The 72,089-nt window shown below is 39.8% G+C and overlaps 1 protein-coding gene and 1 long non-coding RNA gene across 2 annotated transcripts; one reads left to right on the forward strand and one right to left on the reverse strand.

Moving 5' to 3' along the window:
• Nucleotides 1-12,254: 12,254 nt before the first annotated feature.
• LOC119787164 lies at nucleotides 12,255-13,479 on the forward strand. Its single transcript, XR_005281298.1, has 3 exons — nucleotides 12,255-12,419; nucleotides 12,502-13,074; nucleotides 13,393-13,479. It is a non-coding gene; the product is annotated as an uncharacterized LOC119787164 (long non-coding RNA).
• Nucleotides 13,480-22,872: 9,393 nt separating this feature from the next.
• Nucleotides 22,873-33,100, reverse strand: LOC119787206 (alpha-amylase). The gene is made up of 9 exons (XM_038290895.1): nucleotides 32,894-33,100; nucleotides 31,408-31,554; nucleotides 31,092-31,289; nucleotides 24,658-24,888; nucleotides 24,408-24,541; nucleotides 23,998-24,220; nucleotides 23,793-23,914; nucleotides 23,585-23,710; nucleotides 22,873-23,103 (listed from the first exon to the last, which is right to left on the reverse strand). The coding sequence occupies exons 1-9, from the start codon at nucleotides 33,059-33,061 to the stop codon at nucleotides 22,914-22,916; spliced, it is 1,539 nt and encodes a 512-aa protein (XP_038146823.1). The 5' UTR covers nucleotides 33,062-33,100; the 3' UTR covers nucleotides 22,873-22,913.
• Between the last annotated feature and the right edge of the window lie 38,989 nt (nucleotides 33,101-72,089).

Consider the following 72,089-nt stretch of genomic DNA (forward strand, 5'->3'; position numbering starts at 1 on the left):
GCATAGCTTGAAATTTAAAATGGGAAAGTATTACGGTAAACTGAAAAGAGCTGGATGTATTGAAGTTGAAATAAATGCTGGAAAAGGAGGTGGACAACAAATGGCTTCAAAAGGCCTCAAATGACATAAAAGGTGTGAGGTTAATTACCTTCCAGACATTCCTGAGGGATAGACTGAGGAAAGCCTTGAATCTGAGAGAAAACTCCTGGTTGAAGAAATTAAAAAGAGGAACCCTAGTAGAGTTGTGATCGCATTAAAGATGGACCAGACATTCCCATTGCAGAGGCGAGAGATTGTGGAGGTCAAGCCTGTAGTAAAAGACTTGAAGGAGCGGCGGCCAGCACTTTTTACAGAGAGACAAGTAAGTAATGAAATATTAGATTTAGAAATAAAAATAGCTTTTCTTTTTTTGTGGTGCTTCACCCATCTGTTCAGTCTTGAAGAGTACGAGTAGAAGGGGGGGGGGCTTAAATAATTAATTTTCGTTAGTTCCAGAAAAACTCTGAATTCTGATTTTGATGGCAGACATTTGATAAGGTTAGAAATATAAGAAATCCTGACTTTTTCATCATAATTCAGTTTATCCTTTTTAGTGGCCCTAATACCTGCCCCATTTTCTTTTGTCTTTCTGCCTGGAAATTACAAAAATATAGTCTGTAGTTATTAGTAATTAGTCTACACTGGCCCAACACAGTTTAGAGAATCTGTTTTTGCTGTGTGTTGTAGGTGTTTGCGGAGTTCAATAGAATAGTCACCAGAAACCTACAGGTGGACTTCTTTGAAGCCCTGGATTGATAAACCCCACAGTTTGTCAAGATATTCAAGACAAAGAAAGGTAATGTGGGACAAACCCTGTCCGAGTTGATGCAACAAATGGATGCAGTGGTAAGTATATGTACGTCTTCTTTTGTCTTTATCTTGGTAAGAGGTCTTGAAATATTAATTAGTGTTTTGGTGCCTTTTTTATATTAAAACAATGGTGGGTAATAATTGCTCACTTTCTATAGATTCCCATAGATCTTATTGCTCTCATAATTCGTGCAGAAAATTAAATCAGTTGTTAAGAAACTATCCACAGCTGTAACAGTCAGTAACTTTTTTGTTGCACTGTCAATGTAGTGATACTTGTTTCTTAGTTGCTCACTTTCAAATAGTTTTGTTCATCTAAACCCTGATTTGTTCATCCAATTGTAGAAACCAGGTGTGACGACATTGTGGACCACTGTATTCCGAGGTCTCCTGGTTTTACTTGGTGATGACCCCACTGACTTCTATCTAACCTGCTTTGTAAGTTCCCTTAGGCACATCTAAAATGAGCACACAGTCATGAGAAATGTGTATCACCGTCTCATGGACATTAAGATTTAAAAGAAAATACATTTGGTATTGTGTGTAAACTTTGGCATGGGGTGCAAGTTAGTTTACAGTTTGACGTATGCAAGCAGAGATAAGTTATGAACCTTGCTCCTGTTGGGTGAAAGGGATACATTGTTAGTCTTATAAACTAAATTATATTGGTCCAGGACCTGGTACAGAGTAATTTTTGTGACTTTTGAGTTTTTGGGATTTGGAAGAAGTGTTTTTCTTCCTTCTGATTTAGTCCAAAGGCTGACTTCTGGCTGTTAGCATGGCAACTTAAATCTGCACAAATCATTGCAGTGACCTTGCACAAGCCTGCCACTGAATTTTATTTACTGCCATTGTTAGTGCTGAGCTAAGCCATGATGTTAAGAGCTGAAAGCTAGTCACTGGATGTACAGACACAAAACAGTTTTTCAATCATGTATTACTTTAATGCATAACACTTGAAGGGAGTGTCGAGAGGACAAAGGATATCAGGGCAGTTTCAAATTTACAGTTAACAAGGTTTCCTTTCATTTCAGGATTGTGACACTGATGAGTCCTGGGCACAAGTATGTTGAGGGCGGCATTGTGCTGGAAGATCTCCAGAACCTACCTGAGGCACTTTGCCTCTTGTTTGGACTGTCATATGGTTTACATTTGGACTATCCAAAAGCCATGAAAAATACATTAGCTACATTCAAAAAGTGATGCTTGATCTGGGAGACAACAAGCTCCTACCAAAACTGCAAACTCTTAAAAACGTCTTGTTGAGTTAGAGGGCAAATGTATAAGTGTTGACATTTGGCAAATCTCCCTTGTTAAAAACAATGATGCCATCTACTGGCCACTCAGAATTACTACATAAACTCGAAGACAAAAACCTCAGAATTTTTATGTGACTGACTGAGCATCCCAGGTACTTCACTGCTCCTGGATTCAAAGGAATAACCAAGAGAGCATTTTAAAACTACTGTAAGGCTAACACAGCATTTGTTTTACAACAGACAAAAAAGAATGATTAAAATTAATTCCCATCATTTACTAGAAAAATCAAAGAAGTTTCAAAACCTAATTGCAAACTTTAAAATAAACCAACAAGGGAAATTTGGTTTGATGGTTTTCAATTTTCACAAACAATTTAGATCAGAAAACAGGGCAGCAGTTTATTGGCCAGCAAGATCTTTCATCTGTGATGAAAAAAAAACATTAGGGCTCTGATGTTGCTGCTGGTAAAGCAGAGCGTTTTATTAGGCAGCGTTTCCACACTTTTCCAAATCCAATGCAAGGACTCTTTAAGGACCACAAACAGTATTTAACCTCTGGGATGGGTTCATATGTGGAAGGATTTTAATGCAATTTAAAGTAATGGAAAAAAAATTTAATAAAATAACATAGAAGTTGTTAGAACAGGTCGAGTGATTATTTAGAAAACATTTTTATTTAACTTCCACCAATATATAAATAAGAGCGGAGCTTCATTCCCAAGGATCTCATGAAAATCTGGTATGTTTTTAGTGATTTATTTGGAAAATATAAATGTTTGAATTCATGTTCTTATTTATTGTGATCAGCAGAGATTGACTGTAAAATGTTTTTGACATCTATTAATTTTCAGCCTCCCCTCTGTGCAAACCTATAGATTTTTTCTGGAACCGCCACTAATGAACATCGACCACAAACCTGTTTTGTATGGTTTGTTACAGAGTGCAATTTGATTTTAGCTCCCCTAACTTGAGTTGTTTTATGCTTTCCCTGTCCTTTTTATAGAGCTAACTGGCCGCTTCTACCAACGTTTTCTGGAACCGCCACTGATGAACAACAACCAAAAACTTTATAGACCTAATTTGTTCAGAAGCTGCAAGATGACCAGAACAATTGTTCTGTTTACATGAGAAACAATAATAACCACAAATATGCTGAAGCGCTGTACTATAGTAATATTAGAACTCTTGCTCCAGTTGACTTCAGTTTTTTTATTTACCTATAAAGAACCAATTTACAACCAATTATTTCAAGAGCCTTAACAAAAATCAAAGCTTTATTATAGTGATAATAAATAACAGGTGAAGATTGAATGACAGGAAGAACCAGAGAGAACCAGACCCAGTAGGCAAGATTTGATATAATTCAGTCTTTTAAAATAAAAACAAGTCACAGCTAATGTCATATGAAGGTAATTTACATGAGAGCTTTAAAACAGAAACATGTAACAGAATTCAACACAAACAGAATAAAATTCAATAATAAACATCCAGTTAGATCCTATTTACAATATGATGAAGATAAATTTAGTGTATTATGGCGTTTAAAGAAACATATTAAATCCAGGGAAACTCAGCCAATCACATCCAGTCATGAATGCAGCAGTCCCTCCTCCTGAGCAATGAAGCGGTGACAGTAGAGAGGAAAACTAGCTTTAAGCAGGAAGGATCCTCCAGAAGAACCCAACTCCATGTCAGCGCCCATCTACTGCGGCCGAGCGAGTCTTTAACAGGACAGCAGACGTCCAACAGACACAGAGGCGAAGGTCCAAGGAGCAGCTGACCATCTGGAAAAGAAGAACAGGAGTTAGTGAGAGAACACGCTAGTCTGTGACATTTAAACACAGAAACACTGGGAGAGGTGGAACCTTTACCAAGAGAAGAGGAAAACACACAGGGAGAAGCTAAAGTTAACAGCAGTGATAACTGTAAACAATGGATGCTTGGAGAAAATGCTGCATTTGTTGGAGTCTTCAGTCAGTTTCATCAGATTATTTCTCTGCTTTGATTCGTTCTATAAACCCTTCAGAGATCAATCAGGGGGAAATTCTGCCATATTAGATCAGAAGCTGCTTCTTAACCGTTAACTTTTGGTTCTGGTGACGGTTTGGTTACAGAGATGAAATTTGAGGTTAACATCCATTTCATGATGGAAAAATAAGGTTTAAGGTTAGACCACCTTGATGGGATGGTTGTGGTTTTTGAATCTGTTTGTTCTAGATATGTTTTTAGTACCTTCACCAATACTGATGAACATCTGGAAGCAATAAGGTTCTTTACCTTCTTTCTGGGGGGAGCAGATTGATGGTTCAGTTGTGGGGTCTTCAACGTTTTTCAGTCCAGGACTCCAGAATGTTGGAGAGACAAATAGAGGAGCCATGTTTCTCCTCCTTAGTGGTCTGTGTTCTCTATCCTCTGCTTCAGCTCCTTCATCAATGAAAGCAAAGTGTCCTCAGAGTCTGAAACTGTCTGCATGTGATTCCTCTCTAGTCAAACAACCAACATACCTTCAAACACGTGTGGATGGACTCTGCTCCACTGAGATCCAACTGCTAGAACACTGTTTCCATATTCAACTTGCTTCCCCTGTAAAAAAGAAGCTAAATTAATCCACAGAATTTCCTCGACACCAATTTTAAAGTTGAGTTGTCTGTTTGTCATGTTAATAAAGGCTTACTCCACGTGTGTTCCTCTGTGCCGTCCTCAGGTGGGGACTGGGAGGCTCCTCAACATCCTGGATGTCCCGGTTCCTCACAGGAGTTCTGCTTTAGGACGTCCACAGTGTCTGAAATCAACATGAAAAACTAAGTAAGGCCATCTGAAATGTTGACTTTATATTTAAATGATGGATCATTGTTGCTCGTTACTGTACATGCTCTCACTTTTTGTAAAGGTCAGCAGCTCAGATGATGCTCCTCTGGTTTGGTCGCCGTAGATCTCATCAGCATCTTCTGACGGCCCAAAGCTTGTAGAGGCTCGGTCCGACATGGGATTTAAAAAACACAGAGGAGATCCACTGTGGTGAGAACTGGCCTAGATCATATGGAGAGTGTTTCTGCAGAGGGATATTTCACTAAATGACCAGAGGAATATCTAGAACTAGATGAGGACTGGAGTTAGAGAGCTCTACTCTAAAGACCTTCTAATCAGTCTCCACTACAGCCTTGTCCCTCTTCCTCAAGACTTTGAGTTGTCCTCATCTACACTTTTAGACCTTTAGGATCTTAGTTTGACTTCCTGTGTTTTTGTCCTCAGCAGCGATGTCTCACTCCTTCGAGGTTTTGATGCGTCCCCAGCAGTGATGTCCAGCTGTTGCCTCGGTTGGGTTTGCCTCCTTGTGCTTCGCCTGTTTTCAACCAGGATTTATGTTTTTTGTCTTTTTGTTTATTTTTTCATTTGCCTTCGTTCTGTTTCTTCTTGTCAAACCTCGTTCTTAAATCAACCCTTGGATTGTTTGGTTTGCCTTCTGTTACCTAGGAGATTGTCCAGCTCTGTCATTAGACGTAGAGCATGTTAGATTATTTCTGCCTTAACCAGCTCTCATGTTTCACACCTTTTATAAATTGTTAGCACATCTCCAGTCTCTGCTCAGATGTCTGGGCTAAAGGAAAATTCTTAACAAATAAAATTTAAAACAAAATCTAGCAGCGGGTTAAAGAAAAGCCACAGTGCAAGACGCTACCTAAGGCATCCCTAGACCTGCCAGATATAAAACCAATCAATAAATAATATCCAGCCAATCAACCTCCAATCGTCATCAAATCACCAAGAAAATACATCTAACTCCTCCTGCAAGATGATCCAAAGCAAGATGGTAAAATGTTTGGTTCTTCTGCTTAAGCCTCAGCTTCTCATCAATGTGAGAAGCTTTTAAAGGAGTTAAATGAAGATTCTTGATGAAATTCCTCTCCTCACTATTCCCTCCTACAACAAAACATCTTCACAGGGGGCTCCTCTTCATCTTTGTCTTCCTCTCTTGTCCTCCTCCTGGAGACAGAGCCGGTCCCTGGAGGTTGGTGGTCTTCTTCGCCCTGTGGTGGAAGGTGGTCACCGTCTTCATAGTCTTCTTCCTCAGAGCTATCACAGCTATCATACATGGAGCCATCACTAGACCCATCAAGAGACTCACCAGTAAGAAGCCACCAAACCTCATCATAATCCTCTGTCACTTCATAAACAAACACCACCGCTTCAATATCCGCACCATCCTCAGTAAAAACTTCCTCATGGTCACTGGAGAACAGTTCTATACTGATAATTAAAGGAAACTCAACCTGATCAGTGATCAAGATGCAGAGCTCCAGGAAAGGATCAGATGGAAGCGGGGCGCCTGAAGCAATGAGAAAAAAATCGTTAGACCAGGAATATTAATTAAGGAACATTAAATCACAAAACTTAATGCTTTATTTTAAGTTGCTGGATGTGCCTGTGTGAGTTACTCAGGTTTACGTAGATTTAATCAATAAGAACATCTGTTAGCTAAAACCAATAAAAAAAACATCTAAACAATGCTAGTGGTTTGATTAGTGTCAAAAGAAAAATTTAAATCATTCTAAAATAACACATACATACAAAACTACACACAAGTATTTACATATATGTATATATCTGAGTATATGGTCTTCAGCATCAGTGGGAGGAGCATTTTTCTGATTTCACCGTCACACTAAGGAACGATTGTTATAAAGGGAGGACATTTTGCTGGTTTGTTTTACATTCAAATCTTTTTTTTTACTGGTTAAGATTTTTATTTCAGGATGTTAACAATAAAAAAATACGCTCTAAATGGTGCACTTATTTATTTTATGATTTCGCTCCCTGCGATTACACTAAACTTCCCCTAGGGGGCCCGCGTCCCCCTTTGGGAGCTGCTGACCCAGACTATTCATTCAGATTAGTTCAGATTAAAGGACATTTTAAGCTGCCAATAAACCGTTCTTTTTTTTTTTTATCTTTATCAGAAAAAAAAAGTTTCCCTGGGTAATTTGGTAATATAATCATGAATCTTTGAGGTTTAATAACTATAAGCAGAAAATTGTAATAATTAACAGAAATAAAGGCTTAAAAACATCAGGCTTTAAATTTCATATCTATAATTTCTCAGAATCAGAAGCTCAGTTTATCAGACCCCTTCCTCAGTGCATCCTAGAGTAGAAATAAACACTTTTATTAACACATAAAAAGCCCAGAGCAGAAATAGACATTAGCAAACTATTTAGAAGAATTTTGTTCTTTTTCTAAAAACTCTAAGAAAGGGTCCTATACATAACTTTTAATGTTTTAGGCGAAACCCTCCAGTGTTGAATGTTTTGAAGATCTAGAAAATGAGACCTCAATGAACAAATTGTATTGCTGGTGACAGATGGGATGAAACTATTTATATTCACCTGAAAATTTAAACAAGGGCTGAAGAAAAATGAAGAATAAGCTCAGAAATACGTTAAAATAATATATATTGTTCTAAAATGATGTTTTAATTCTACCTTCTCCCTGTAAACATAAAAATATCATCCTCCTTTCTAAACTCTTGATTAAACATTTATTCTCTATTCTTTCCTCACACAATTAGGAATGGCAGCACTTATAATAAACTTAGTCAACTTCTAAACATGTTACAGCCAAAACATGTAAAGGATCTCATTTTTTCCCCACAATAATTTTAAACTTTATCATTGTTATTGTTGTATCCATGGAGACCATACTTGTTCCCTGTCAGAAGGGGCCAGGCGCCATCTTGTTTTTAAAGGATTGGAAACCGAATTCACCAAAAATGATCCTTTGAAACCAGAAACTTTAAAATCATACATTTTTAACACCTTTGGCCATTAAATTCAAAAATTAATGCTACCTTAAAAAAGCCTTAAATTTGTTCAATGCATTCTACTAAGGTATCCATGGAGACCAATATGTTTACCAGAGTTTTTTTTTTTTTTAACCCTTTCCTTTCAACTTCTAATGTATTTAACAACATTTATTTTATCTTTAAACGATTTATTTTGTATTTTTTTTCAACCATTTCCACATGAACTTAATCAAAAATGATCCTCTCAAACCAAAATGTGTTTTTGTTTAATATCATTACACCTCTGTTATAATTCCTCCAATTTCCAACCAATAAAAATCACTTTAATACATATTACTCTATAAAAACTTTTAAAAACCACTTTTAAAACTTATTTCCTAAACACATTTATTAACCTAAACAACTTGAGAATCTTCATTTCTTATTTTTTCCAGTTGTTTATCAGGTTTAAATTCAGTCGACTTCAAAAAAATACTAAAAATTATAACTTTTTTATTAAATAGAAAAAATAAACACTTTGGCTTGATAATATATTACGTTAAAAGTCCTTCAAATATATGTATATATTTATTGAATGTAATTTCACCAACATATCCCTATAGAGCAAATGGCATTTTTTAAAATTCATAGAGCTAGCTCATCTAGTTTTCAAACATTTCACATCTAATTCAACAAAGGTGTTTCTCTCAAACAGAAATAAGAGTTATTTTCAAATCATTAAATCGCTGTTAACATTCCTGACGAATTCAGTCGACTAAAAACATTTAATCTCTGAGATGTCAAAGATGCTACATGCTAAGCTAGTTTAGCATGTAACTTCATGAAAAAACATCAAATTAATCATTTTTCACCTAACGTTTTTTTAATTAACATAGTAAAGTGAGTGACATAAACCTTCCAGACGATGTCCAGACAAGTTGTTGTCCTCAGGTGCGACGGTCATCTTTGGCAAGTTAGCAAACCACACAATGCAGCAAGTTCGAGCTTCAAGGTCCTGGTTAGAAAGGAGGTTAGGAAATGCTCTCCGTGTCCATGGCAACCGATGGGTCTGCGCATGCGTGCCTGTTTGAGAGGATTTAGATAAGCTTGCTGATTGCAGCAGCTAATTAGCCAAAAAACGTTTTTCTGCAACAATATAGTTTCATCCTCAGCTAAATGAGAGTTTAGTCAAAGTTTGCATTTAATAAGGCAAAGGAGGGAGTTCTAAAGCTCACTGCTCACTTTTTAAAGGGTTTCTACCACAGTTTGAAATATTGTACAATAAACATGAATCGGAATTTGGAAATGATTTTCTTTCTGAATGAGAGGTGATTTTTTTTCCCGATCGCCATTATGATTAGAGCCCATATACAAATAACAGAGTATAAGGGCCAGGCTAGAGATTTTTATTCCAGGAATAAAATCATAGCATTACAGGAATAAAGTCATAAAATTAAACGAATAAAGTCGCGACATTACGAGAATAAAGTCTTAATATTATGAGAATAATGTTGAAAAGTACCGAGAATGAAGCCATCATACCGACCAGTGTCATGCAAAAAAGTGAATGCGAGAATCTGATTGCGCTCGCGGGAGCGCAGCCCGCTGAGCGATAGCGTAAACCTGCTTTTCTCTGGATTAAACGGTCATGACATGCAGATACACACAGTTGCATTATAATATATGCCTAATTAAATTATAATATAGGCCTAATTAAAGATCAAAAGCTTAACGTTTGTCACAAAACGGCAGTTACGTGATAGACATGTTTCTATACTCGGTCTGATGACTTTGTGTAGCCCTGACATTGGAGACTACATTACAATAAATATGATTTACTGGAGGGTTTTCAATAAAGATATGATAACTTTTGCGACGATCCTCGTGACTCTGCATTGTTTTTTATCTGATCTGGCCGTATATAGCACGAGTTTCCCATGTTTCTATGTGTTTTGCAGTTTTAAATCGGTTTTCACCTGTCAAAAATTGATTGAAGGCACAGTATAGTCACTCAAAGGTTATTTCTACCTAAATATGACTAGATTTCCTTCAGGAGATGCATGATTTAAAGATCTGAGCTCACAAAACTTTAGAACAAAGTCATTTAGAAAGTTTTTAGAGCATAAACAGTAGTGTATAGGATTACCTGAAAGCGCGTTCATGCGCGTTCACGAGCCTACGGAAGCCGGCAGACCAAACCAGCGCATTCAGCTCGGCAAAGAACTCATGCTCTTCCTCAACACTGAAGTCCTCAGACATTTTTCTTTCGTTGTTTCTTTCTTTGCACAGGTAAACAGCACATTTCTTCTTCTACGCTTGCATTATTGGCAGAGCAGACGCTGAATGCGCACTTTCATCTGGTTTGGTCTGCCAGCTTCCGTAGGCTCGTGAACGCGCATGTGCGCGCTTTCAGGAAATTCTATACACTACTGTTTATGCTCTAAAAACATTCTAAATGACTTTGTTTCGAGTAAATTCTGGATGCTACCCACTCAGGACACTTGGAATACATTGGACGAGCAGTATGGAGGAATATTGACACGTTTTTTGTGGACTTTTATGGACCTTTCTTTCTCTGACACCATAGACCTCTATTATTTGAATGTCAGCAGACAGCAAGAAGCCTCCCAGATCTCCAGAAGCATTTGAGATATCAAAAAAGTACTCCAGAGTGTTGTTCAGTATGGGGGTGAGTAGAAAATGAAGGCTAATCATGTTTTGGGTGTACTATTCCTTTAACAATCATAGACAGGTTTCAGGTATTACAGGAGACAATCCCCCCCTTAATGGCAATCCCCCCTTTAACGACCGACCCCTAGAATCATAGACAGGTTCAGATATTACAGGCTAACGATGGAACTAACGACCCATTCATCGGTTACCATTGCATGTTTCCAAGCGATACAAGGCGTTGTCTATATAAGACTCAAACTCACTGCGGATCCAGACATTTGAATTGAGAAAGCTTCCTGGAGAGGTGGCGAAACGTCTTCAAATCTTGAAAACCAAGTCCAGTGGATATTTTTTGAATTTTTACGGAAGTTTTGACCAGCCGACTTGCTAGAAACTGATTAAAGCCCAAATACTCTCATTCAAAGGGGATATCTGCCCAAATATGACTTGATTTCATTCAGAAGCATCTTATTTTAAATAGAACAAGTCCTTTTTAGGCAAAAATCACCTTTCTTCAACCACATTTGGCCTTTAATCAATTTCTAGCAGGGCGTTTTGACCAGCCGACTTGCTAGAAACTGATTAAAGCCCAAATACTCTCATTCAAAGGGGATATCTGCCCAAATATGACTTGATTTCATTCAGAACCTCCATAATTTAAAGATCTGAGCTCACAAAATAGCTTGGAACTCTTTACCACTCTAAAAAGCCATTTTGACCTGCCAAAAATTGATTGCAGCACCTTCCTTGTAACTATAATATATTTACTGCCTCAAAATGTCTGGTCTTGATGCTGAAGCATCATATGTGACAGATTACAACCTCATATATCTCACACTAACTCTTTACGCAGTTTACAAGTCGTGAAAGCCAAAGATATAAAATCTATTCTATATTACTGATGAGGGACATGGAGTGATTTGGAGGCCGAACTCCCCTTTCAGTTGAACATCAGTAGCTTGAAACCATATTTGACAAGTGTAAAAATGCTATTTATGCATTGCATTGATTCCTTTGAGGCATGCGGACTGCACATGCATACTGCGTGCACGCCTCAACTGAGCTTCTTAATTGACATACGCATACGTGCGCTGGACACTAGACGCACTTGCAACGTTGTTCACCATGGATCCCAGTCTCTTTGACCAAATAAAGTCATTCTTAACCGATGGAACTATGCCCCTAGGCTTATCTGCATTCCAACAGAGCAATTTTCGACGAAAGTCAAAGGCTTTTGAAGTGCAAGGTGAGATGGGTCCTCGGGAAATGGCGTCCGAGGGACTTATACATTTTCTTATTTTTCTTGTTGTAAGAAGTACCAGAATTCTTGTTATTAGTTATACATATATAATTGTTTTTTTGTTTTGTTTTGTTTTTTATTCTGCAGCTATTTGTGTTCTTTTTGATGGTCTATAATTGATAGTTAAGTGTCCATTTGGGAAGTGCGCTCTAAGGCGAGCTTGTGCATCTTTGAACGCATATTTAGTGTTTCTCTAAGACTTTTTTCAAATCATGGTCAGCTTAACATAGTTTACTTGTGGTGTGATAAATTGTTAAATTATTAAATAGTTTTCATAGTACTTTTATAACATTTGATAATTATCACTTTGAAATTGTGTTGGTTATAAAATAAACAGTATATGAATCGTAAAAACTCAAGAAGAGCTCCATGATTTTAACTTTTTTCTAGGGCACTATCAAAACTTGCACCGGAAAGGCCAGAGGAGTGGGACAAGCACTTGGATGCTGTGATGTTCGGACTCAGGACTAAGCGCCAAGTTACCACTAAATTCTCCCCATATTTTTTAATGTTTGGGAGAGAGGCAAGGTACCCCAGCGAGATCCCTGAAGAATACAGGGTGAGTTGCATTTTGTATGTCAAAGAAACAATGAACAATGTGTATATTAATGCTTCAATCTAACCATTAAATCATTTTAAAGGTGGATGGGAGTGTTGAGAACAACATTTCAGTTGAGGGAATGACTGAGGACATCCTTAAACTGGATGAGGCACTTCAAAGTGCAATAAATAATAACCAGGCCAAAACTCCCCAAAAAAATGGCCAAAAAAACTGCCCCACCCTTTCAGGTGGGTATGAAGGTCTGGAGGCTTAATGTTAGGAGCCAGCAGAGAAAAGGGGGAAAATTAGACCCTAATTATCTAGGGCCCTACACAATTGTGGCCATAGATGGCAAAAGTGTGGACCTGATCAACAGCCAAGGAGTGAAAATTCCTAAAATTAGTCGGGACCATTTGGTTACTTATCAGGAGGAGCAAAGAAGAGTGCCACACAAGATAACAGATTGCACACCTACCCCGCCGTCATCTCACCCGCCTGCCACCCCGCCGTCATCACCCGCCTGCCACCCCGCTGTCATCTCACCCGCCTGCCACCCCTCCGTCATCACACCCGCCTGCCACCCCGCCGTCATCACACCCGCCTGCCACCCCGCCTTCATCAGGTCCGCCCAAAAGGACCTTCTCTAGCCTCTCCACAGCCACTGCCATTACAGGTTAGATGCACCTCCCCTGCATCCACAAACTCCACAGTAAACACCCCAGTTAGCAACCAAATTTTTAATAAATGTTTTTACTTTTATATAAACTTGAAATCTCTTATAAATCCAAAATAACCATCAATATAATCCAAATTTGAATCTATGCAACCCTCAAGTCAACAAATGTATACTATGACAATATTTAAAAAAAAAAAAAAAAAAATACACAAATATTATACTAGGTTTCCATTCGAGCAAGATTATGCTGTATCTGAAGTGTATTTTAGTCCTTGCAGAATGTCATTCCTACAACTTTGAAAATGATTTTTATAGATGTGAAGGACGCATGGGAGGGGAAAAAACCATATGTTCTCCTTTCCAAAATTGGGCCCTTCAAAGTGTTCTTTCGGGACATATTCATTACTGGACCACAAAGAGAACTGGACAGCGAGGTGAGGTGGTAACATTCTTTTTTCTGGAAAAGGTTCATGTATTGAATATACTTTTTAGTCAGGCACACAAAATTTGCATTATCTTTGTTAATTCTAAATATGTTTTTGAACCTTTCACTTTAAATTTCAGGTTATCAATGCATATCTGTCCCTGCTTATTAAAAAATATGACAACAACGCAGACAGGGCATGTGCCATGGACACTTTTGAAATGACCCGCATTTGGGATGGACTGAAACCCAAAGTAAAGGTATTAAAAAATATGATCTCAGGTTAAAGTACAAATTAATACATCACAATATGCATTAATCACCTGGCATTTTTTATTTAATTAACTTACAGATAGTCCCACAGCTATACAAGTTAATCGTGGGCATTGTCAATGCGGGTCACCATTGGATGCTGGTGGTAATAATTTTTAAATTTTTAAGACTTGATGGTATTGGGTTTTATATGTATGTATGTATATTTAAACATAGTGTATGCATGTGTGTGGATGGTTGTGTGTGTGTATACATACTGATGCAGTCTGCATTTTATTGCTGAAAAACTATAACTATAGTATTACAGTATCTTTATTAATTTTTGACACTTTTAAATGATCTTGCCAGGAGACAAAAAAACTGTTTTTCTAGATCCACTGGTTGAAAGAAAAACCTCAATAAACCACTGCAAGGATGTTAAAAGGTAATTTTGCATGAATTCATCTTTATTTTATTAGAGTGAAGTACACGTAAAAAAAAAAAAAAAAAACTATTACTGTAATTAATGGCCAGCGCTGTGGAATTTAAGGTATGTTTACATAAAAAGATGTTAAATGTGCCAATATAGCATAATGTATCAAGACAGTATAGTATCTTTTTTTACTAGTTTTTTAGTAGTTCTTTTTTTAAACCTGTCTAAGTTTTAACATAAAGCTTAGACAGGTTTATATTTACAATGGGGAAAGTCTTAGCTGTGGAGGTTAGAAACTCAAAGAAAAAGATTTTCACATTTTTGTCATGATGGGTCAAGGAAGCAAGCCCATATGGAGAACACACACGGAGGAGGCAGGGAAAAAGTTCAAAGGTTTATTCAAAGTTCTGAAACACAAGATAATGAACAAGTTCAGAAACCGGTTTGGGCTGGTTCACAGAAGTCTTGACTGGGACTAGAGACTGTTGGTTAGCAGAGTTCATGAGGAGCTAAAGCGTCTAGCTTCAGACTTAGCATGGCTGACCTTGATCTGAGCTTCCAGTTCTTCACAGAGAACAGCAGGGGATATCCACATAGGAAATCTTCAGGTTGACTCCACTTAGGAATCTTCAGGTAAACTCCACATAGGAGTCTTGAGGTTAATTCCACATAGGAATCTTCAGGTTGGCTCACCAGGGCTGATTAGCAGGTTAAGCTCACCCAGAGCTTCAGGCTAGAGACAGGTTTCCAGTGAGGCAGCTCTCCCAGAGCTTCAGGCCAGAGACAGGTTTCCAGTGAGGCAGCCCTCTGGTGGGCAAGCCTGAGGATCCCAACAATTTAGAAAAAATGATAGGCCTGTAAACAGGTTTAGATTTTTCTACCGCTACATACGTTAATAGACTTTTCCTAGGCTGTGATCATCCCATAATTTTTAATCGTCCATTCCAGCTGTGATAAGTCTTTTTCTCAAAGTCCTCATTATATCCTAATTTTTCTATCTCTATTTCAAAGCATAAAGGTAATAACTGTTGGTTATACAGATAGCTATTCCCTGTACTATGCTAAAAATTAATTCTGGTTTTACAAAACTCTTCACTGACAAGTCTAAGTTATCTCCCCTCCTTGGAAATCCAGTTTTTACTTCTTCATTCTACATCTTTGTGTTTTTTCAATAAGAAATGCAATTGGAAACAGTAAGGAATTTTGTTTTACATTACATCAATGCAGTGAACATTTTAACAATTCAATTCTTAAAAGTAAGGCCTGACTGATTTGCATATAGACAACATGTATTTGTGTTTTTTAGATCATTCATGAGACACATGGGGCTGAACGTGTCCAGATGGGCATGTGAGACGAGGTCTCACCCACTGCAACATGATGCCACATCTTGTGGTGCCTATGCATTGAAGGTACATATCACAGCATGATTAAGCTTTATGTTAGGATTATAATTAAATTTAGATTATGCTGCAGTCATTTTAAACCTCTAGGTTCATCCAAAAAAATTATAATTTAATCGTTAATCCCCACACTGGCTGTTGTTATTAAATGTTTACAATCCAGGAACATTTATGAGACATCTTGTCGTGTCCTATGTCTTGTGTTCTGTCTCTGTTCTGGGTTCAAAGACTTTCCTTGAGTGTTTTTATTTTGATATCTCAGATTTGGTTCACTGTTTTGTTCTTCAAGTGTTTCCCATCTTCCTGTTGTCTCTCCTCCTCTATATAAGCTCTCTGGTTCATTCACTCCTTGTCAGATCCTCATTCAAATTAATGTTTACTTTCCCTGGCCATTGGTTCCTCTGTGTCGTGTCCTGTAAGTTTTCTTGGCTCTTCTGTGTCCTGCTCCTTTGACTTTCCTGGTCCTGTGTTCCCACTGGTTTGTTCTAGAGTCTCATCCATTTAACTTTTGTTCTTTGTAGTTCTGGTTTTTGTTTTTCCCCAGTTTAGTTTATCTCTGTATTTCCAGCTCTTGCAGTGGTTTTATTTGTAAAAAAAAAAATGGTTATTGGGTTGTTTATAGTAACGCTACTTGTAAGAGTACCATTTCACATGATAAATCTGTTCTTCCACCTCATATTTAAAGTTTGCAGAGTGCATCTTGGGTGGATTACTCCTTGAGTTCGATAACTCAATATCTGGCGTGAACTCTATCCGAGAACACATTGCCATTTCCATTTTGGAAAACACAGGTGGTTTTTGTTTTTTTGTTATAATTTATTCTGACAAACATTGCTCACAGTTGAAGGAAAATAAATCATGTTCCTTGTTTTTGCAGATGACTTGAGTAACTTGTGCCATCTGTGTGGGGAGCAGGATGGGGACACTCATTGGGTAACTGTTCTTTACCTGTCCTTCAGTCTGTCTTAGATTAAAAAAAGACTATATATTCAAATGTCCATATGTAAGGAAAACAAAATAAACATGTTTTGGTGTTTGTCATAATTGCCTAGAATTTAATCACTTTTTTTTTCTGTTGCTAAATTCAGATTGGATGTGAAATCTGCCCACAGTGGTTCCACAAAAGCTGTGCCAAATACAGAGGCCGAAAGAAATATATTTGTGCGGCCTGCCAGTAGCATGTGTTGCTATTGTCCCTCTGATATGTAAATAGTTATATCTTTGTGTGTTTTTCAAATTTTCATGTTTCATGTTCATGCTTTTGTCTATATAAATCTCTTTAGATTAAAAGAAATACAATTATTTTGCACCAACACTTATGAATTGACTTTTTTTTCTTGGTATTTCTATGGCAGTAAAGTAGTATTTTTAAGAGATTGAACAACTTCTTGATTTCATGCCATTCCTGGGTAATTTGAAACCCAGCATTTCTTATATGATATCATATAAGAAAAAGCCATTTTGCAAGTCAAAATGGCTTTTTAGTGTGGTAAAGAGTTCCAAGCTATTTTGTGAGCTCAGATCTTTAAATTATGGAGGTTCTGAATAAATTCAAGTCATATTTGGGCAGATATCCCCTTTGAATGAGAGTATTTGGGCTTTAATCAGTTTCTAGCAAGTCGGCTGGTCAAAACGCCCTGCTAGAAATTGATTAAAGGCCAAATGTGGTTGAAGAAAGGTGATTTTTGCCTAAAAAGGACTTGTTCTATTTAAAATAAGATGCTTCTGAATGAAATCAAGTCATATTTGGGCAGATATCCCCTTTGAATGACAGTATTTGGGCTTTAATACATTTTTTACAAGTCAAAATGGCTATTTTGTGTTGTAATGATGCTTTAAAAGAGTTCCAAGCTGTTTTGTGAGCTCAGATCTTTAAATCATGCATCTCCTGAAGGAAATCTAGTCATATTTAGGTAGAAATAACATTTGAGTGACTATACTGTGCCTTCAATCAATTTTTGACAGGTGAAAACCGATTGAAAACTGCAAAACACATAGAAACATGGGAAACTCGTGCTATATACGGCCAGATCAGATAAAAAAACAATGCAGAGTCACGAGGATCGTTGCAAAAGTTATCATATCTTTATTGAAAACCCTCCAGTAAATCATATTTATTGTAGTGTAGTCTCCAATGTCAGGGCTACACAAAGTCATCAGACCGAGTATAGAAACATGTATATCACGTAACTGCCGTTATGTGACAAACGTTAAGCTTTCAAATCTTTAATTAGGCCTATATTATAATTTAATTAGGCCTATATTATAATGCAACTGTGTGTATCTGCATGTCATGACCGTTTAATCCAGAGAAAAGCAGGTTTAGGCTATCGCTCAGCGGGCTGCGCTCCCGCGAGCGCAATGAGATTCTCGCAGACATTCACTTTTTCGCACAACACCGGCATCATTTCTGAGGAGCCGCCCGGCACGGAAAGTGACTCTGACAGCGAAGAAGGGGAAATTAGCATGTCTGATTTTGCAGCTGTTTAATTCAGAAACAGAGGATGATGACTTTGATGGGTTTGATTAATACTTTGTAATAAATACTTGAATAAAGCACAATCATACTCAGTTTTGCTCACGCTCTATTTTTCTACCTGAAAACTTAATTCAACAGCAGCCTCTGGGCCGGTGTTATGCCCAAAAGTGCATGCCTGCCGAAATATGCATCCCCAGTCGCGGGAGCCCGCCTCGCTCTATGCATCCGCAGTCGCGGGAGAGCGCCTCGCTCTGTTGAACTGCATATCGACGAGGAAAACGGATAAAAATATGTTCAATGGAGCTTAGGTTCTTATATTAATGATATAAAAACGTTTAAAAATACCTCTCGTGGGAAAAAAGTTGTGGTTATTTGGCAGATTCATTTACAAAAGTACGGATTTTTTGAACAACATTAAATCCAAAGATTTTGACCATGGTACCTCTGATTTATTTGTTGTGGTCTCTTGTTATTTACACACAACACTAAACCGTGATAGCCGACGTGAGTTTTGAGTTTGCAAAGCGTTCTCTTAAGTGGAAAATCAAACGCGCATCTACAAAGCACAGCGTTCACAAACCAGTGAGATGCGTTCGCTGCGCGTCAGAAAGCTATGGTGTATTCAGGAGCATTGGAACATTTTAAACTTACAAGAATGAGGCATAAAACAGAACTGTATTTTACTGAACTGTATTGTATTTTTGTTTGTTTGTTTATGCACATCTGCTAGCTTTTTATTCTAAAAAATCTATAATATTAAAGCAGCAATTTATCAAAGTTTTTCAAAATCCTGTTTAAAAGCTCCAAATGGGGCTTCAGATCACATGAAGCGACAATTGCACTGTCATTGTTTTACAGGGCAGAATTTGCATTTGCTGATCCTTGCACTTAATTACTGATGAATATACAGGAATACAGACGTACAAGTGTCAACTCCTCTGAGATAGCAGGGAGTGCAGTTTTTGGCAAGGACCTGCCACAAAATGCATCCCCCTTGTTTTTAACTTAAAAATTGTCCCACACACATGAAATTCACACTGGTAGCTCAGTACACATGTGGAAGCAGGTAGAAATTGTTACATCAGCTACAACTGTATATTTCTGGAAAAAAGCAGGGGATGCAATTTTTGGCAAGGACCTGCCACAAAATGCATCCCCCTTGTTTTTAACTTAAAGATTGTCCCACACACATGAAATTCAAAGTGGTAGCTCAGTACACATGTGGAAGCAGGTAGAATTTGTTACAGTCACAGTCAATTTGACTGTATGATCTGGTGAACTGTAAATTGCCTTGAGGATGCCATGTGTTGTGAATTGGTGCTATACTGTATAAATAAACTGAATTGAGTTTAATTGATAAAAGGGAGGAAAAGGGGGAAAAGGAGGGAGGGGGACTCTAAGAGTCCATTCAAGGAAATTCTAAAGAATAATTAAAGCCTTTATGTGCTTGGTGATAACCTTCTTAAATAGCAACAGGTACATGTAAGTAGTAAAGGTATGCAGATATCTTAAATGCAACAGTGTAGTTTCATTTAGTTTATATTATTTGTAGATTCAATGGCATCACCTCAAGACAGAGGCCAAGAACAGTCCTAGACAATTCCACGAAATATGCCGTTCAAAACGCTATGAATCAGGCATCAATCCTGCATCTATAAGCGCAAACACCGGCTGGAGCTACGATCAAAAAATGTTTTAAATACAGCCACACTTGATCATTTAAAAAGCTGCAGAGTGCTACAGATGGATGTAAACAAAACAACAGCGGGCTCACTTACCAGGCCAGGCCGAAGGAAAAGATGTTCGAGACAGAGGAAGCAAGGTTGCAGACCTTTCTATCTGCCCAGAGAGTTTAGTGTGAGTTTAGCTGTTAAGGTCCCCCCCAGGTCTAACACAAAAGAGTCCATGAAAACTCTATCTCTGAGCTCCAATCTGTACACACAGAGGGCGTTTTCATCATTGGTGGGGATTTTAATTAGGCTAATTTGAAGACTATGTTCCCTCATTTTTACGAACATGTGGAGTTTGCAAATCGGGGTGAACCTGGTAGACCTGGTTTACTGTAATAAAAAAGATGCATTCAGAGCAGCAGCCCGCCCCCACCTCAGGTCATCAGATCACCTCTCTGTCAAGCTAATCCCTGCATACAAGCCACAGCTGATCACAGTTAAAACCGACAGTTAAAAAGGTCGGAGTGTGGTCTGAGGGGGCCATGGGGAAACTCCAAGTCTGTTTCAAATGCTCTGACTGGAACATCTTCAAGGCTGCAGCAACCTCTGACAACATATTAAATATAGATGAGTATGCAATGACTTTGTCAGCCTACATCCACAAATGCATTGAGGGCATCAGCTTAAAAGGAACATCACCACCCAGGCCAACTGACGACCCTGGATGAATGGGGAGGTTCAGAAATCACTAAAAGTTTGGAACTCAGCTTTCAAGTCTTGTGATAAAGAGGCACTAAGGACAGTGCGTAACAACTTAAACCGTGCCATCAGATCAGCAGAGCAGAACCACAGCCAGAAAATCCAGGATCTTTTCCACGATGCCAGCAACATCAAGAGAATGTGGCAAGGCAAGTGGGCTATCACAGACTACAACACATCCCGCGCCTGGGAAGGATTACTTCTTCAGGGGAATTCTCATCAACTTAAGATCAAGAGTTTTAAATAAAATACATAAAAAATGACCTAACTACCACTAACCCAAGCCAGAGCACTTTAATTCAGCTTCAGATGAAATTAAAAGGAATTAGGTTTTACTGTGTGCATATTCAATGGCCGTGAGAGGAAACTATGTGCTGTCCAGATCGATCCGATCCAGTCAAGTCCAAGAGCCAGTCTTCAGTCTAACAGGCAGTTCTCTGAGAGACCTGAATTAGTCTGATGCAAAAACAAAGGAAGTGTGTTGGCCTTTATTGACTTTAATAACATACAGGCGAGTCAGGGACATCCCCACTGAAGGTGCAAGGTATAGCTGGTGTCAGCTCTGCATGTTCCGGTCCTCAAAGCAGAAGGGTAGGCCGGTTTCACATTCTGCAGCAGAAAGGTGTAACCATTCACAGGAGAAAAAGAGGAAAGAGGAAAGGAAAGGATAGTCTGCATTCACAAGCGAAACACAGTTTCTCATTCATCTCCAGCCCACAGTATCTTATTGTTTATTAGGGTAAATCCTCTGATCCTTAATTTCAGGATCCCAAGGAGATTTTCTACCCCTTTTTGCTGATAAAATTATGTCATCGCAGAATAATAAGTGGATTGCACGCTTTAATGGATGAATCAACATTGATTTCACATAGTTCCTGTTCCTTTCCGTGAGTTTTGATTTCTTCAGTTTATGCTTTGTCATATCCATTCAAAGTGATTCTCCATATTCCACACATTGTGTTTTAACTTCAGATCGACTGTTTACTCTCTGCCTTGAAATTTAGACTTCCCTTTGGCAAAATTTATAAACTGAAGTTATTGGAGATTATAAAGCAAAGATGTGTTATTTCAATATTGTAACTGACTAAAAAACGTAAGGCTTGAAAGCTAAAACCGTCAGTTAAGTTAAACCATTTGTGATGTCAAAACTGCAATTTAGGCTTTCGCTTAGGTTATTGCTCATCATGTAGCATAAAATCCAAAAAATGCTTTCACTTTTTCCCTCTTTTTCTTCTCTTTGGGGGAAAGACTAATCATTTTCTAGATTACTCATACATTGAATGCTGATTCAAAGCATCAAAGTCTTCTGCCAGGGCCCGAGTGCCAAAGAACTTACTTAATTTATGTCTTTATCTGCCTCTGTCTCCTTAAACCCCAGTCAGCTTCGGCATTTTACGTCTCACACTGAGCCTGGTTCTCCTGGAAATTTCTTTCTGTTAAAAGGGAGTTTCTTCTCCATGTCACTGCATCCATGCTCAGTGCGAGGGATTGGAGAGTCAATGAGTACTCAGCTGATCTTCCTTAGAAATATGTTGAAGAATATGAATATGATTGTGTTATCTGTATAAATAAATTGAATATTTTTTTCTTATTGCAGCTTTTCTCTGTGTGAGTCTCTCCAGGTTGAAATTGTTATTAATTCCTCCAAAATAAAGTTTAAATGCTTGATAATTTACCACATTTGTTTTGGAGAAGAATGTTGTTTCTAAAGTATTTTTTCTGATTGTTATTTGTTGATATCTTTGTATGCCTGCCATTTCTTTTATACATTTCAAACATGTTGTGTTTTTGGTTATGTGTATCTAATTACTAAGTTTGCTTTTCAGCCAACTTAACCTTTACACTACAGTAAACACACTAGTTTAAGGAGGTTAGCAATCAATAGGTCAAGATCCTTTTTTGGTATTAACTTGATCACTCTTCAGCTAAAAGTATGATTCTCCAGCACATCAGCTGGCACTTTTAAGTATTTTTTGAAAGCTGAATTTTTTTGTAATCTGCTGACAGTTCTGACTTTATTTCTATTCCTTAAGATAATTTTTAAAAATTCAGCAATATGTTTTGTGTTGACTTAATCCTCTTACGGTCAGGTTTCAGCTGAGGAATTTAGTTCACTTTATTCATGGTGCATTTTTGCAGGAAATTTATATTTTATGATTTACTCTTGTTTTTTTTTATTTACTTCTGACATAAAAACAAATATTGGAAAAATATGCTTTCATATTTTTGGCTGGATTTTCATGTTAAAAGAAGAGACACTGAAAGATATGCTGTCTCATATGTCTTCAGGGCATCTTTGTTTTGACGTTACTTTCATAAATTATAACAGCTCCAAAAGTCTGATAGACAATGATAAAATCTCAAACATTCAAATATATTTTCAAATGGTTAAGTAGCTTTATTTTGAGTTAACAGTTTACAGCTTGGAATTAGCATGAATAGCAATAAAAGGATCTTCCTCTGTATTGCTGATGTAGAAGTGGGCACGGCCATCACTTCCAACATTGACCTGCTTTCCGGTACATCTAGATCCTTCTTTCTGGCCCGAAATAACATCACAGTAGGTTCCACCAGACAAACCAGTGTTGAGGGTTACATCTAAGGCCCTGTAGGGGAAAAAATGGGCAAACATATTTTATAAACTGTTTACACTAACTGTCAATAACAAAGGTAATCATTTAGAATCCCAGTTACAAAGGCTAAAGTACATACAAAATATAAAAATTTGAACTATAAATATATTGTGCCTTTTATATGCCATAATGCAAGCTTTGGGATCTACAACATTTTTTTTTTTTTACATAATTCAGTAGTAGATATTGAAAACTGAAATTGTCACCTTTATATCATCATTGATTTATTTAAGAGGAAAAAAAATAAAAATTAATTTAAAATGGCTTGCTTTCAATTTTTAGGATATACCTTTTATTTTAAGGAACAACAGAAAAAGAGATTAATAAATTATTAAAACATACATGTAAAAAAATTTTAAACCATTTTTATAGTTACCATTCCCAATTGACACTGCCAGGTACCTCACCTTAAAATCTTTTTAAGTTTTTTTAAGTTCGCATTATAAATACTTACCAGTCGTCATTGTTAAAAACGATGAAACCACGGTTGCCACGTCCAAAGGCAACCTGGTTGCTTTGATTGTCCCACCAGTTGGCAAAAGGCTGTCCATTGACCACATTACGGAAAATTACCATGTTCCTTAAAAGGCAGATAAATTAAGAAATTTATATTTACACTCTCATAGTCTCGGAAATGTACTGTAATGTAGCTGCAAACTAACGTGATTTGGCGCCATCTGTGCTCACAAACCCATCCGTCTCCACAGGTCTGGTCAGCGTTGATAGGAACAGGCTTAGTGGATCCATCACTGTAACTGGGAGGACCCATCCAGTCATTCTGATCCTAAAAGGCATGATACAAAAATCAGTTCCAGTGTGTCATATTTTACCACACTTCGAAAATGACTATAGAAAAGGAAGGGATACCTTTCCATTCACAATGTTGCGGTTCCAGCGGAAGCTAGACATGACCCTGGTTTGTCCATAAGGATGAGCCAGCATATAGCCCACAGCCATCTTGTGGAGTCTGGGATCCCAGAAGGTAACAATGGATGCACCACCAGCACCATGACCTCTCTGGTTGTCATGGTTGTCAACAAAGACAAAAGCATTGCCATTTGGCATGAAGCCCCAACCTTCTCCCCAGTTCCTTGAGGCATGAACATATCAAAATAAGCTGAAGAATCTATTGGTGAAAAACCATAATTTATGTACAAAACTGATAAAACTAATAAATCAAAAAAATATGTACAAAATATTTATGATGTTACAAAAAACAAGCCATCCCTCATGTTTTAACAGTGTGCCATTAATAACATAAGGATTAGTCAACATACTTGGTGTAACAAAGCTTCTCGCCATTCCATTTCCTGAAGACAGTTCCCAGTTTGGCACTATATTTAAACTCAGTCACTCTTCCAAGACTGAAATATTCATTAGCTGAGATGGCTTCTCCTCCTAGATCAATTACCTAGGACATGACATTCTTTCATAAATCCAAAGTAGCAATAGTAAAGCTAACAAGCTAAAAGCAGGAATATTCCAGGTGATGTCAAATTTTCAGTTTGCAGTTTTATCAAAGCTTACCTCCTGGACGATAAAGGGTCTGGAGCCACTGGCAAACCACTTGGTGTTAAGGTTTTTAAGACGACGGAAAATGTTATCCAGATCACCAGGCCACATGTGCTTGACAGCGTCCACTCTGAATCCAGCCACACCCATGTCGATCAGTTTGTTCATATACTCAGCCACCTTTACCCTAACATAATCTTTCTCAAGAGCAAGATCGAGCAAACCAACCAGACGACAATCGCGCACCTATAAGGCGTAAGACACCAGTTTCAACAAATAAAAAGCAACAACCATGGTGAATGGATGATCATTGATATTAACAATCACCAAAAGAAACCAAAAACTTGTATGTATTATGCTGGTGAAATAAGTATTGAACACGGCATCATTTTTCTCAGTAAATATATTTCTAGAGGTGCTATTGACATGACATGACATGTCTGTTGGGAGCTGGAGAAATCCCATCTTTCTCCAGCAGAGTCCGCCGTGGATCCTCTGGGGGAGCCTCCTGCACAGCTGCAGCTCGTCAAAGATCATCAGAGGATCCACTATATAAGCTGTCTTCAGACCTTGCCTCAACGCCGCAGTGTTGTTCCAGTTGGTCAGCGCTAAAGCCTAGATCCTCAGTGTATCTCCATGACTTTGAATCCAGTCTGGATTCTAACTACTGTCTCTGTTTTCCAGGAAACCTGTGCCTCCTCTGTGAGATCTCTGGAAGAGCTAACCTGCCGAGCCGACCCTCTGAGCCAAACCCTGAAGATTCACAGAGAACCCCCAAGCAGCTCAGGACTAGAGCTGGGAAATCTAAGCCAAGGTCTGTTCAAGCTAAGACGTGAGACGCTGAAGCAGCAAACGGACTCTGCTGACAAACCCTTCTCCAGAACCAACAGTGACTCTCCCAAGGTTAACCTGAAGAACCCTCAAGGTACAATCAGTGAACCAGTGGAAATCAAACCCTGTCAGCAGTCACTAACTGTGCTGTCTCTCACGCAGACTCCGGTGAACCAGTTCCCAGGCCCGAACCAGAATCAGTACATTCTGTGTGTTTTGTGCTTTAATAAACTGTTCAACTTTTCATCCTTGTGTCCGTCAGTGGTGTTCTGCATAACTAGGTCTCCTTCAGTGAACCCATCATGACAGAATACTGCGGCCAAACTCAAGGCCCAGCAGATCACCTTACCCGCCGTTTGGAGGAGCAGGATGCCCAACTTCAGGGACAAACCCAAACGCTCCGTGAGTTATACCATCTAGTTGGAACTCATAACCAAATGCTACAGAGTTGTGCTAATTTTTTGAACAGCGCTAATGCTGCACCACAATCATTTCCGGGTCCAGTCCCACCTCCGAGGTCACAGGCTGTGACGTCATCAGAGTTCCGTCCTAGTCTCCCAGAAAGATTTTCTGGCAACATGAGGGATTGCAAAGGATTTTTATTTCAATGTCGGTTGATCTTTCAGAACTCCCCTGGCTGTTTTTCCATGGATCACAAGAAGATAACTTTCATTCTCTCTCAGTTAACAGGAAGAGCCTTGGAATGGGCTCAGGCAAGATTTGCCGCTGACGACAGTTTAAATTGCTATTACTCTGATTTCATTGCTGAATTTACCCAGGTCTTCAACCAAGAGACTGACCAAACCATTGATTCTAGAGCTCTTTTCAACCTTAAACAGGGAAATTCTTCGGTGGCTGAATTTTCAATTAACTTCCGGGTTAAGGCGGCAGCTTCCGGATGGAACCAAAGCGCCTTGAAAGGAGCCTTTTTCATGGCATTGAACGAGCAGATTAAAGATGAACTCGCAACCCTCGATGAACCTGCCACCCTCGAAGATCTAATTCGCCTCTCCATCAGATTAGATAATAGAATTCGAGCCAGAAACAGTTCTAAGAAGCAGAGTACATTTTCTTCTGCCTCACATAACGTGACTGTTTGTTCTCCCTCTACAGAGCAGTTGCCCACTCAGAGGTCTAAGCCCCAGTCTCTACCGTTGCCTGTTCAGGCCTCTCATTCGGGCGAAAGGGATGTCGAACCCATGCAGGTGGGACACACCAGGCTCACTCCAGAGGAGAGACAGAGGCGTTTTCTTAGCAAACTATGTATCTACTGTGGTGAGAGTGGACACTTCATCGCCTCCTGCCCGGCTAAATCAAAAGCCGGGGCCCGCCAGAGGATCTGAGGAGTCTGGCGGGCCAAATAAACACGAAGAAATCTCCTCGACTGTTACTGCCTGCCACGCTTTTTTGTGATAATCAAAGCCTCTCCTTCTCTGCTTTCGTCGACTCAGGCTGTGAACGTAACCTAATCGACTCTAACCTCGTCCAGCAACTCCAGATTAAAACCATTCCTCTCTCTCAGCCTCTTTGTGTATCCGCTATTGACGGGAAAAGACTCCATCGAGTTACCCACCAAACCCAGCCCCTCGAGCTACTTCTGTCAGGTAACCATCGAGAGACAATAACATTTTTTGTTTTTCCCTCTGCATGTTCCCCGCTGGTTCTCGGGTTCGAATGGTTGGAGAAGCATAACCCTCACATTAACTGGACTAAACGTCATCTGGAATCATGGTCCACTACGTGCCACAAAACATGCCTTCGTTCTGCTGCCCCCGTGTTGGGGTCTCCTAGAGGTGGGGGGGAGATGGACTCTCCTGACCTTTCTTCAGTCCCCTCTGAGTACCATGACTTAGCCACTGTCTTCAGTAAGGTCAGTGCGACGTCCCTACCTCCACACAGACCATACGATTGTGCCATAGAACTTTTACCTGGTGCTCCTCTTCCTAGCAGCAGATTGTATAACATTTCCAAGCCCGAAAGAGAAACTATGGAAAAATACATCAACGAATCATTAGCTGCTGGAATAATTCGTTCTTCATCCTCTCCATTGGGCGCCGGGTTCTTCTTCGTGGGGGAGAAGGATGGTTCCCTGAAGCCTTGTCTAGACTATCGAGGTTTGAACCAGATTACAATCAAAAACAAATACCCACTGCCTCTTCTCGCCTCTGCCTTCGAACCAGTACAGGGTGCAACAGTGTTTTCCAAACTGGATTTACGAAACGCTTATCATCTCCTCAGGATCCGTGAGGGCGATGAATGGAAAACTGCCTTCAAGACACCCTTGGGCCAATTCGAATACCTAGTGATGCCCTTTGGTTTAACTAATGCTCCAGCCTGCTTCCAGGCTCTAGTAAATCATGTTCTCAGAGACTTTCTCAACGTGTTTGTTTTCGTGTACATTGATGACATTCTCATTTACTCCAAGAACCTCGATGAACACAAGAAACATGTCTGTCTTGTCTTACAGAGACTTCTGGAGAATAAGCTGTTCGTGAAAGCCGAGAAGTGCGAATTTCATCAACCTTCTGTCACCTTTTTGGGGTTTGTGCTAGAGGGCGGCCAGGTAAAACCTTCAGAGGACAAGATCAAGGCAGTCTTAGACTGGCCAGTTCCTGAGAACCGAAAACAAGTTCAGAGGTTTTTAGGATTCGCAAACTTCTATCGTCGGTTCATTAGAAACTACAGCCAGACCGCCCTTCCTCTAACCTCCCTGACCTCTGTTAAACGCACATTTCAGTGGACTCCCGAGGCTCAAGCAGCATTTGAAAAATTAAAATCCTTGTTTTCCAGAGCACCTGTCCTTATTCAACCTGATCCTGCGAAGCAGTTTATCCTAGAGGTGGATGCTTCAGATTCCGGTGTTGGAGCTGTCCTATCCCAGAGGCTCGACTCAGACCAGAAAATACACCCTTGTGCTTTCTTCTCCCGTAGGCTCTCTTCCGCTGAACAAAACTATGATGTGGGTGACCGAGAGCTCCTGGCTATCAAACTGGCGTTGGAAGAATGGAGGCATTGGCTGGAGGGAGCTGAGCACCCGGTTCTTGTGTGGACCGACCATAAGAACCTGGCTTACATCCAGTCAACAAAACAAGCTAATCCTCGCCAATCCAGGTGGTCAATCTTCTTCTCTCGTTTCAACCTAATCATCTCCTACAGACCCGGATCCAAGAACGTGAAGCCCGATTCTCTCTCTCGTCTCTACTCCGTCGATCATCCCGAGACTCCTGAACCTGTTCTTCCGGCTTCCTGTACCGTAGGGGTGGTCAACTGGGAAATAACTGACCTCATCAACTCAGCTCTGGCCACTGAACCCGATCCAGGTAACGGTCCCTCTAATCGTACCTATGTCCCATCTTCCGTCAGGTCCCGTCTCATCCAGTGGATGCATGCCGCCAAATTCTCTGCTCATCCAGGAGTCAGTAGAACCATAGCTCTCATCTCCAGACGCTTCTGGTGGCCCACTCTCCACAGGGACGTAAAGGAGTATGTGTTGGCTTGCCCCACATGTTCCCGTAACAAAGCCTCACACCAACCTCCTTCTGGCCTGCTTCAACCACTTCCTGTTCCCTCGCGTCCATGGTCCCATATCGCCATTGATTTTGTCACCGGTCTCCCTGTCTCCTGAGGCATGTCCACTATACTCACCATTGTTGACCGCTTCTCGAAGTCCTGCCACCTTGTTCCCCTCAGAAAGCTTCCCACGGCCTTCCAGACTGCTCAACTTCTAATTAAACATGTTTTCCGGCTTCATGGCATCCCCCAAGAGATCCTCTCGGACAGAGGTCCTCAATTCATCTCCCAGGTATGGAATACTTTTTGCTCTCTTCTCGGCTGCAAACCCTCTCTCACCTCAGGTTACCACCCCCAATCGAATGGTCAGACAGAACGTATGAACCAACAGTTGGAATCCACCCTCCGCTGCCTCACGTCAAATAACCCCGTGGACTGGAGCCAATTTCTTCCATGGATTGAATATGCCCACAACTCCCTCCGTTCTGCATCCACTGGACAATCCCCATTCCAGGTCAGTCTCGGGTATCAACCGCCTCTTTTCCCCGCAGATGAGAGGGAGATATCGGTGCTGTCCGTCAATCATCACATCCGTCGTTGTCAGAGGATCTGGAGGGAAACCATCGCCACACTCAACCAGTCTTCAGCATCTGCAAAACGTTTCGCCGACGCCAAGAGACGTCCCGCCCCCGAGTACTCTGAGGGCCAGGAGGTATGGCTCTCCACTCGAGACATCCCCCTCAAGGGGATGTCTCGAAAACTCTCCCCGAGATTCATCGGACCATACCGGATCACTCGAGTTATCAACCCCTCAGCTGTCCGTCTCCAGTTACCTCAGTCCCTCCGGATCCACCCCACTTTCCACGTGTCCCAGATCAAGCCTGTTTCCTCGAGCCCTCTGTGCCCACCGTCCGACTCCCCACCAACCGCCCTGGAGGTCGATGGCCATCCGGCCTTCACAGTGCGCCGCATTGTGGACTCCCGTCGACGTGGTCGCGGATGGCAGTACCTCGTCGACTGGGAGGGCTACGGACCGGAGGATCGCCAGTGGGTCCCAGGCTCGTACATCCTCGATCCTGCACTCATCGAGGAGTACGAGCGTTCCTGCCCATTTACCTCTTCCGGACCGCCAAGGGGCGGTCGTTGAGGGGGGGGGTACTGTTGGGAGCTGGAGAAATCCCATCTTTCTCCAGCAGAGTCCGCCGTGGATCCTCTGAGGGAGCCTCCTGCACAGCTGCAGCTCGTCAAAGATCATCAGAGGATCCACTATATAAGCTGTCTTCAGACCTTGCCTCAACGCCGCAGTGTTGTTCCAGTTGGTCAGCGCTAAAGCCTAGATCCTCAGTGTATCTCCATGACTTTGAATCCAGTCTGGATTCTAACTACTGTCTCTGTTTTCCAGGAAACCCGTGCCTCCTCTGTGAGATCTCTGGAAGAGCTAACCTGCCGAGCCGACCCTCTGAGCCAAACCCTGAAGATTCACAGAGAACCCCCAAGCAGCTCAGGACTAGAGCTGGGAAATCTAAGCCAAGGTCTGTTCAAGCTAAGACGTGAGACGCTGAAGCAGCAAACGGACTCTGCTGACAAACCCTTCTCCAGAACCAACAGTGACTCTCCCAAGGTTAACCTGAAGAACCCTCAAGGTACAATCAGTGAACCAGTGGAAATCAAACCCTGTCAGCAGTCACTAACTGTGCTGTCTCTCACGCAGACTCCGGTGAACCAGTTCCCAGGCCCGAACCAGAATCAGTACATTCTGTGTGTTTTGTGCTTTAATAAACTGTTCAACTTTTCATCCTTGTGTCCGTCAGTGGTGTTCTGCATAACTGGGTCTCCTTCAGTGAACCCATCATGACAATGTCGGTAACAATCCATGCAATCAACACATACAAAAAAACTAATCATAGATGTCCAGTAATTAAGTTATGTGTAATAATGTAAGGTAGAATACCAAAGGGAAAAGGTATTAAACAGTTACTGAAATGTATTTACATCTGGTGAAAATGTCATATTAATAGCACCTCTAGAAATATATTTACTGAGAAAAAGGATTTTGTGTTCAATGCTTATTTCACCTGCCATTTATTATTCCCTTGGAGTTTGTGTACCTGATATGGATCACCATAGTTTTCAATTTCACCACTACCAGTCCTGCATTTATTGTCATTGAAGTCCCAAGAGGAGTAGGGAACACTGGGGAAGTCCTTTTTGGATGCACTGAACCAGCTGCCACAGGAAGAATGGGTACCCTCTCCACCGCCAGATCCACACATGTGGTTGATAACAGCGTCCACATAAATGTTGACCTGTGAGTAGACACTAGTAAGATAGTCTGCACAAAATCCCAAGCTTACTTCTCTGTGATGAAAGGACTTTAAACAGACACGTTATTATATACATCGGCCATCACAAAAAGTAGTTTACCCCAACATTGTTGCATCTGGTGATCATGTCCCTCAGTTCAGCCTCACTGCCAGATCTTGAACACAGGTTGTAACTAATTGGCTGGTATCTCTGCCACCAGGGCCTCCAGGGATTGTCCAGAACAATGTGCTCATTGGGAGGAGAAATCTGAACAACACAGTAGACAATTATTCCCATTAAGACACAATCTCTCACAAAACAGTAACCCACTGTTAATCATGGAGCATTAAAGGGAGTACCCTTGAGCAATTTCCGTTTTTCTAATAATTGTGTGTATTATCGAATACAGCTTGTAAAACCAGGGGTAGCTGCTAGTTTTTGAAACATGGTGTTACTTAATTTCAAAGCATAACGTATTGCATTAATGAATTTTAAAATGCATAAAGCACAGTAGTACAATGGGTAAAAGTAGCTTTAGTAAAGCTCTCTGAAATAATGAAGTCCAGAGACCACGGCAAAAGTTTAGCACAAGACGGCTGTTCTGACTGAATAATCGCTTTATCTTCTCTCATCTGGCTCCCCCTCTGTTTGGCCACTGTTAGTCAAAAAGTCTTTCAGGGTGTTCTGCCAATAAGCAATGAGCTGCCAGTTTCATGCCCCGCCCCAACCCACCCCTGCTCCATAAAGCACATGAGAGGCTGAGCCTCGCTGTTGTATGAATTGAAGTGGTTGTTTCATTACAGACTCAAGCCTCAACAGGGATTTTACATAGAACCTGACAGGCATGTTCTGCTTTCCCAGATTGCAAGGGATATTATGTCCAACAGTTTGCTAAACAGATATGCATTTTACAAAACAGTTAATTATTATGCAGAATACTCATGAAATCAAGCACATTTTGGCGCAAATTTAACTGTTTAGTGATTACATTTATGAGGTTTAAAAATGAACATTTGACGAGTTAATTTAGTTGGGTAAAACGTAATGAGTAAAAGTAACAAAAACATTTTGTGTTATAAAGATGCAGAGCATGGCTAAAAGCTTGTTAAAGCTCTTATTTCCAAAGACCCATTTATGATTGTTTTAATGAAAGAATTCAATATTTGGCCATACACAGGTTGAAATCTGTTTTTGAAAATTCTCTGGGGTTTCTTGTTAACTGCATCCCATCTATGATTTTAAAAAGATGGAGATAGATGCAGAAAAAGGTAGAGAAAGCAAAAAAGGAAATATACAAATACATGAAGTAATAAAAATAGAGAACGTTTTTGATGGTATCTTTTTAGCAAAGTTCCAAACATTGCATTACTTTTAATGTTATTGCAGTAATCTCTACATTCTTTGGAAGTCTGTGTAGTAAAAAAATAAAACCCCAAAGTACTCCTTACTGAAATTAGATAAAAATAAAATTTTTAGCTTTGTATCTCTTACAATAACTTTCAAAACATAATGCTCACGTGAAAATGATTTATTCTTGCTTGAATGTTTACATTTCTGTAATATGACCATGCTATTAATTTACCAACAATAGTTCAGCAATACATACCTGAACACCACCAAAGCCTTTAGGACCCAAGAAGCGCTCACACTCTGCAGCAATGTCAGCCCACCGCCATTCAAAGAGGTGGACGATGGATGTCCTTCCACTTCTGAGATTGGGGTTGTGCTGAGCAAGGCTCAGGCCAAACAGCGCTACCAGAATAAGAAGCTTCATGCTTTCACCTAATGAGAGAGAAAACTGCACTGAATTCCAGCCTTTCCTTGCCTGTTTATATATATGAGTTTATATAATTTCTGAATGGAGATAAGAGTTATCAGTTTTGTGGTTAAGCAGGTGCAACTCTCCCACAGCTGAGTAATGTCTATGCTACACAGATGCTTGATTCTCCAAAATGTCTTTAGCTGATTAAAATCTGTTTCATATTACTATGAAAGAGATTCAGCTTCACTTTCATGGTTTTATAAAGAAATATGCTGCTTTGCCTTTAAAAAGTCATGTTTTGCCCACATAAATATTGACATTTCTTGTCTGCCTTATGATGGCAGATATGCGTGGGATGGAAAGCACTCAGAAACAGCTGCTCTTCTACATAAAGTATTTTTAGTTCTGTCAATGTGTTTTTTCTATGTATTAGTCTGAATGCCCCCAGAGCCTGACACATCCTGTTCACAGACTGTTTAGACTCTTATCAGGTCAGCACTACAGAGCGTTGTGTGGAAAAAAAAACAAGCCAAAACATGGTTCTCAAGGTTGCTCTCTGAACACCTTGCTGCACACCAATTTAACCCTTTTCTAACATTTCCTCTAAGTTTTTACATATTTAATCTCTTTTCAACAGAGCAAGGAAATCAAAAGTCCAATATTTATTTGCGCACAAATAATATGTCAGTAAAGGACCAGCATTGAGTGAGTACAGGAAGCTGCTTGACCAATCATCCAGAGAGGTTTGTAAACCTTCCTCAAAAAAAGAAAAATAAATCTCCAATCTCCATGCTAGGACTTTGGAAATCTTTCCTAAAAAAACAAACAAATAAAAACACATGCATACTTACATTACAGACTATAATTTAACCTGGAGAGGCTCCCACAGAGAAAGAAAATGCAAATGTCAAAGTTTATTTGGTGTGAATGAACTGTTCTTTGACACTCGGGCCCGGCACAGACTTGATACTGATTGATGAAGAGAACTTGGATCAATAGCTTAGGAGGTCAAGGGGCCCTTGTCTTGAAGTTGGAGAGACGGTGGGTGAAGATTGGCTGGTTAGGAGGGGAGAATCATGAGGTAGAACTTAATTAGGGACGTCTTATAAGAGGATTGGCTTCAGGAAGACCAGCTCTCCCATGATGATAGGCTGAATCAGCGGCATCAGTAGGTGATGCAGGTGAGAGGACAGGTGTGCAGAAGGTGTGCTCAGAGGACAGGTGCACAGAAAGTGCGCTGAGAGGGCAACTGCGCTGAAGGGAATGATGAGCAGATTGAAATCAGGTGAACTGATGTTGGATAGATAAGTATACTGAGCAGTGTTGTTTTTGACAGCCATCATAAATTTAGTCTAAGTCTACAGGACGAAAACTAATATTACCGTAGTCTTAGTTCCATTTTAGTCATTACAATATGTGATAGTTTTAGTTGGTTTCAGTCGACTAAAACTTAAAAAGGTTTTAGTCAACTTTTAGTTAGTTCAATGTTGCAAAAAAAGTTAACCTTTACAATTTCAAATAACAACCAGATTATTTACCAGAGTGACAGTGCTTGCGTAGATACTACAATTGCTGTATATACAATGCTGCCATGCAGTTTATCATTGCTGTTGAGCAGAAAACTTTGATTTATAGAATTCAAATAAACTTATAAACTTTATGAATTAATGCTCTACTTTATAACATAGTGTCTTACTCAAGCTGTGAAAATAGCGGATCTTGTTCAACACATCCTATTAATTAATACAGAGGACAGACAACCTAATAGAATGAATGATAAAGGAATGGTTTTAGATATTCAAGGTTTATATCCAAAAGCAAAGACTTCCTGATCTACTATGAATTATGCATTACACACAGATCAATAAAATCTTCATTGCTCAAAAAAGCAAAGAACAAAAACATTCTTCTTTCTACTTTGGCTATTTTGGATTTATTTCTAAAAAATTACCGCTTTGTTACCACTGCTCAGGGGTGAAAATAGATTTAAATTTCACAGGGTTTTGATAGAAAAAAAAGTACAGAGAGAACCTACGTAATTGCCTTGTAATGCCATGGCAATCCAGACGTAATGCATTTTAAGTCTGACCGAAAACCTGCCAACTTTTATTTAATCTCGTCTCTGCTTGGTGACGAAAACTCACACCTATGACTAGTCATGTTTTAGTCATGTTTTTTAATCAAAGATCCATGTTTAGCTCGTCAGTTTTCATTATTGTGATGAAAAGAAGGAGCGTCAACAAAATGATTCCATCATCCTCATCATTGACGAAAACAACACTGATACTGAGCCCTGAGTTAAGAAGGTGACTATGGGAGACAAAAGCTGGAGAGGACCAGGCGCAGAGCTGTTGAAGCTATGCTGTAGTGATACCTTGAGTAGCTGCAGATGTGGCCGCTCTTATTCTGAATGAATGGCCTGAATATTGGCTGAGTCTTAGACTTAGACAACTTTTTTTTTTTATTTTAGACTTGAGTGGCACTGTAGTTTTGAGTTATTTGAGAGCATATTATTCTTTTAGAAAGACTTGATTATTTTGTAGGAATTAAAGGGACAACACTAGACTGGTTTAAATCGTATCTATGTGACCGATTGCAGTTCGTTCATGTTAATGATAAATCTTCCTCATGCTCAAGCGTGGACCAATTCTCATATATATATATATATGCTCCCAATCGGTAGAATTATTAGACAGCATGGGATTAATTTCCACTGTTTTGCTGATTATACTCAGCTATATCTGTCGATAAATCCATATGAAGCTAACCCCTTACATACTGTAGATTACAGGCATGTCTTGAAGACAAAAAACCTGGATGACTCTTAACTTTCTGCTTCTGAATGCAGACAAAACAGAAGTTATACCGTAGTCTTTGGACCAGAGTCTTTGAAAAATAAGCTGATTAGTCAGTCACTTCATTTGGATGGGATTGAACTGATCTCTGATAATTAAGTAAAAAATCTTGGTGTTATTTTGATCAGGACCTGTCATTTACATTCCATATCAATTAAGTTTCTAGAATTTATTTCTTTCATCTGCGGACTATTGCAAAAATTAGAAATCTCCTGTCCAGGGGTGATGCTGAGAAACTAGTCCATGCATTTGTTACTTCAAGGCTGGACTATTGTAATTCTTTACTATCAGGAAGTCCACAAACTGTAGTTAAAAGCCTTCAGCTGATCCAAAATGCTGCAGCCACAGTTCTGATGAAAATGAAGAGAGATCATATCTCTCCTATCCTGGCTTCTCTTCGTTGGCTTCCTGTTAAATCCAGAATAGAATTTAAAATCCTCCTTCTCACATATAAAGCCGTAAATGGCCAAGCTCCATCTTATATCAGAGATCTGATTGTTCCTTACGTTCCTAACAGAGCATTTCGCTCTCAATCTGCAGGTTTACTAGTGGTTCCTAGAATTTCTAAAAGTAGAATGGGAGGCAGATCTTTTAGTTATCAGGCTCCTCTCCTGTGGAACCAACTACCAGATTTAGTCTGCGAGGCAGACACCCTGTCTACTTTTAAGGGTAGGCCTTAATACTTTCCTTTTTGATAAACCTTATAGTTAGATTGGCTCAGGTTATCCAGAGCTATCTCTATAGTTATGCTGCTATAAGCTTAGACTTCTGAAGGGCATAGGCACCCCATTTTATCATTCTGCTTCATTCTATCTCTATTCTCCCACTCTACTAAATTTGTTAGTTCAATCTCTAACGTTATGCTCTCTCTGTTTTTTCTCATTGTAGCTTCATCTGGTCCGTTCCTGTTTGGATGTGACATCATCCTGGAGTGAAATACCAGCTGTACTGCTACCTTTAACAGCTTTGTTTATAGATGTTTAAGATCGACTTGTTTTCAGTGTAGTCCTGTTTCTCTGACTTTGACTGGCTGGATGTGCTCTCTTCATCCTTTGACATGGGAGCTGGGTTGGAGCTCATCTGCCTGTGTGTTTCCTGGAAGGGGCTCCATGTGGAGCTGGTTTACAGTTGCCTTTTGTAACAGGTTTCTTCCTGTTAAAAGGGAGTTTTTCCTCTCCACTACAAGCATGCTTAGTGTGAGGGATTGCTTTCAAGTCAGTTAGTCAATGTATTCAACTGGTTTTCTTTTAGATAGAAACCTTTCAATCAAGTTGACTGTATGATCTGGTGAATTGTAAATTGCCTTTACATGGCATGTGTTGAGATGACGTGTTGTTTATTGGCGCTAAATAGATAAACTGAATTGAACTGAATTGAGAAACCAAGCAGTATACATGGGACCCCTTTGGATTGATAAAAAGAGGAAGCTAATGTGGGCTTATTCTGAGGTGTTTTAGAGCTACTTTTAACATGCCAGCTAACGGAAAGAAGGGCCCATCTATACAAGCAATAGAGATAGTGCTGGAACCTTTCCTTTTGGAATATTTCAGGTGAATATCATAAATATCCTGGAACATTTTGAGATTAGGCATATCTTTAGTTGGGTCAAAAGAGAGAGACTGGGATGTAATTTGACCTATTCTTAGAAAAAAGTAGAAGGCCAAGAGAAAGGTGCTGGAGAGAAGAGATTTAGTCTAGGATGATAGGTTTCCAGAGTGGATAGCCCTGAGCAGGCATCTGAGGATGGGGAATGTACAGTAATGGGTTTGCGGTGGTCTGATTGGTGAGAAGGAGCAACTGAAGCAATGTATTAGGCAGTTCAGCATCAGATCCTCCCAGGGAGGGAGTCCAGTAGGGAGTCCAGCGGCTGAGGAACACAGATGGCGTTAGCCCTGAAATTTGACACAAGACAGATCATTCATAATGGAGTTAGAATAACCAGGGCCATGATAAGCAGAAATTATGAAATTGTGAGTGACTGACAACAGGTGATACGGCGAAGACAAGGCATGATAGATTTAGAGGAAGAACAGCCCTTATCAATGACCTTAACTACGGCGACATTGTCACATAGAGCTGTGATGCGCTCTATGCTGCCCCATAGACAACATACGATGGTGATGGGGATAATTTCATAAAATGCTGAGGACACTTACTGGGTGATAGAGAGGGGCCAGGAATCAGTGAACCTCTTCTCCTGAAAAAAATCCCCCCCCAAAACCTAGGGACAGAGCAGTGTCCATGAACAGCTAGTGTCATGATTCAGCAGGTTACTAGCCCAAGATGCAGAACTCCACAGACACTGAGGCAGGATTAAAGTCCAATATTTATTTGGATCACACAGGGTTCTGCCCTGGAAGGCAGAGGAGACAGAGTACAGGTTAAACTCAGTGACAGATAAACAAACTGAGACTCACAGGTTAGCTGGTTAGACAGTCAGGGTTTAACAGGCACAGATAAGCAGATTCAGGCTGGCATGGCAATGGCAGAGCATGGCAAGGCAAGGCAGTACATGGCATGGAAGAGCATGGCAAGGCTTGGAAACGATCCGGCTCAGAGTGAAGCTATCAAACAGTTTATATAGGGAGAGGTTAATCAGCAGAGCTGATGGGAAACAGCTGAGTGCAGAGAACCAGCTCCCAGGAGAGGATCCACAGCGCCCTCTGGTGGGCAACCTCTGGATCCCAACAGAAACAGAAGCCCACAGGAAGGGATCCACACAGCCCTCTGGAGGGCAAACCTTTGGATCCCAACAGTACCCCCCCCTCAAGGGCGGATACCAGACGCCCAAAAACAAGAAAACAGAAAACAAAACAACCCACCTAGGGCGAGCAGAGGGGGAAACAGGCATAGAGGGCCAGACAAAGAAACAAAACAGGGTCCAGAACTCAAAACAACCCACCCAGGGTGGGCGAGGACGCGGAAAGTCTCAGGTGACCGGCCGAGGGGCCGGCAGCAGGGCTAAGTCTCAGGTGGCCTGCCGTGGGGCCGGTAGCAGGATTGAGTCTCAGACAACCGGCCGTGGGGCCGGGGACAAGGCAGGGCAGAGTCTCAGGTGGCCGGCCGAGGGACCGGCAGCAGGGCAGAGTCTCAGGTGGCCGGCCGAGGGACCGGCGTCTCAGAAGCTGCAGGGGCCTTGGAGGAGGACACCGTCTCTGCTGCTGCAGGAAGCTCCGAGGAGGACGCCGTCTCTGCTTCAGCAGGAAGCACCGAGGAGGACGCCGTCTATGCTGCTGCAGGAAGCTCCGAGGAGGACGACGTCTCTGCTTCTGCAGCACAGCAACAGGCTCAGCAGCAACCGCCGACTGTGGCTCAGGAGGAGGCTCTGAGGAAACCGCCGACTGCGGCTCAGGAGGGGGCTCAGAGGAAACCGCCGACTGCAGCTCCACCCCAGGAGCAGAGGAGACCACCGACTGTGGCTCCACAGGCACACAGGAGGCTGCCGATTGCAGCCCCAGATCAGGAACAGAAGAGGCCGCCCATTGCGGCTTCGCATCAGGAGCAGAGGAAACCACCGACTGTGGCTCCACAGGGACACAGGAGGCTGCCGAATGCGGCTCCGAATCAGGAAGTGAAGAGGCCGCCCATTGCGGCTTCGCATCAGGAGGAGAGGAAACCACCGATTGTGGCTCCACAGGGACACAGGAGGCTGCCAGTTGCGACTCCGGATCAGGAAGTGAAGAGGCCGCCGATTCAGGAGTCTCTGGAAGAGACAGAGCTGGCTCAGGGCTTACCCAACGGCCCCAAATCTCCCGACATCTGCGATTCCACTCCTCTTCTTTTCAACGCAGCTCCATCTCCAGCTCTCGAACAAACTTCCCAAAACTCCGGTGCAACCCCTCCCTTAAGTTCTGCTCAGGGGTCTCAGGACGGCACGAAGCGGGCTCAGGGGCTAAGGAGGCCACTATCTCATAATAGTGTCAAAGCAGCGCCTCCCACCTGGGAGGCAGCGGACGGCGCTGAGCGGGCCTCACCAGGTGAGCGTGGAAGGAGTCTGCTGGGCTAGTCTGTTGGCCGGATCGTTCTGTCATGATTTAGCAGGTTACTAGCCCAAGATGCAGAACTCCACAGACACTGAGGCAGGATTAAAGTCCAATATTTATTTGGATCACACAGGGTTCTGCCCTGGAAGGCAGAGGAGACAGAGTACAGGTTAAACTCAGTGACAGATAAACAAACTGAGACTCACAGGTTAGCTGGTTAGACAGGCAGGGTTTAACAGGCACAGATAAGCAGATTCAGGCTGGCATGGCAATGGCAGAGCATGGCAAGGCAAGGCAAGGCAAGGCAAGGCAAGGCAAGGCAAGGCAAGGCAGTACATGGCATGGAAGAGCATGGCAAGGCTTGGAAACGATCCGGCTCAGAGTGAAGCTATCAAACAGGTTATATAGGGAGAGGTTAATCAGCAGAGCTGATGGGAAACAGCTGAGCGCAGAGAACCAGCTCCCAGGAGAGGATCCACAGCGCCCTCTGGTGGGCAACCTCTGGATCCCAACAGAAACAGAAGCCCACGGGAAGGGATCCACACAGCCCTCTGGAGGGCAAACCTTTGGATCCCAACAGCTAGAGAGAATATGCAGAGTGAACAACATCATTATAGAGGAAGGAGATCCTGTTCCACTGAGAGAGTAAATTAGACCAAAAAGCGAGACTGGAACAGCAACCTTCTTGAGTATAACAGCATCGAACAGAGAGGGAACCGTATAAACAAGATCAAGCAATCGAGACACGAAAGAAGCAGTAATTGGCCGTTAATTGTGTTCATAACAGGTAAGCTGGGCACCCTGCTTTTGTTTAAAAAAACATCACAGACTCTAAAGCTGGCAGTAATGATAGGGTCTAGGCTTTTCCAAGTCTTAATCAAAGCTATGGAAAAGTATTCTAACACAGAGTAGGAAAATATATTTTATAACTTCAACCATGAGAGGGAGACAAAGACCACAAATTTATTTGGTAATTTTCAAAAATATGTGGATGTCAGGAAATGGTAAAGCCAATAAACTTCCTAAAGCACAACTGTTTGATCAGCTGTATAAAACTCTAAGCGTTCTAATTAAGAAGAGTATTTTTTTTCACCCAAATCTTGATTTATGAAGTTACGAAGAAGATGAAGATTATATTTAGATATTCAGGAGAATTTTCTGAGTTGATTGGGCAAGACTTAATGCCTGCCTACCAAAGTTTAATCTTAGTCAATCAAGGTAACATTTGAAAATGTTATGAGCAGCTGGCACCACTAGAAACACCAAGTTATGTTTGTAACTACCTTGTTTATTTGAAGATAAAATCATGGATTCTACCATTTCTGATTTGATATTGTAACCAGAGCTATGTCCTCTGCTGCATGTTGATTTTGCTGTGGACTCAGCACCTCTTGCCTTTGTGACATTTTTTGTTCAGCCTTAATCTGTGATACTGCAACTTTAATAGACAGTCTATTCAGGATGGTTGTCGAACAGTTTAGGTGGGAGCAGGACAAAATATATTCCAGTGTCTTCTGGACACAAAAATACCTATACAAGTCAATTTGCAGGCAAGGTTAGTGTTTATTGCCCTTATGTACATTGTGTTTGATGAGACATTTGCAGAAAAGTTATGCTAATTCAGGTCATCCCATTGGCCCTAAAATGATCCTGTCAGAACATAGTCCTTTCCTGTACCGACATTTCTCTGGAGAGGAGGAAGGTTTAGGGGAGACAAAGCTTTCTTTTAGAACCAAAATTCTGAAACAAGTGAAGCAAAAGGAAGTTGGTCAATTGATTCCCACTCTTTATTCTGTCATGGGAAAGTGGTTAAGTAATTGTAGTAGGAGTTAGGAAATTATGAGCATTAGAAGAAAAAAATAAAAGAAAAGCATTTTGTCCTTGAGTTGAAAGACATAGAAGGCTTAAAGGAGTACATCTGGGAAATAAGCAAGACTGGCGAAGGGAGACTAGTCTTACAGAAATGAACGAGGAAACAAAAGAAAAAGAACAAACTCTGAATGATGCCAAAAACACTCCGTGTTGTCTTGATGACAGAATTTACACCAAACAGCTCAGGTTTGGACTGATTAAAGATCTAGACTAAGAGTAAAATAACTGCACTCAGGGGCGGATTTAGGAAATTTGGGGCCCTAGGCAAAGACAGGCAGGGGGCCCCCTGAGAAGAAAACCCATAAAACAGACCCATTCTACAGATAGAGAAATGTTAATAGAATAGACATCCATTATTTGTTCTAGGTTTTGTCCCTCTCTTCTTGTCCCTTTTTCCTCTCTATTTATCAGCGTTCTGGTGGCATTTTAGCCAAAGGATTTTTATCAAAAACATAATTAATGTGCACAAATAAGGATTAGTTGTATTAACCATACATGGAAACAGAGTTTTATGGGGCCCCCAGGAACTTGGGGCCCTAGGCAACTGCCTAGTATTGCCTAATGGTAAATCCCCCCCTGACTGCACTTAAAGTGAAACCAGGGTGAAATAAACCAAAAAAATAAATAAATGCTGTACATACTGTACTATGGTGTATAAGATTACATTTAGTTAAAACTGTTAAGGTATACATTTAAAAAACTGATTTGTGACCATATCTTTTCTTCAGTTAAACCAGAAAAATAATCACTTTTAACTTTGTTTGATTTTCCCTTCACTGTTTTTAATTGACAACAGAAAATATTTATTGCTCTGAAAATAACTGTTAGTACAGTTATTTGTTACACTGCTCTGCTCAGCCGGTACTGGAAGGGAAAGACAGACTATTAGTTCAGGCTCAGTGGGAAATTTCATTCGTTGATTTGAAGAAGAGAATCTGGTTGTTGACTCACGTTTCCAGAGAAGTGAAGGATCTTTGACTCCAATCTGTGTGTCGTTTTCCAGAGTTTGTCTAATTCGGTGGAGGGCGGAACAGGGTTTACCCAGAACTCGGACGGTGTAGGTGAACGGAGACGCTGATTGCCACTCAGATTTCCTGCTGTACTTGAACGGGTCGTAGTGAAGATGATTCCCTTGCTCAGAGAGTAATTTCAACGTCCTCTCAAGGAGACTGGATCCAAACCTCCTGTATGAATCCCTGGCTCAGTTTTAAGGCTCAGTTGATCCCTCCTGGGAGTGGAGGTCCGAAAAGGTCCAGTTTGCAGGATGACTTCCTGCCGAGAGGCAAAGACAAAAAAACTAAGTTAAAACTCAGGTAGACAAGAACTCAGTCTTACTCAGCGAAAACTCTGCTTGGCTAGAGTACCAAAAACTGGCAAACACTCTGGCGTCGAGGTAGTGGCAATGAGCAGCTTAAGAGCACTCCGTTAACGAGGTAACCATCAGCAGGTGTGTGAGGAGGCGGACCGGAACCAGGCGCCTCCTGTTGGTGGAAGGGAGGCAACACAAAAACAAACACACAGACTGGAGCCATGACAATAACAAAATCACCGTCCAACATTGCTACGTTTATCTGGTGAAATAAAAAACTACTTTTCAGGAAAAGCACTGAAGGAAAATGTTAATTCCTGGAGGTATTTTGTGTCAGGATGGGTCAGTGTTCAACTATGGAACATACTTAAAAAAGCTGCAGTTTTTAGTCAGGTTGAAGGTCAGTGTCTAATTTATTGCAAATTATTATTATTATTATTATTTATTGAGAAAGCATCACTGCATCTAAATTGGGAGGTAAAATAAATGTCTCCTTCTTCTATAAAAATTTTGTTTAATTATTTCAGACTGGGAGGTTTTCTTCCGAACAGGACAAAAGATTAAACTCTCCACTTGTTGTTGACTTGCATCAGACGTTATATCTGCATCTGTCTAAATGAAAAAAATTATCCACAAAAATCAACTGCACATATACAAAGCAGGGCATACAATGTACAATATATTCAATCTTTATACTCAACTACAGCACAAACTGTACGATGGTTTAAAAGTTTACAGCTCACAATGTAGGTTCTTACACTGTACGGCCCAATGCTCTGATGGAATCTACCTGCTCACACTGCACGTCCAAAAACAAAATGTCGGACTCACCTTTGAGAGATGGTGCTGGTGGGACTCGCCAATCTGGAAGAAGAAGAGGAACTCCCTTGTTTGCACATGTGCAATGCTAGAGGTTCTGGTGAATAAATTCATAGACGCCTGTAGCTCTGCTTCAAAAGCAGGATTTGCCCACAAACACCTCATGAAGGCCGACTAAATTTCAAACATGTTTAATTTTCTTCCAACTTTACAATTCCTGATTGGGAGGTTGTTGTGAGAGGTTGATCGCCCCTCGTTGCCCCCTGTGTACTATGCAACACAGAATGCACGATGAGGCTTAAAGTCAGCCCGATTGAAAAAAGTCTCACACGACTGGAGAAGTCATACAGAGTGTTCTTAACCGTTTAAGAAGTGTTTGTTGAAATTCTGTTTGTTGTCGTTGATTGCCGCCTCCGTCTCTTTACGGCAGCCATCCATCTGGAATCCTTTTTTGGGACTTTAGGGAAGCAATAAAGTGAAATGTCATCCTTTCTTCGTTGTCCATTGCTACACCCATATTCTGAACATGAGATTACCATGTTTTTGTAGGTGTAAAAAAAATTGCTGCTGGTCATGTTACCTGTTGAAAAGGCTTAATCTGGTCTCTTCCTGTTTTCCTGTGACAACATCCTGATGAAAAATATCAGCTGTGCTGCCATCAACGCCTTTAATTATAGATGTTGGAGCTTGCTTCTCTTACTGTGACTATAACTGTATGTGCTCTCTTTCATCCTCTGACATGGGAGCTGGCTCGGAGCTCTTCTGCCAGGCTGTTTGTTTCCCATGACAGGGCCGTCTGTGGAGCCAGTGGACAGTTACCTTTTGTATTTTCACTTATTTCTACATGTCTGCATCTGTCTTCTTGAACCGAAGTAGGGCTCAGCAGATGGCTGATTACATTAAGCCTGGTTGTGTTAAGAGGTTTTTTCCTGTTAACAGAGAGTTTTCCTCTAAACTGTCACTACAAGCATGCTTAGTGTGCAGGATTGCTGTCTAGTCAATAAGCCCATTTAATCAGCTGGTTGTTTTTAGATAGAAAACTGAACCAATCTGACTGCATGATGTGGTTAAATTGCCTTTGTAAAGGGCATTGAGATGACATGAATTGGGGCTATATGAATGAACTGAAGTGAATTGAATTCTGTTTTTATTTTTTCTCTTGTGCCTGACATGCAATGCAAAGGGCAGTAGATATGCAGACTTCTGGAAACATCACTGAGATGTGTGCATTGTTGGACAGTTTTTTATGCTCCAAAATCCGCAAAAACTGCCACACAACATACCAATTAGATGTTATTGATCTTCTCTTAAAGTTACTGGCAGATGCACGTTTCAATTAACATACTTCTTCATAACTACACGCTTAGAGATTATGACATGATTTCAGTATGGAGCACCGGTAATGCCAAAAGTTATTTTCTGTGTTCTTTGGCTCAGTGCAGCATGTCTTATGGAGATCAGGCCTCACTTTCTGTCCGTAATTTCACTATGAAAATATGTCTTTCCAGAAAATATTACCAAACAAAAAAATCTAGTTGCAGTTCAAATAAAATAAAAGGTTCTAACATTGGATAGTGTTGCTAAGTGTGACATTAAGTTTCATCTTTTTGGAGGCATGGAAAAAGGTAAGGAAAGGAAAAGGCTTAAGCTGTTGTATTGACACAGACGCTATTGATGTGTCAAAAGTAAATATATCTTTAGCGTATTTGTTTAGGATAGATATACATTACATTATAATTACCTTTTACCGTGCAAGGGAATGAATTTGCTAAAGCAGTATGCTACAGACTGTTTGCTGTGTTCAGCATAATGAATTGCATGAATTGTGATAATTTTTTATCTATTAGGTTAAAGAAGTTATCATAAATATTTTGACAAAGAGGGGGATGTGTTTATCAAACAGCATTTAGAATTCTTCTTTTATTTACTATCAATAAAGAAATAATGCAACAATATATCCTGCTATTTTCAAAAGAATATATAAATGGAGGCCAAGAACTGCTGTCGTTAAATATTTTAATTATAAGCAACTTCTTTCTTATGACTATTGATTTAAGATCATTTTAACAGAAATAATAAGACACAGAGTGGGCTCTACCTGGACAGTTTTCCAATTTCATAATCCCGATCATATAGGACCAGTTATGGGACAGATATTTCTTGTTCTAACAAAATTGCATGCAAGTCCACAAAACAACGTGTGTGAGAAGAAGTTTAGTGTTTTAAAATTGTGATCTGCTGATACAGAATCCAGTCTACATGCAATAGACTGCCCTAAAGGTAAACTAGATCTCAGATTATGAGCCAAATATTTAGGTTGAGTGTGGGTCATCAAATTTACTTCTATTGGCTTTTAAAATATCTTGTGAATATTATTACTTTAACATCACAACTAAAAGAACTATGAGATAAATTAAGCTGAAATTAATCTTTCGCTTTGATCAGTCTAACCTTTGCAAAAGGGATATAACTAAATCCCACAGTTTATAGAAATAACATTTACTCATCTATAAATAAGGTGTACTCATAGTTTCAACATTAAAATTGGGGTTGTTTCTCAATGTACACACTCATCTTTCTTTTAATTGGACCCAGATAAGTTCTGCATTTGCTGAAGAGAGTTTTCTATTGTGGAGTAAAGAATAACAGCAGCAGCAGATGTCCCAAAGTCCCAAACTTGCACAAATGCGCACACAGTCGACACGTGCAAACACGTCTGTGAACGTGTTCCCCCAGCTGCTCAAAGAACATTTTGTAATGTTGCATTCTGGAACGCACATCATATCAGATATTCTCCCATTTATTATTCAGACATTTCGACCATTCAACTACTATATAAGAATCCTATACTGGAAAAAAACTTTCTGTATCCTCTCAACTCTTGCAGTCTAAAGACAATTGTAGATTTACACATAGATTACCACAGCTGGAACTAGTTTAACTGCAGTTACTCACACTACCTGTTTCAATCTCAAAGGAGTCATACGGGTATAGAGCTCATCTGCCAAGTAACATTCTGAATAAGGTCCCTGAACTATCACAGTTGCAAGAGTTTATTAAACAAACAAAATTGACTTGTTATTGGGGGGTTTAAAAGTGTGACATAAAGTCAGGTTTTGGAATGTCAGAACTTTGCGGATTCTAGGCAAAACATGTGAAAGGCTATATAATTGTGCTGTGAGAGCAAGATATTTTTTTATATCAATATAATATTTAGATGTCATATACTCATGGCTGCAATAAGCTATATTCTACATTCTCCAATAAAACCTGATTTTATTGCAGTTTGCTTTTCCTTTCAAGGTATTTAAGCATCTTACAAAATAGAAAACCGCTATAAATGTTATATAAAAACCAGCACGTGTATAAGCACTCGATTAGCATCAATTAAATTCTACTCATTTTATTTTATATAGCACCAATTCACAACACATCATCTTAAGGCACTTTACAGAGACAAAACTATCAGATTGGTTAGGGAAAACTGCTGATCACATCAAATCATTGACTTGCAAGACATGTTCAACTTGAATAAGTTTTATAAGCAATTTTCGCTTGAATTTTCCTGTTAACCCTTCAGCAAATGCCTCACACCGAGCATGCTTGTAGCAGCAGTGGAGAAGAAAAAAAAAAACTCCCTTTTTACAGGAAGAAACCTCCAGCACAACCAGAGTCAGTGTGAGCGGCCTTCTTCCAAGGCTAACTGGGGTTTAAAGAGATAAAAGCAGCAGTAAAATTCCCAGGGTTACACTGGAAACAGACCAACCTCCCACATTTATAAACAGAGATGTTGATGGCAGCAGCACAGATGATATTTCAGTCCATGATGGGGTCAGAACCGAGAGGGAACAGATCAGAAGAAGCTACTATGACAGGAAAAGCATTGAGAACATAAGGTTATGAATGGAAATGAACAAATACTACAGAAGACTATCAGTCTTCAAGCAGCCCAAACATATAATAGTATAAATATAGAAAGTAGCACTGGATATCCTAACTATTTTGGATGAGGTATAAGAAAGGTAGAGCTACGGTAGGGCCAAGGAGAAACATCTGACCAGAGTGAAAGTATCTTACGCCGGATCGGGCTGTTAACTCTCTACCTCCGCCTACCTCTCTACTCACCTTAAGCAAACATTACTCTCTTTTTAACTATTAGCTTTATGAAAAAGGAAAGATCTAAGCTTTGTCAGATGCTGACATTTGAAAAAAGAGACAGGGAAAGCAGAATAATGCGTTAGCCTCACTGCATGCATAAAAACAAAACAAAAAACGTACAATCAGCGGCACTTTATAACAGACGACAATGATGTTGGTGTTCTGGCAGGAGAGGATGTGCAAATACAGTTCCTGTCAGCTAGCCTGATAAACCAGACTAATTGGGAGATGAAAGGTGTAATTTAATCTGGACCCAATGAATGAGACATCAGAAGATTGTTGATGAGAATAACCCGTTGTTTTTCAAACCATGTCTGTGTCTATTGGCCAACGCTCTGACCAATGAGCGCAACTGACTGTGACGCAATAAGCGTGACAGAAAGCTGGTGGGGGAGTGTAAACAAACAGCCTGTCAATAAAACGGGGAATACGTCTTTCTCAAAAATGAATGAGCGTAGAGCCTTTTCCTGTTTCAACGGAAACCCCAAGTCTAATCCTTCCAAAACTGATTCCAAAGCCGAGTCAAAAATCGGCATCAGAACCAGTGGTCCTTCAAGCACGGCTATGCCAAGAGAGGGCCGCTGCAGGCAGGCTGCTGATGGGCCGCTGGTTGCCGCGGTCCTCTCAACTTCGGAATTTTTTATTTCTTTTTATAAATCTGTAAATGGACCATATAGTGACACTTTAAAGTATAATATTCTCGCCTCAAATTGTTTTAAAAAGTACTTCTAATGAACAGCAGCAACAGAAAGAGAACTTTTAACTTTCAATGGAGCGCTCCATTGTTTCCCGGCCATATGTTCTGTCGTGGGAAAAAAGTATTCAACTATTCATCCTAGTTAAATAAACGGAGATCGATGGATTTCAGTCAGTCGGCACATTTATTCAGCCTCACGTTCCTATGCGAGATCTTTTGGTTCACAGGTGGAACAAAACCTGAACTGCCTTTCTGCTCCCCAAAACAAAAATTATCTGTTATTTCATATGTAGAATCTTTAGTATTATACTAATTTTAGTGCATTAAAATGATTAACCTATTAATCTTTAATTTAGTTAGTTTTTTGCTAGATTATAATTTTAATGGAGAAGAAGAGGACTTTGTTTGAGCTAATTTTCCAGTATTTGATTTCTAGTTATCTTTAAATCTGTAAACAACCTGTTGTTTTGTGATTTAGTTTTTGAAATTTTATTTAAACTGTGCCGACAAAATATCATCTCACCGTCTCAAAAAAATGGTTCGTTTTGATCCTCCTGCTGACCTCCAGGGACCTCGATGTCAGAAGTCCTCACTTCCTTAACCTTCTACCCGGGGTATTGAGGCTGGAAGACTGCTTCCTCCAGGTGGTACCTGACACTTCTGACAATCGCTGTCCTCAGAAAAAATCAGCCAAGGAGAATCCTGCATTGACAACGCTGTGGCTGCTGTGGTCATATTAGCTGACACCATCTGGCTCAGAGTCTAAGGGCCGGATCTATCAAAGGTTTGCGTGTATAAAAACGTGAGCTATTTCACTGCGCACGCTAAAAAATGTACAAACTGATCTATCAACAGTGTGCTAAAAGGATTTGGTCTTTAAAACGTGCTAAATAGCGCCTCTTATCCATTTAGTACTTTTTCTGCAATGAATATGCAATATGGGGCATTTACACGCAAAAGTGCGTCTTGTGGGAGGAGAACATGTAAATGTATTAATTTAGCACTCGGAAAGTGATTTATTAAACCTGAAAGCAATTTTGCTAACGGTATCTGACTCTATATTTAACACGTTTCAAAAGAAGGTGCAAATGGTCTGTATGCGTAATTGCGCACACATGGCAGCGGTTATTGTCGCAAGAAGGAGACATCGAAATGAAGCAAGGAGACGCAGAGAACGCATTTTTTCACTCCGTGTGAATATTTTTGGAATGAACGAGGAAACGATCATCAAAACATATCGTTTATCCAGCATTGCCATTTTGGAGCTGTTGGGGGAACTCCGAATGGATTTGGAGCCAGCCACAAGGAGGACCCACGCAATACCAAATATCACAAAACTCCTTGCAACATTGGATCTCCCAATCTAGTTTTTCAGAAGTGCTGTCTGACGTTCTAAATGCCATGTCGCCCTGACGCCCTAACGGAGAAACCAGACCTCCCCCCTGCGCCTGTGGAGCAACATGCCAATTCTGCGGGGATGCAGTAATCTCATCCACAGTCACTTCTTGTGAGCCATTTGGTATGTGCATTTTTCTACAGGCCACTGCAGTGAAGTAGAAATTCAGCCACATACCACCTTAGGGAATAAAGGTTGCCAAAGGTTTTTTCTTTATATAAATATATATATATATATATATATTTTTTTTTTTTTTTTTTTGGGGGGGTCACTGTAAGATTTAAATTTCTTAATGCACTAGTTTGAACAAACTACAAACTACTTTGCCGCAAACCACAAAAGGTGCAAAACCATCATTTAAATAGGGTGTCTCCAACAGTTTTGCACCTGCCACCAGTTACGAAATCACTCTTGTTAAATCACCCGCGAACCATGGTTCAGCCCCTCGCGCAAAATTCCAGTTTGCGAGCGCAAATTACTGCTCGCAAAATTGGATCTTGATAAATCTGGCCCTAAGTCTGTAGACTAAAGATCTTCTCTGGATGATTCTGATCTGTAAGGTGTGATGCCTTCATATTCCTCAGTATCCCTAGCCTCTCCTGATCTTAAAGTGTTTGATGATTCCACCACTCTGCTCCAAAAGTGTTGTCCCTCTGTTGTCCCGCTGCTAAATATATGACGTTTAAGTAAAAAATAATCCTCTTTGATTCCTAATAACTCAGAACCACATGTTATGTCCTGCTGCATGATTTTAATGCAAAATTACATTAACTCAATATCACATAATCAACACTTTAAAGTAGACTATGAAAACATTTTACTACGTCAATACATTAAATAATCTATTGTCCAAGCAGGTACTGAAAGTCACCATTTGGGTACAAGTTAACATGCAGCGAGACAGAAAAGTATTTCAGCAGCTGCCTCTTTTGCGTAATGACAATGCCAACAAACGGAACAAAAGGTACAAAAACGGCTACAAAAGGATGAAATTATGAAGGTGGAAACTGGTGAGAAACAAATTAGGGGACTTTTAAGCCTTCAAAGCAGCAAGCATAGGAATTTCTACTTTCAGTTGATGTTTCATAGAGTAGTTCTTGTGCCCAGCGAAAAGCATATATCTTTAAAGAAAATCAAAGCATGTGTTCATTGCAATTAGATAGTATTTGAAAAAGAATTATTCATAATCTAAAATAAAAATTTTAATTAAAAGGCTGATAAACTCTTTTATCTGCTCTCAAAACGATGATGCTTTTCAGGAGAAGATCAGTCTGTTTTGAAGATTTCTGCTAATTCATACTACAGTATGTAATTGAAGAGGGAAAGGGTTGGGAGAAGTGGTCAAGCTGGATTAAGCTGAAATCACTGCACCATTGGCCAAAACAGTTCATCATTATCACCTCAACTTTTTTGTCTTTGCTCTTTATATTTCGTTTTTACAGTGTTGCTTAGTCTACAAAGCACAAGCAAGGCAATAATATTGTTACAGTGACATAAGAAGCCCAAGGCATTTCGTTAGGAGTCTGAAAGTACTTCCCCAGATAATAATCCATGCAAAAAGGAGGATCTGTATAAATGTGTGACCCAGATGTGTCTTTATTTTCCTGAAAAAGAGGTGGTACAGAAATCATCTATTTTCTCCCTGAACAGAAAATAGCTGAAAATCTCATTTTATTTCCCCTTAATGAGCCTTTGGATAAACACTCCAAGCACTAGTTGTTTGTTCTGTACCCACTTTTTTGTTTTATCTCATAAACTAAGGGATCCTGCAGCTTTGCAGCATCCATCCAACTTCCTGTCTTCACTCAGCCTCCTTTTATGTTGCTGACACAACAGTAGCCCAAACACCACTTCTGTGTAAGGAAATACCAAAGCAACATTCTTACGCAAACTGGAAAGGAGAAAGCTTCAACAGCAAGAGGACTATGAAATTTTGCAGAGAGAGTAATTGTTAAATGACTTGTAGAAAAAAAGACAATGCAACATTATAAACCAAAATAATAATAACTCTTTGGAAACTGCCTATGTGGGGGACATCCTCAGCTATTAATCTTTCCTACACTGCACCTCCTCCGTTTGTGTGTGATCCAGGAACATCATGTATTAATTAAGGAAACAATGCTCTTCCTCACTGAGAAACAGAGAGGAGGAGGTAGAGAAAGAGACGTGGGGGTGGGGTACTAAAGTAATAGAAGACACCCTTCTCTGAATAGGGCTTGGTCGTCATGAAGTAAGCACTTCGCTTCGCCGCCATGTTGAATGCATCTTTTACCGCGGCTCAGACTACTGCCTATGACTACCGCGTACTGTTCTCCCTCTCAGCCGTGTTTTAATTTGATTAATTTCACCTTAACTTGATTTCAACCATGGTAAACCGTTGCTGTATTGTGGGCTGTAACAGCTCAACACATGATCGCCATGGGAAAAACATAGAAAATGGGTTAACTTTCCACCGCTTTCCTGACTGGAGGCGTAACCATGGAGACCAAGCGTCAGAGATAAAGAGTCGTCGGCTAGCTTGGATTGCGGCTGTAAGACGACCGAACATAACTTTCCACAGTATTCCAATGTCATTGAGAGTGTGTTCCCTGCATTTTCATTCTGGTAAGTTAAAGATGCACGGTTTTATTTTATAGCCTACAGTTTCTTTCCTTCAAAGTTGGGATCTTTTACGGGAAAATAATAAAAACGGCAGCGGGAAAAGGCTCAAATACGTGAGAAACCCGGAGGGTTGGCAGTTAACGTTACTAACTACACCTTTGAAACACATAGCAGCTAGTTAAAAGTACATTACATGCGTGAGTGGTTGTTAGCACTAGCGGTTAGCAGTTGCTAAAATGCTAACCGCTTCAGGTTCCAGAGCCCGTCTGATCACAGCTTACCTTCGTACGGATTACTGTGTTCCCACTGTTTGCTGGCTTTATGATGTGCAGCTCCTGAACCCATCCATTCATGAACTGCACATGAGACTCCAAGGACTTGTAGCGTGGGAACTGTTTTGAAGTATAGGCGCTCACTCATCGGTGCTCCACTCATTGTTTGGAACTTCATATGGATCCAAATGATTAATAATGCTGATTTTGTCAACATACCGGTCCCTGGCTTCTCTATTTAATGTGTCCCGGTAAATTCCAGATCCTTTTCGGGATTTTAACATCTTTTTTCTCTCCACTTCTGTCTATTCTTTCAACAACAACGTTGTGTCAGAGCTATGTTTACGTTTGCGTAGCAATCAGTATGGCTGCGACGTCCCACAATGCAATGTGGATCCCGAGCCCTATTGCTATGCCCCCAAATCAGTTGTTTTGAAGAACATTCATTAAAGTAAAAGGAAAATAAAAAAAACGTAAGTGAAATGAAAATTAATAATATTAAACAACTAATTGTGAATGGTGCAATAGCTGAAAAGTCATTGGGTTCAAACTTTATATCAATGAATTGAAGTACACTACCGTTCAACAGTTTGGGGTCACATTGAAATGTCCTTATTTTTGAAGGAAAAGCACTGTACTTTTCAACAAAGATAATTTTAAACTAGTCTTAACTTTAAAGAAATACACTTTATAAATTGTTAATGTGGTAAATGACTATTCTAGCTGCAAATGTCTGGTTTTTGGTGCAATATCTACATAGGTAGGGGCCCATTTCCAGCAACTATCACTCCAGTGTTCTAATGGTACAATGTGTTTGCCCATTGGCTCAGAAGGCAAATTGATGATTAGAAAACCCTTGTGCAATCATGTTCACACATCTGAAAACAGTTTAGCTCATTACAGAAGATCTGAAACTCGACAGTCTGTTCTTGTTCTTAGAAATGAGGGCTATTCCATGCGAGAAATTGCTAAGAAATTGAAGATTTCCTACAACGGTGTGTACAACTCCCTTCAAAGGACAGCACAAACAGGCTCTAACCAGAGTAGAAAAAGAAGTGGAAGGCCGCGTTGCACAACTGAGCAAGAAGATAAGTACATTAGAGTCTCTAGTTTGAGAAACAGACGCCTCACAGGTCCCCAACTGGCATCTTCATTAAATAGTACCCGCAAAACACCAGTGTCAACATCTACAGTGAAGAGGCGGCTGCAGGATTCTGGGCTTCAGGGCCGAGTGGCAAAGAAAAATTCATATCTGAGACTGGCCAATAAAAGAAAAAGATTAAGATGGGCAAAAGAACACAGACATTGGACAGAGGAAGAAAGTGTCGTGGACGGATGAATCCAAGTTTTAGGTGTTTGGATCACAAAGAAGAATGTTTGTGAGACTCAGAACAAATTAAAATATGTTGGAAGATTTTGTATTTTGCAACGCCATGCCATACCAAGTGGACAACACTTGATTGGAGCCAATTTCATCCTAAAACAGGACAATGACCCTAAACACACCTCCAAATTGTGCAAGAACTATTTAGAGCAGAAGCAGGCAGGTATTCTATCGGTAATGGAGTGGCCAGCGCAGTCACCAGATCTGAACCCCATTGAGCTGTTGTGGGAGCAGCTTGATCGAATGGTACGCAAGAAGTGCCCATCCAACCAATCCAACTTGTGGGAGCTTCTTCTGGAAGCGTGGGATACAGTTTGCATTTGTCCAGATTTCTTCAACAAATTAACAGCTAGAATGCAATGCAATGCTGCAATTGCTGCAAATGGAGGATTCTTTAACGAGAGCAAAGTTTGATGTAAAAAAAATCTTATTTCAAATACAAATCATTATTTCTAACCTTGTCAATGTCTTGACTCTATTTTCTATTAATTTCACAATGTATGGTGGTGAATAAGTGTGACTTTTCAGGAAAACACAAAATTGAACGGTAGTGTATATATATTTTTTTTTCAGTCCTAATTTTGTACTCCTCTGCTTCATTGATTTGTTACATTCTCCATTTTTCAGAAATTAGCTGACAGTATTCCATATCTTCTAGCTAGGTAGAGACAGTGTTTAAAGAGCCATAAGGCTGATGTATAAGTGCTGCAAAAAGCATTATAACTAACTCAGAAATAAGTTATTTGGTCAGTTCAAATGATTGGCATGATTGGTACACTGGGTGGGGATTATCCTAAATAATTAGTACCCTTAGTTTTAGTTTGGTTCCTGAAATTGCTTAACTGTTTTTCTAACAGAAAAGGTGAAAGTTAACCTGATTTAATATCATAAACGCACCCCAGACTGGTGGGTAGTGCCATGAGGAGAAACAGCTACAGTATGTGTGTGATATATTATGGACGGTTTTTAAGGGTTGTCTGAAGCCAAACTTATTTATACATCACTCTGGGGACCCAAAAGGGTCACTAAAACTAAATGACTTGTATTCCAACCGTAGAATGAGAAGGAGCCATTGTGAACCAGAAATTACAGGTAGACCAACTGATGGCACTTGCTAGGTCATCCAATTTTTTGTAATAGGTTGAGGTCCTGGGAAAAGAAGACAGTTATATGATCAACACATTCTGCTCCCCACCATGGAGATCTCTCATTAGATCTAACAGGAAGTATAGTATGTAAGCCTGTTACTCACCTGAGGCCAGAAAGGATGTAGACAGTCTTATTAGTTGACCTCAATCAAGAGAAGAGAGAGAAGGCTTCTCACTACAGTCTTCTATCCAGACTTTACCACCCTCTACAAAGTCACCCTCTCAGCTGCGGTGCATGTGCAAGTTTCTCAGGACTTAGCTACCAAATCTGTCTTCCTGAGGAAGTGGAGATGCTGATGGGCTCCCCTGACCCTACAGGAAGTGTTGGCACTGCTGCAGTGGCCGCTGGTGGAGTTTTTTCCAGGTGGGGCTATAAATTCAAAAAAAGAGAAAAATACCAAAAACCAATTAAACTTATACAAAGTTATCACACCAGTATATTTATATGAATGCCAACAACCACAAACATAAAAACACTTTATAAAAACAAAACATGATTTTATGTACAGGTTTACTTTTTGTACATAAATGTTGCCCTTCTGAGGCGTTGTAAAGGCAAATCTGTGTTTTGCATGGTCCAATATTGTGTCACAAACCTAAAAAAAATCATGTACCAGTTTAATAATGGAGAAGCAATTAGCCAGCTTTATATTTTTTGATATATAAAAACTATTTATTGTCTAGGAAATGTTTTTATTTAACAGTAACTATGCAAATTAACAAACATTTAGAAAAAGTACACCATATATTATTTTCCATATAAATCCCAGATGGTTCATTCCTCTTTGTCTTTTCTAAAAAGTACTTTAAACCAGTCCTATCTATCTTTATCCATGCTGGGTCAGATCCTGACGTTTGAAAAAGGAGGCAGGCAGTCAAGGCGGCAGAATAAAACATTAGCCTCACTGCAGGCAGTTAGTCAAGCCTTGTACCTAAACCAGGTCCTGGAAAAAGACAGAGTGTACTGTCACCATCCGTCTTTTGGACTTCTGATTAATTTTAATGTTCGGCTGATCAGGTACAAACGATTTCACCTCCAGCTTCTCTTGGTAAGTTTCCTTTAAGGGATTTCACTCCAGCGACTCTGCCTGTCAATCACCTACACAACAACTGTGACGACAGATCCTGTCACCTCAAGGTGCACCAGAGCTGCACCCTGAGCTCTCCTATGCCTTCGTATTGCAGAGGAGGATGTACAACGCACATGTACAACCTTTAACGAGAGTCAGTGGGCAAAGATTTTTGCACCCTAGGGGGGAAGTACGTCATCTATCTGTCGAAAATGAAATGAAACTTTTATTGTCATTAAAGATTAAATATTTATCTTGCACATGTACACAATATATCAATGTATTTCAAATTATTTTAATTTTATGATTTAATTTTCATTTGTTTTACAGGTGCTGGTCATAAAATTAGAATATCATGAAAAAGTAGATTGATTTCAGTAATTCCATTTAAAAAGTGAAACTTGTATATTATATTCATACATTACATACAAACTCATATATTTCAGATGTTTATTTTGTTTAATTTTGATGATTACAAATGACAACAAATGAAAATCTCAAATTCATCATATCAGAAAATTAGAATATTGTGAAAAGGTTCAAAATTGATGGCCCCTGGTGCCACACTCTAATCAGCTAATTGACTCAAACCACCTGCAAAAGCCTTTAAATGGTCTTTCAGTCTAGTTCTATAGGCTACACAATCATGGGGAAGACTGCTGACTTGACAGTTGTCCAAAAGACGACCATCGACACCTTGCACAAGGAGGGCAAGACACAAAAGGTCATCGCTGAAGAGGCTGGCTGTTCACAGAGCTCAGTGTCCAAGCACATTAATAGAGAGGCGAAGGGAGGGAAAAGATGTGGTCGAAAAAAGTGTACAAGCAAGAGAGATAACCGCACCCTGGAGAGGATTGTGAAACAAAACCCATTCAAAAATGTGGGGGAGATTCACAAAGAGTGGACTGCAGCTGGAGTGAGTGCTTCAAGAACCACCACACACAGACGTATGAAAGACATGGGTTTCTGCTGTCGCATTCCTTGTGTCAAGCCACTCTTGAACCACAGACAGCGTCAGAAGCGTCTTGCCTGGGCTAAAGAGAAACAGGACTGGACTGCTGGTGAGTGGTCCAAAGTCATGTTCTCTGATGAAAGTAAATTTTGCATTTCCTTTGGAAATCAAGGTCCCAGAGTCTGGAGGAAAAGAAGAGAGGCACTTCATCCGCGTTGCTTGAAGTCCAGTGTAAAGTTTCCACAGTCAGTGATGGTTTGGGGTGCCATGTCATCTGCTGGTGTTGGTCCATTGTGTTTTCTGAGGTCCAGGGTCAACGCAGCCACATACCAGGAAGTTTTAGAGCACTTCATGCTTCCTGCAGCTGACCAACTTTTTGGAGATGCAGATTTCATTTTCCAACAGGACTTGGCACCTGCACACAGTGCCAAAGCTACCAGTACCTGGTTGAAGGACCATGGTATCCCTGTTCTTAATTGGCCAGCAAACTCTCCTGACCTTAACCCCATAGAAAATCTATGGGGTATTGTGAAGAAGAAGATGCAATACACCAGACCCAACAATTCAGAAGAGCTAAAAGCCACTATTAGAGCAACCTGGGCTATCATAACACCTGAGCAGTGCCACAGACTGATCGACTCCATGCCACGCCGCATTGCTGCAGTAATACAGGCCAAAGGAGGCCCAACTAAATACTGAGTGCTGTACATGCTCATACTTTTCATGTTCATACTTTTCAGTTGGCCAACATTTCTATAAATCCTTTGTTTTTATTGGTCTTCAGTAATATTCTAATTTTCTGATATGATGAATTTGAGATTTTCATTTGTTGTCATTTGTAATCATCAAAATTAAACAAAATAAACATCTGAAATATATGAGTTTGTATGTAATGTATGAATATAATATACAAGTTTCACTTTTTAAATGGAATTACTGAAATCAATCTACTTTTTCATGATATTCTAATTTTATGACCAGCACCTGTATGTCTTAAATAAAGACTCTTAATCAAGGTCATTGGTCTGGTGGGGAGGCTGGAGACCATCACCACTGATTCTCTGAAATACATGGGATGAAGACGATTATTTAACCCTCTGGAATCCACCATCTCCTTAGTCTTCTTCATAGTGATGCAGAGGTTATGCATTTCAATAATACTTATTAATCCCAGATGGAAATTTGTTGAAATGCAGTGATCCTGACAGTCTGACGTCTGTTAGCCAGGAAGTCCCGGGCCCATTTCCCTGGTGTGAGACTTTAGGAGAGTTAACACTTATATGTTTGCATTAGCCTGAGAACTCTCTTCCATGAATAAAGAATCAGGTTGAAACAATCCACATACAGTTCTCCTAATTTATGGTTGCAGTCCACTTAGAATAACTAAACCGTTGAAAGCTAGGTCTGGCATGTTACTGGTGAGCTAGGTGTCTGTTAGGGAAAGAGCAATGCATTTCTTTGTTTCTTTAGTAAGCCACAGCCTCAGACTTAACATGTCCACTTTGTTATCCACAGACCAGACATTGGCAATAAAGATAGCCACGATGAGTGGCTTCTACCCTTTGGTTGGATTGGTTTGATTCCCTGTCCACTGTTTTCAGGCAACATCAGGAAAAATGAAAAAGGTCAGATTTCCGAATGATGACTCCTCTACTCATAAGATTCTTAATTTAAAACCTATTTTTTTGTTAACATATGCTGTTTTTGAATCTTATTTTTAAATTTGCATGATGTTCTTGAAAAAATAAGTGTGACAACCATGCAAAAAAAAAAAACTTGAACACTTTTGTTGATATAGCAGTGATTTTTTTTATTACTAATACAAAATGTTAAAATGATAAAGATATACACTTCAAGATTTAGACTCCCTGTTATTCATCAGAAAAAACTTAGTCTTATAGCTTCTTTTCCATTTACAATGCGTCTGTAACTCCGTAAAAATTGTATATACACTCAGCAGTACCATAAAGTTGGCCCTAGTACAATGTGGGTAGACACAGAGGCATTGTAGAATATCCAGGAAGTTAATTTTGAAGGATTTCCAAAAACCCTTTTGGGAAAACCCTATTAAAGCCAAATTGTATTGGAACCATTAGATCTTTGAGTTTGCAGCTTCATAAAACTTACCATGCCAATAACTTGCCAGTTGGGTGTTTGTCACAGTATCTGTCTTATATTTGTTCATCTCAAACAGATCTTAGTCAAAGAAGTTCAGGATCTTGTCACATGAATGTGCTTTTAGCTATTGAACACTAGAGGTCCCTCTAGCAGTTTGTTGTGTGACAACTTTGCTTTGACAACAACAAAACCACATTTGACTTAGCTAATTAAGCTTTGGGAGGGTAAATAACTATTGTTGTGGTCATTATCTTGCACAGTCTGCATAATTTCTTAGATTGTTTGATCTACAATATAAGATGGTATTTCTTTATAACATTTTCCCTTTTCAGTTTGCCCTGCCTGCAAAAGATTTTTTTTATTTAGTTACCAAATTCAATTAATTTAATGAATATATTTGGACTGCATCACAGAATTTGTCTGATGTACTTTAGAAATTTCAATCACCATGTATGTTATACTGTTACTGTCCTTTGTGGTATTATTGCAGCATGCCTGACTCATGAGAAACATATAATTTTCCCCATTTAGGTGAGGAGCGCATGTCAAGGAAGATGTACCACTGAATCCATTACCAAGTTACTTTTTTTCTCTACACAAAAAAATATATATATTTTTATTTTTTTTCTGTATATATATATATATATACATATATATGTAATAAATATGATAAAACAACTAATAATTAGAAGTGAACTGACATCATCCAAACTCATCAAAATTGTTATATTCTGTTAGTTGCAGTACTGCTGTCATTTTAAATTGGCGAGGGATTGGGTCATGAAGATGGAGCACCAGATGATGCTCTAGAGAGAAGCCTTAAATATTAGAGAAGCTCGGTTAAGTTATTTCATGTACACTGACCAATCAGTTTTTTCTTCCATTTGCTGACACAAGTAACATATCAGCCACTTACAGTACATGGCATAACATTTTGGCAATTAGAAGAGGTGAATGAGATCAATTGAAGTTCGTAATTGTCATAAAAATGGAATGAAAGGGAAGCTAGGTGACTAGGTGACTGAATAATTAATTTACACAAATACTTTAACCCTCTATGGCATGATTTGGGATTTGGGAGCTTGGGCATCCCTTATAACATATCTGTTATAAATTGTGTATCCAGATTTTGCTCTGTTGCCTCAGGGCAACAGCATGCTATGAGAGTACTAAAATGCCAAGGTTTCCTATATTTTCATGTAAGTGGAATAAAGAACAAACAAGTCATATAATGCATTAGAAGAATTTTTATTTCAACAACAATTTCCACAAGTTTTATTTGAACAAGCATCAGCAACAAATAGTTTATGGGGCTAAAATTTGCTGCAGTATGTGTTTGTGTTTATGAATGTGTTCCTGTGGTACTTTGAATCGCTGTCTGTTTTCTCACAAAGCCCAGAATGTATTATTCTGTATGGAACCTCAAGAAGCAGTCGCTGGTGGATGTGAAACGGAGGTGGACATCACATTTTTGGCACTTGGCTTTAGGTGTACCTTTGCATCATGGTACCTTGCATCTCCCTTTCTTTTCATCCATGACCATCCAGTGGGCTGTGGCGTCAAAACGCACATCGGGGACTGGAATGGGTGTAGTGAGTCCTCTTTTCTTCACACTCCCCAGCAATTGTGGAGCTGGGACGACCTCTCTTATGCTCCAGATTCTTGCCACTTCTGCACAAGCTTTCTGCGATATATGACTTGAACGTATAAAGCTTCATCTGTTCCTTTTTTGTCATCCCATTAGTGCTGCAGTCTCTCTTGTAGAGAGTCACGATCGTCATGTCAATAAGGTGGAACATCAGCCGGTGATACCATTTCTTCGACCTTATTTTGTTGTGGTACAGTGCAATGAGAGAGTGAGCAGGTCCACCCCACCCATATTCTTTGGTACTCTCTCACCACAGCAGGACAGGGGACTTTGATTATTTTCTTTTGCTTGCCATCCAACTTCGGTGACTGGGTGTGCTCCAATGTAATTACTCAGAAGACTGACTGAACGGTTATCATACCACTTCACAGCATGCAAGGTGGTTTCTCCAACCATGGCAGTCTTCTGTTCAAAAGATCCACGTCCAGCTCTCTTCAACTCAGTGTGAAGTTGACACCTGGTAGTCTATTGCTATGAACAGTACCAGTAGAGTGAACTCAGGTGAACTCAGTGAGCTGGTGAACTGGAACTGGAAGTGAGAAGGGAAGTTCAGAGATTAGTTCAGGGTCCGTAGGAACTTTGACCGACATCTTGCAAAATACAGGGATAAACGGGACTCATGTTTGTGGTGTCGAGGTAGTGACAGTCCGCCATTCAAATACTCCTCATGAGCCAACCAGCCGCAGGTGTGCAGGAGGACCAACGAGGACAGGGCACCACCTGGTGGTGGAAGGAGAGAAAAACACCAAATCACAACCCACACAAACTCGATTCCTAACATTATGTCCTATGGCAGTTATAAATCCTTGCAAATAAAATCTAATTGTAAAAAAACAAAAGCCTCAGGTCAGTTTTATTCAATATCTGTCTAACTCAAACTGTAGAGTTACCATCAATATCCTGATGTATCACCATTGTATTTCAAAGTCTCTTTATAACCAGTATTTTACCAAACATAATATCAATGAGTGAATGAGTCATATTTCCCTTTAAACTTTATGCAGAAAGATTTACATTCCTTGTTTTGGTTCCAAAACATCCACATTTAGAAATCAGGGATTTACTAGACTTAAGGAGCTAAAGACCACAGTCTTGGCAGAACAGCTAACACCAACATTTTCTTACAAGTAAACTTAAGATCAACTTACCACCATTTTGAAATTCTAACTAGGTTTATGACAAAGCAAAACTAGTGCATACTTCTTCCTTTAGCGTGTTTAATTGTTGCAATGATGTTTATAAAATCTGTTCAGTTTGCCACAGATCTTTAACTTTATCGAAAATAAAACAGCCAGGCAGCTTTAGGTCATCCAGTATACTGCTGCTAGCCCTAAGAAACTGAATCGGATCACACCAGTCCTTAAATTCCTGCAGTATTTTCCTGTTTTGTAAAAGTTTAATGATATGTTGGCATTGTTCTCTAAGGCACAACGTTTTTCGGTTTTCAGTTTCAGTTCCTATACTCCTTAACTCTGAAACCAACCTTGGAAAGCTGAAATGTGCAGAAATTGTGAGCTCCTTTCAATCAGAATCATCAGTTCAAGTCAAAGAAAAGCTCAATCTATTCTTATCATGCATCAGTTATTCTTATCAAATTATATTTGAAGAATTACTTTGGTTTTGATTTACTCCTAATATTTAATGTACATCTGAAATTAATTTAGTGCATCTTAAGTAGATCCCTAATTTTAGGGCTTACAATTTTGAATTACCTTGTGAATGAGTGGTGTTACTTAAATTAACTTACTTTACCTCTGTGTGAGTCTTTATAGTCACAGACATACTATGTTGCAAATAGCCCATTTAGGCAAGAGGAATTCAGAAATTATTTTATAGTAATACATTTAGTAATGATTTGTTTTATGAACAGCAGAAGTAAAGAGAAGTGAGCTTAATGTTTTATTATTCTGAAAAACTAAAAGGATTTTCATGTAAATGTGTAAATAAAAGAGTGTAGGAAGGTTTAACCGACAGTTCATGATGAGTTTATATTGTGCAGATAAGTCAGATAAGCCTCTTTGACAATACTAAAAGAACAGATTTAACTGTTACTTATATTGAGACATTTGTTTTAATGCGTCACCATGTGGCAGACTGTTTATAATGTAACCCAACTGTCATCCAATGACTGATTGAGCAAACCATCAGTTACTTTACTTATAATGTTTTTATTTGTCAGGTCATCACCTAACAATTAAACTTCAAACTGTTCAAATATGTGCAAATGAGCATTTTCAAATAAGCATGGTTGTTATCACAACTACTGCTTTGTCTGTAGTGTTAAATGAGGTAATAAAAGTTGTGTGTCAGTTGTTTTTTGTTTCTTTATTGTGTGTGATCAGGTTCAAGCCAAACGCTTGCAGCCAAACCAAAGCCCAGGCCATTATTAAGAGTGTGTAGCACATATCTGGAGCTTGTCAAACAAAACCACACAATACTGGGACACATTGAAGACAATGTTCTTTGTAACACAGCTGAAACTCAAATACAGTGATGCAACTATCCCTTCTATAATCTTGTATTCCAAGAATAACAAAGCCATGTTTCACTTTTTTTTAAAGATGTGAGTCTTCTATAAATTTCCTCTTTTTTTTACTAATATCATCTGACATAAGACACAGAAATGTGTGTTGTTATTTGCTGGTGTGTGTGTGTGTTTTTGGGGTGGGGGTTGGGGCAGTTTATCCTTGAGTAGATAGTTTAACATAACATTTTCTTCTTCCTCACAATCTTTAAGGAAGCTTCCCCTCAGTTTATTTTAGAAAGTCTTGCCCGCTGAACCTTAAAAAGAATTTCTTGGAGACTGAAGAAAGTGCCCACATTTCTCACCCACTTACACCTAAACAGGAACTTTTAAAGTATAGTATTTAACTCTCCCTCCGAAGCACATGGGTGTCCATTTGCTTCACAGTTTAGGCATCTATGTGATTTTGTATGTTATATTTGTTCCAAAGCATCAATTTGGTGTGCACTGCTTGACTTGGTGGCCAGTAATAAGCTTCTTTCCAAAGCTCCCAGTGCAGTAGCTTTTACCACAGGCAACTATGTGGCTAGCTGCCCTTGCCACCACAAGGGGAGCCAAACATTTGACTGGTATGATTCATCTGGGGTTTACTACAGTATTTAAGCAGGATAAAAAGAAGGGCACCCAGCTGTTAGAATGTAAAATTACATTCCGTTTCAGTAAAAAAAAAAATCTCATTGTTTTAATTAACTTTTGTGCTATGAACGATCTCAGACATCTTGTGAATTTGTAAAGTTCAATCAGATCAATCTGTTGATTAGTACATAATACAGACAAGAAAAGCTTCCCTGCATTCACCCACCATGTGGATTTAGGTGAATGGCATAAGCAGGTCTAATTTGATAAAAATATGTGTTTGTTTGTTTTTGTTTTTTTTATTGTTGCAAAAGCTGATGATATGAGGAAAAGTTTTTTTTTTTTCTGAGCCACTAGCAATCAATGCAGGGTTTTAAGGTTTTATTCTTCTCTATTCTAAAAAAATAACCCTGCTCCATAATGAGCCAGATATGATATATTTATTCCTGTTTTGCCTTTCTTGTTTATGTATTTTTCGATGGATCTCCTCACTGATCAGCTATGGATAAAAATGTTGGGATCTGGAGGTCTGCCCACTTTCTCCACCAGAGGGCGTACGAGATCTCCTGGAGCCGGAGCTGATTGCAACCACCTGTCGCTCATCTGCTCATCAGGAGATCCGTATTTAAGGAGGCAGAGGACTTCTCTCCAGTGCCAGAGTGTTTGCCAGTAACTGTTAGCAAGCCTGAGCCAACCAGCCTGTCTGAACCTCTGACTCCCTGATAACCTGAACCTGATCTGTTCTCTCTTCTCTGCTTCCTAGATTGAACCAGCCTGAAACCTGAAATCCTGAAGAGTTTCTCTGCCAGTTATCTGCCTGTCTGTTCTCAGAAGAACCCTGGAGAATAATTCCTGTCAAAGCCCTGCCTGCCCGCTCTCAGAAGATTCTGGAAGGAAACTCAGATCAGTTATCTGCCAACACTCAAATTAAGCTCTGCCTCTGCCTAGCCCTCAGCCTGCCGACAGCCTCTGGACCCTCAAGGTTCCCCCCCTCAGCCGCTCTGCTCAACTCCAGAACAGGTACAGCCTCGCTCTCTCTCAACCTGCAAATTACCTGGATCTCCACTAACTCCTCTGTCCCCCTCTGCAGTGAACCCACTCGGGACCAGTCCTGGATCTTATAACTCTGTGTGTTTTCAGAACCCACTCGTGACCAGACAAGTTCCCCTCTGGATCTGTTCATTTATTGTGTTCAAACACTTCAATAAACTGTTAAACTTTTCTCCTGCCTCTGAGTGTTCTGCATGTGGGTTAGGCACCTTAAACCAAACATGGCAAAAAGTTTGACTCGATACTTTGCTAAAAAAAACATCCTAGACCTTTCAAAACCAAAGCTAATAAATCAAACACACCCTTCAACACCAGAATATGCACATCATTGTAGAAGCTGAGGTCTGTGAGCTTCTCACCAACTTTCACACCTGATAATATGTTCTCAGGCCTCTTGCACCTTTGGAGCATATGTTATGTGTTATTTGTTATTTCCAGTATTTTTAGATTGTGTTATTAGACAAATTTCAAGTTTTAAATCCTGAATTATTTCCCTTATAAGTCAAAACTCGAGCATTTACAGTTTGAGTCTAGAGTCTACAAAATGTTATTCTTATGACGTCTGTTTGCATATCTACTTTGATCTGTACATTACCACTATTTTTTTTTTCAGGTCTACTTTACATTGGAACTGCTCTGATCTACTACAAAGCTTGGAGGTGTTTTGAAAAGCATTCATGTGTTCTGCAATAAAATCAGTGATAATGGTGGTAGGTCTTACTCTTGAAAAAATTGACATAAAAATTTAAACTTCTTTGCTATTTGTTTTTGGGGGGGTTTCCATTCATATGTGGTTACAAGGTTTGTTGTACAACAGCACAGCAGAGATGGCAAAAGTACTAACTTTCCGTACAGATACTTGTGTTAAAAAATACTCTGGTAAAAGTGGAAGTACTGATTAAACTTCTTTACTCAAGTAAAAGTAACAAAGTACAGGCTGGTAAATTTACTTAAAGTATAAAAGTAAAAGTAGAAACCACTTTTTTCATGCCGTTGCCTACATTTTAAATGGATGTCTGCCAATAGGACTAGATCTCCGTTGTGTTCATTTTCAATCATCTCGTGGTCCATACTACTATTCTAACGCCACCGCCACCAAGCTGCAATGATTTGCCGCGAATGAATACCGCCGAATCTGTCGATTCATCTTGTAGTGGTGCGTCAAATGCAACGTAGATTCCCATCCAATTAGATTGAATTTGGTATTGATGACGTGAAAAATAACGGTAACTCCATTGAAATGATTCAACACTAAAGTAACGAGCCAATTTTTTAAATGTAAGGAGTAGAAAGTACAGATATTTGTGTAAAAATGTAAGAAGTAAAAGTAAAAAGTCGCCATAAAAATAGGTAGTAAAGTAAAGTAAAAATATCAGAAAAATCTACTTGAGTACAGTAACGAAGTATTTGTACTTCGTTACTTCCCATCTCTGCAGCACAGTAATCTAAGGGTCTAATCCTCAAATGTTTTGTGTGTCTAAACTGATGTTAACTTTTCATATTTGAAAAGCAGATTTACAAAGCAGGCACAAATTAAACTGTATGTCATGATGGGTACACTAAGAGTGACCCAAATATGCAGAACACCACTAGACGGACACAGGAGTAAAAGTTTAACAAGTTTATTTTGTCACAAGCACACTGATTTGACTGGTTCTGGTTCGGGCCTGGAAACTGGTTCACCGGAGTCTGCGTGAGAGACAGTTCAGTTAGCGTTGCACCTTGGAGCTTGCGTTCTAGATTGTAACTGATTGTACCTTGAGGGTTCTTGTAGATAACTTTGAGAGGGTCACTGTTGGATCTGGAGAGGAGTTGATCAGCAGAGTCCGTTAGCTGCTTCAGCATCTTACTTCTAGTTCTGAGCAGACCTTGGCTTAGGGTTTTCCAGCTCTTAGTCCAGAGCTGCATGGAAGTTCACTGAGGTTCTTCAGGTTTGGCTCTGAGGGTCGGCTCGGCAGGTTAGCTCTTCCTGAGCTCCACAAAGGAGAAACTGGTTTCCTGGAAGACAGAGACAAGGGTTAGAATCCAGGCTGGATTCAAAGTCACAAAGATTCACTGAGAGTCTAGGCTTAGGCGCTGACCAACTGGATCAACACTGCGGCGTTGAGGCAAGGTCTGAAGACAGCTTATGTAGTGGATCCTCTGATGATCTGATGGGCTGCAGCTGTGCAGAAGGCTCACTCAGGAGGATCCACGGCGGACTCTGCTGGAGAAAGGTGGAACTTCTCCAGCTCCCAACACTGTATGCCTAAAAAGAGCACAAAAATGGGCAAAAACAGTAGGGCATTTATGGCTTTATGAATATGTATTTCTTATAATAGCCAAACCACACCAATTTATTATTGGTGTGGACTGGCAACCTGTCCTGGGTTGTACCCAGCCTTTTGCCCATAGACTGCTTAAAATATAGGCACCAGCCTTGATGGATGGATGGATGGATGGATGGATGGATGGATGGATGGATGGATGGATGGATGGATGGATGGATGGATGGATGGATGGATGGATGGATGGATGGATGGATGGATGGATGGAGTTGAAATGCAAATATATTTGCAAATATATTTTTTGTGTTTATATATTTAGCACGTTTGGATAGTTAGGTGAAAACTTACATGCAAAAAGTTGTAATGTCATTGTGACCTCAAAGTAGTCACGAACAATCAATGGAGAATAAATCTGTGCCATGCAAACACATTTGGAATGTCAGAAATAGCTATGAAGGACTCTGCAGAGGCTGGCATCATGCAGCAGCAAGAGTTCTGAATGTAATTACATCAAAAGAAAAAACACAATGACTAAACCTGTAACATTTTAAATATGATTTAAAAAATCTCTCAAGATTGATTTACAGTTTTAGATTTTTTTTTATCAAAATTTTCTGTCAAAACCTATTAATAAATTAATAAATTACAAAAAGACGATACATAAAGGGAAAGAAAGAGTCAAAAAAAATGATTTTTATTTATTTCTTAACAATGTGCTTCACGATTGAGGACACTGCACAAGCAGGTATGTGCTTGGTGTCTTAAAAAGCAAATACATTTATTTAAATAATACTGTAACCTTAAGCTTATAACTTACTCGAAAATAGGCATATCACGATCAGGAAGCATTATAAAATATTATCAAAAGAACATATACCTTGATTTTTTTTGTTGTTAAATTAACAAAAGAGTGTTTTGATTCAATTGAGTTCAAAAATACTTAATTGATCTTAAAGATCAATTAAATGTTGCAGTAACTCACCTTTTTATACAGGTGTTGATAGTTGTAGAAAGGAAGGATCTTCTGTATCAGTCTGTCTTGCACCAGGTCTGGAGAACCCTTTTACTGAAGACACTTTTTTGTTGCTTAAAAATCTTCTGAAGACGATGCTTGCCGTTGTTCATAATGTTCTTAACTTTATGAAGAAATAAAGTGAAATTGTATAATAATCTCCAGATGTTGTAGAGGAGTTCCTAGGACCGACTTGGACAACTTAATTAGCTTGTTTTTCCTACATCATCTGCTGGGGTAACAGCAGATGATGGGAAAAAATCACACGCTCTACAACAGACGTATAGAAGATATATAGCATCTTGCTGCAAATGCCGAAGGACCTAAGCTTCCTTAGGAAGTATAGTCTGCTCTGTCCTTTTTTGTAGACAGCTTCATAATTGTGTCTGTAATCTAGTTTGTTGTCCAAGTGAACACCAACGTATTTATATGTTGGTATTCCTCAACAACCACTACTTCTTCTCCTTTGATGTTAATTAGATTCAACTTGTTCCTGTTTCTTTTCTCTTGTTTTGTTGACGTTCAGGATCAGATGATTGTTTCCACACCATGCCAGAAAGCAGCTCACCAGCTGTCTGTACTCAGCTTCTTATCCATCTTTGATGCACCCAATGATTGAGGAGTCATTTAAATTAACTCTTCCTCTCTCTTCTCCTTGCTCCTGTTCTGCAAAAGTGGAGCCTCCTTTTCAACTCAGCTTGTACTTGCAGAAGTAGTTGAAGTGTTATTTCAGCTTTAGAGATGTCGTAGGGGAGTCATGTTTAAATGACCAATCATTCTGGCTTAAACATGTATACAAATGTACTCTTTTTCAGATGATGTCCCAAAACTTCGAAAATTTCTATTTAAAAAAAGATCCTGTCTTAAAATTTGTGCTTTTTTTTCTCGATATTGTATGCAGGCCAGTTAATTATATGTCAGCTTGTACACCTAAATTTGGCCAGTCATATATCAACAGTCATTTTTCAATCTAATTTTTTCGGTCATAGCATCTTGATTCATATGTCTCAGCTAATATACGCAGTGGTTGAAATAAGTATCATATACTTTACATTTGAGTTACGTCCTAGTGTTCAGAGGGATGGACGTTTGTGTCTTCAGGAGGCGTAGAGCTAACAGAACTGGCAGCGTTTCGAGGCAAGGGCTCAAACATGTACGGCTGTAAGCCTTCTACACCAAATGAAGCTTCTTACACCCTGGTATCATCTTCCACAGCAACTTCATCCCCACTTTCCTTGTCTAAATAAGACATGTATGACGGAGGAGACTCATCTAGGACCTCTGTCACAAAACTCTCACTTGTTTTTGCTGTCCATAGCGTTCCTTGACAGTGTCGTTTCTAAGTGCTACTTGGTCCCAATGTAATTTCCCATTGGGAACCTACTAGCACTAAGTTGCTAACTGGTTAGCAAGATGCTTCCAACAAAACGGCCACAACCAAACTTGCTTGTGAACCTTCCGCCAAAACAAACCAGCCCTCTTGATAAACGACCAATCACATTCACTTTATTCACTCATGAAAAGTCGGGCACCACTCGGGAGTATATTCGGAAATTCAACGGTTGGAACGGCTGTTTTCCTACAACTTTTAAGAACTGCTCCTGGGTGTAAAAAAAATCTATTTTCTATGGTTGCGGTGGTTACGCATCATAATAAGTATCGATATTTGCTGACAAAAATATCAGCAAATATCCCTCCAGTTTCACACCATTCAACAAAAGAGCCGAAAAACATAAAAAAAATTTAGGAATTCAAGTTCTCCTACAAACTAATCCCAGAGGCAAGCCAGCAGACCTACTCCAACACGCGGCCACCTTTAGTAGCGCAATTCTATTTTTTTTATAATCCTAAACACAGACCTAATATGTTTTGATGTACCAGATGTAGTTCATTCCTGTACTCTTCAACTGAAAAAATACATCAGCACAACACTGGTGCTGTGTAACACATCCATCTCTTACAATAAACACAGAAACTACAGGGGTCAAAATTGCTAACACATCCTGTGACTGTTTATACTCACTGGCACCTCAGAAGTCTGAAACTAATTACCAACAGACAAAAAGGTTTTATTTTTATCTTTTGAATATTGTTCTTGTGTTTAAAACATTTTTCTTCTCCTTTTACGTATACATATCATTTTTAGATATAGACTAGGATACACTCTACGAAGTTTCCAAATCAAATCAGGATACACATATGTTAAAACAAATTCCTAAAGTTCTCTCAGAAAGCTCCTAGCCTGAGAGCAACCGTGAGTAAAAAGGGTACGGAAGGTTTTAGCTTAATGAGATGTGGTGAACCTCTTTGATAGGGCTACTGTTTTCTAAGAGCTGTGGCTGGTTATAAATAAATACCTAAAACAAGAGAAATTAAGTGATCATGGTCCATTAAGAAACTTAGCAGACGGCATCAAAGGCTTTATGCATATTCTAGGTCCTGGGCTTGATTCCGATTTTAATTTCTGTTTCTGCTGAAATCATGTTTTTATTTTCCTGCATAGTTGTCCAGACTTCTTCTCGAACTCCAGTCTCAACGTTTCACAGACTCAACGCATCTTGCATGTGCAGATCCTCATTGTAGACATCATACTGTACATTAGCACACTGTTTCATAGCAGTCATAACAGATGTCTGGATTTCTTTGTTATAAGGAGTCACTAAACAGGGGGAGCCTACAGAATTACAGCACAAAAGTTGGAGAAAAATTTAACAGGATTTTTTAGACCATAGACGCTAAAAAAACTAGCAGACACATATCCAATTTAGTACCACATATGGGAGTGGCCCAGTTTTTCAAGAGTTGAAAAGGTTGGAATTGTGCCATCCTGACTGCCATGAATAAGTTGGATATGTAGCATGAAAAAAATTGGACTTTACCTTCAGTATAGACATAGCCCCAGTTTTGTAGCGCTATGCTTCTACTACAGTATAGCAATGGGATGTATATACATTCCTTTAGATAGTAAGGAGAGACTGAGACAGAAATGATTGGGTTCAACATTAGTCCCATTCCTCATTTATTATTAATATAGGCATAACAACAACAGCCAAGAAACAGACGCCCCACCTATTTGTCTGTCACAACAACTTGTGCCTTTATTACAGTACACCACATCCCTCTTTTTTCTTGTTATAATTCTGGCCCTTCTGTCTGCCCTGCTCTCCCTGTGAGCAATCAAGCCTGTTAACTCCAGCTGTTGCCTGCTGCACTGCAGTGCAATCAGCAGGATGTCTCTCAGCTGTGCTAAAGCAGTTATAAGTCAGCCTCTGGCAGGCAGACAGGGCCAGGGTAGCAGAATAGCAAGCTCCAGGAACTACACCTCGTTT

This window comes from Cyprinodon tularosa, unplaced genomic scaffold, assembly GCF_016077235.1.
Source record: "Cyprinodon tularosa strain WSP-4 unplaced genomic scaffold, ASM1607723v1 ctg29, whole genome shotgun sequence".
Lineage (NCBI taxonomy): Eukaryota > Metazoa > Chordata > Actinopteri > Cyprinodontiformes > Cyprinodontidae > Cyprinodon > Cyprinodon tularosa.

What these genes read in the sequence shown, in the direction of transcription:
- LOC119787206 (XM_038290895.1), bottom strand. Translation starts at nt 33,061, where the DNA reads ATGAAGCTTCTTATTCTGGTAGCGCTGTTTGGCCTGAGCCTTGCTCAG. An exon ending in AAGGCTTTGGTGGTGTTCAG is followed by an intron (nt 31,555 to 32,893) that starts GTATGTATTGCT and finishes TGTGTTGTTCAG; the next exon opens with ATTTCTCCTCCCAATGAGCA. An exon ending in GACCCTTTATCGTCCAGGAG is followed by an intron (nt 24,542 to 24,657) that starts GTAAGCTTTGAT and finishes GTCATGTCCTAG; the next exon opens with GTAATTGATCTAGGAGGAGA.